This window comes from Mytilus californianus, unplaced genomic scaffold (assembly GCF_021869535.1).
Source record: "Mytilus californianus isolate M0D057914Y unplaced genomic scaffold, xbMytCali1.0.p SCAF_4, whole genome shotgun sequence".
NCBI classification, from domain to species: Eukaryota; Metazoa; Mollusca; class Bivalvia; order Mytilida; family Mytilidae; genus Mytilus; species Mytilus californianus.
In genome coordinates, this window is record NW_026262690.1 from 67666138 (window position 1) to 67738226 (window position 72089).

General features: G+C 31.9%; 1 protein-coding gene across 1 annotated transcript; it reads left to right on the top strand.

The window, feature by feature from the left end:
- Window positions 1-1972: 1972 nt before the first annotated feature.
- On the top strand, window positions 1973-59987 carry LOC127738401 (uncharacterized). Its single transcript, XM_052249641.1, has 12 exons — window positions 1973-2278; window positions 11687-12044; window positions 23021-23114; window positions 32432-32527; window positions 34148-34386; window positions 39927-40167; window positions 46000-46082; window positions 49197-49626; window positions 51653-51775; window positions 52905-53149; window positions 55060-55249; window positions 57305-59987. The coding sequence occupies exons 2-12, from the start codon at window positions 11694-11696 to the stop codon at window positions 57352-57354; spliced, it is 2142 nt and encodes a 713-aa protein (XP_052105601.1). The 5' UTR covers window positions 1973-2278; window positions 11687-11693; the 3' UTR covers window positions 57355-59987.
- Window positions 59988-72089: the final 12102 nt, after the last annotated feature.

Here is a 72089-nt window from a genome sequence, read left to right on the forward strand (position 1 = left end):
ATGTTTGGTTTCATTCCATTCAGTGGTTCTCTAAAAGAAGACGTTTGTATGTATTTTCCATAGGGTCCAATGTTAAACAAATTCCCCCGCTGGCGGTCATCTTGGATTATGGATCGGCTTCAAAGTAACAACACTCGGTCAGCACCTCATAAGGAACATTCATGCCATGTTTGGTTTCATTCCATTTAGTGGTTCTCTAAAAGAAGACATTTGTATGTATTTCTCATAGGGTCCCATGTTAAACTAAGTCCCCCGCTGGCAGCCATCTTGGATTATGGATCAACTTCAAAGTAACAACACTCGGTCAGCACCTCATAAGAAACATTCATGCCATGTTTGGTTTCATTCCATTCAGTGGTTCTCTGAAAGAAGACATTTGTATGTATTTCCCTTAGGGTCCAATGTTAAACTAAGTCCCCTGCTGGCGGCCATCTTGGGTTATGGATCAGCTTCATAGTAACAACACTTGGTCAGCACCTCATAAGGAACATTCATGCCATGTTTGGTTTCATTCCATTCAGTGGTTCTCTAAAAGAAGACATTTGTATGTATTTCCCATAGGGTCCCATGTTAAACTAAGTCCCCCGCTGGCGGCCATCTTGGATTATGGATCGGCTTCAAAGTAACAACACTCGGTCAGCACCTCATAAGGAACATTCATACCATGTTTGGTTTTATTCCATTCAGTGGATCTCTTAAAGAAGACATTTGTATGTATTTCCATAGGGTCCCTTGTTAAACTAAGTCCCCCGCTGGCGGCCATCTTGGATTATGGATCGGCTTCAAAGTAACAACACTCGGTCAGCACCTGATAAGGAACATTCATACCATGTTTGGTTTCATTCCATTCAGTGGTTCTCTAAAAGAAGACGTTTGTATGTATTTCCCGTAGGGTCCTATGTTAAACTAAGTCCCCCGCTGGCGGCCATCTTGGATTATGGATCGGCTTCAAAGTAACAACACTCGGTCAGCACCTCATAAGAAACATTCATGCCATGTTTGGTTTCATTCCATTCAGTGGTTCTCTAAAAGAAGACATTTGTATGTATTTCCCATAGGGTCCTATGTTAAACTAAGTCCCCCGCTGGCGGCCATCTTGGATGATGGATCGGCTTCAAAGTAACAACACTCGGTCAGCACCTCATAAGGAACATTCATACCATGTTTGGTTTCATTCCATTCAGTGGTTCTCTAAAAGAAAACATTTGTATGTATTTCCCATAGGGGTCCTATGTAAAACTAAGTCCCCCGCTGGCGGCCATCTTGGATTATGGATCGGCTTCAAAGTAACAACACTCGGTCAGCTCCTCATAAGAAACATTCATGCTATGTTTGGTTTCATTCCATTCAGTGGTTCTCTAAAAGAAGACATTTGTATGTATTTCCCATAAGGTCCTATGTTAAACTAAATCCCCCGCTGGCAGCCATCTTGGATGATGGATCCGCTACAAAGTAACAACACTTGGTCAGCACCTCATAAGGAACATTCATGCCATGTTTGGTTTCATTCCATTCAGTGGTTCTCTAAAAGAGGTTCAAAATGTAAAAAGTTTACGCCGACGACGGACGACGCCGGACGACGGACGACGGACGCCAAGTGATGAGAAAAGCTCACTTGGCCCTTCGGGCCAGGTGAGCTAAAAATATAGTTAAGATAAAAGCAAAGTTTTTACAAGTCTGTCTGCTTTGAGTTGGCTAGCCTATGTTTTTTTTTAACCTTAATGGTATTAATCATTAATGGGCTTTGAATTGCAGGTCAATGTCATTTCATTATATCTGAAATTATATTTTTGCATGGATACTAGTGTGTGACAGTGTTTAGTAAAGTATCCAGCTCCGTTGTAAATGAAATATGGTCTCAATTACATACAATATATATGTCTCTGATCAGCTCAAAAGACATAATTTTGTCATGTGGCGTAAGGTTATCAGATACTGTTCAAAGGGAAATAATCCTTACAATCTTGTCTTCCATATTAACATTTCTCTCATGTGCATGCATAGACTATCCATTGTTCTTATTGCTATATATTATTATTCTATTGTCTTGAGAAAAAAAACATTGTAATCATTGTATGGAATTTAAAACCTGCAAGAATCCGTTATTGGTTAAATAGAGAATTTCTAATGCTGTACGCAAAAAAATAAATAAAAGACTTACTTTCGTTTTTGATTAACGAAAGTTGGGAAAGTTTGTTTCAACGTTTTAATTATAATCTGGAAAGCCACACGATCGAGCACACGATAACTTTCATTTATACAGGTTTTTCGAATGAAGGTAAGTTCATTTATTTTATGTCTGATAAAAGATATGGAATACACGTCAATGAGAGCTCATAGTTATAATTTGCAATTGTAAGTTAGTTCATAAGTTTTGATTATAATCACGAGGCGGCAAAAGAAGTTTTCAACTTTAAGATCGCCGGGGACAACCCACTAAATGGGGAACTATCCCCCAAATGAGTGATCATTTCATAGTGCTAAAAATAAATTAAATTTCTTAATTGGGTCTGTTTACTTAAAATGACACAAATCTATAGGAAATGGAACAACTTCTTCCAAAGAACAACATTTTTATTTAGGGTTTTTTTAAAGTTAGTAGCCTTGAAAATTGTCAATTTTTCGAAGTTTACATAGGCTTGTAACTATTCAGTATATCAGGTTCGAGCTTTTCATCTTAAGTTTTGGAAAATTTGCTGCATTTTTTTATGAGTATGTGCCATTTTAAGTAAAAAGACTCAATTAAGAAAATTTTGTTTTTAGCATTATCAAATGATTATTCAAATGAGGGATTGTCACTCATTTGGGGAATAGTACTCCATTTGACGGGTTGTCACCAAACTGAGTAATTTAGGGAGATACCAAATCATATATAAACAACTGTTATATTGTAATTATCTGATGGATAAGAGCAAGAACACATTTGATAAGTAAAAATAGGTTAAGATAATATTAAAGAATGTTTACTATAAAATAAAAATTAAAATAGAACAAAAAAAATATTTAGAAAAAGGGGTCAATTCCCCAAGCGCCTGTGGTCTATTGTTGAAGACAGAATGTTGACCTCAATTTGTGTCATTTGGCTGCTGTCTTGATCATTGGCATTGGTCTGTTGTAGAAAAATGACAATTTGTGAATGCTATATACACATGTATATACTCCTTTTGGGACCTGACATGTCCAGAAATGTTATACTTTATAGTGAGATTGTTTTCCATTTACATGTAGTATAGAGTTGACCATAATATATTGGCATGATGATTAGGCAATGTTTGAAGGATTTTAGCATTGCATGCATGACCTACAGGACCTATTGTAGCAAATAATGACACCTTTTGAATGTACATCCTTTTAGAAAAGCTTTCATAATTTGTAGGTTTGTATATATAGGTATCAACCGAATTCATCATAAATTACAGAAATTGGTGTCTTAGATTGATGTTCAGAAAGAAGCTACATTTAAAGAAATCAAATGATTGTTTCCTTTTAATGGTACTTACTTAAATTAGGCCATAAAGAGAGGACAGTCGTTTGATATAATTGGATTTTTGAGGGTGGTATATATCCAGGTGATAATGCAGCCATACCAGTCTTTTTCCTAGATATAAAAATAAAAGTTTATTTGGCTTACTATGCCTTCATAATACTTAGTGACAGCTGAATAATTTATGCTCATACAACTGTCAAACATAGACACATACAGATGCTGTAAAACATAATAATGATGCTTAACTTGTAGATGTCATAATTTTGACAAAACAAAGAGAAAACATATTCAGATTCATGATGTTTCCAATAGAAGATAGTGAAAACTTTAATTTTTCTAAACAACAAATTTTGGGAAGAGGAAATGGAGATTTCTTGTTTAAAATATTTAAGCAGGAGAAAATTCACTCAGGGGTTAAAAATGTACATTGTATATAGACCTTCCTATAAGTTAAATCAGTTCTTAATCCCAGAGGTGACACGAAATTGAGTTGGTTAAGTTTTTTGGTATACAATTTATATGGGGACAAAGTAAACAAATCATATATTTTTTTATTGTTAACCACTATGTCATTCTCTTCCTGATTTATAATAACCCAATTTTGCAATTCATTGAGCTATCAGTAATTCAAAATAAAATTATTCTTTTAATTGATGTTAAAAGAACACTTGTGCACCCGCCTTCAGCGCACCCAATTCTTTTTTTCTGATAAGCATAATATAATTTCGCATTATTTGTCTTTGGCTCCATAGTCATGGACCTTGGACCAAAAACTAAGCCAATAAAAAATGTTTAATCAATAATATATCATATTGTTTCCTTCTTTTGACAAAGTATTTTAGCTCATCCTGCCCTATTGGCTATCCTCATCATTTGATGTCCCTTGTGGCCAATTGTTATCACCTTTTTAAAAGTCTTCTATTCTGAAACCACTAGACCAAATTCAACCAACCTTGGCCGGAATGATCTTGGGTATAGAGTGTGTGTTTTTAGTTCTAACCTATCAACCGATATGGCCAACATGGTTATAAATTTAAAATAAGGATAGATGCAAGTTACTAACTTATATCTTGAAAATTATAGTTAGAGAAAATCCAGCATGACCAAAATGATCAGCATGACAAGACATAACTACTTTCCTTATACATGTTATATCCAGCAAAGTTATCAGACAACTCCATTTAGAAAGTTTTGCCCTATAATGGTGGCTTGTACCCATTTTTTGTATTTTGGCCAATTAACTTGAAAACTAAAAATAGATAGAGAGAAACTGTAAACAGTTGTCAATATACTCCTTGTATGAGTTATTTCCCTTGAATGACAGTTTTTACCATTTTTTGCCTTTTTGGTTTTTTTGGGAAAACTATAGCAACTATGTGAAACTGATAACTACAAAAAGGAGCACAAAGATAAGATCTTCGATTAAAGTAGCATAACAGTAATTGTCAGTTGAGGTCCTCATGAGAGTTATAGCCCTTAAATTATGATTTTTATCCATTTATTGTGGGATTTATTTGTATCTATCTTGAAAATGATTATAGAAAGAGAGAACCTGTAAACAACCCAATATCAGCAAGATCAATGACTGTCAACATTACTGAAATGGTCATTGAATTCTTATAAGAGTAATTAATTGCCCTTTTTTAACAATTTTTTACCCATTCATTGCATTTTTGGCAATTATCTTTAAAACTATAATACCTTCATTAGACATGTTAGAGAGAAAGTGTATGCAGCAAAACTGATCAACAAACCAAAACCTACAAATAAGTCAGTATAGTCATGATGGTTAATTGACCCTTTTAGGAGTTATTGCCCTTGAATGGCAATTTTTACCATATTGTTGTTGTGTTTTTTGGGGATTTTTTCTTGAATACTATTATAATAATAGAAAGAGTTAAACTGTATACAGCAACAATGATTTGAAAGTTAAGATCTTCAAATAAGTCACCATATAAAGGATCAAGATTTAATCTTAAAAATATGATAAAAACAGAGAAACTGTAAACAGCAAAAATCACCAAGATGATTTCTACAAATAAATTATCACAACTGAAATCATCAATTGACTCCTTTCAGTTATTAAACCTGAAATGCAATTTTACCCATTTTTTTATTTTTGGATATTATCTCAAACACTTTAAAAGATAGGGCTATCAGCTAGATAATTTCTACAAATAAGCAATCATGACCAATTTGATTAAGGTAAAAATAAATTTTGAATTGGCATAGTTTTGCCAGATGAGCAATTCAGGCTCTTATGAGCCTCTTGTCTGCATTTTTTTGCTATTATTTTCAAAATTGTAACATATAGAGAGAAACAATGAACAGCAAAAATGATCAACAGATGAGGATCATTGTCCATATTTAAAAGTAGTTCTTGTCCTTAGATATCAATTTTTTCCTGAATTTTGCATGTTTTGGAGTTATTTTAAAATAATGTAACGGCAATCAATACAGAAGAGATGTGATATCAATTTTTCCTTGAAATTTTGACACAAGGTCAATGTTGATATCTACTCTTGACATGCCAAAATTATTATACCATCATGATTTACCTTTTGAGATATATCTCAATTTGACTTTCCCATGATTGAGGTGAAAAAACAATATTTCATATATCAATACTTTTTCTGAAAAAACTTTCAACTGGAAGGAGCCTCTTGTCTAAGTTTTCACCAATTTGATCAGTTGCTACTTAAAGGTTGTGTGGTTGTCTTTGTCAAGAATTCTGGTTTCATTTTTTTCCAAAACGGAGTCAGTTTGCTCATTTACAGATTTCACTGGTGTGTTAATAACTTAATTGCCACCAATTATTGCGAACCCAATGAAAGTTTTCCACAGTGCCATCTCTATCTTGACCAGGTATTTAACGTTAAATCCATGTGCTAAAATGGATCAGCGGGTCAAGGTTGACCGTTTCGTGTATTCTTATTACAAACAAAAAATACATCATGCTCCTTGTATGCAGTTGTCAATATGGACGGGTATAAGACGGGGGGGGGGGGGGGGGGGGGGGGGTGTCCTGGGAGTTAGAATCCCCATTTTTTTTTAAAAGACCAATGCTTTAGAATAGAGACATATGACTGGGATAAAAAAGATTACCTTCAGACAAAGGAGTATTTAAAGGATTATTTTTGTATTCAAAATAGATGCTTAATTTTTTTTCGCAATTGGAATTTCCTAAAATGTGTTTTTTTAATATCTTGAAACAATTTGTAGTGAACACTATTAGTAGTTTCTTATGTTCATGCTATTTAAAAAAAAAATCAATTTCTATTGTTACGAATAACAATGGACTTTGTTTGCGGATGTAGAAGCAGGGGTTTCCAGAAACCCCGCTCGTCACACCCTGTGGTCAAAATCCTTTGTTATTCTAACAATAGATCTATTCAATTTACACTTGTTTCAGAAATAGAAACTATGAAGTATAACAATAGAACTGGGGTGTAAATTTTTGTGAGTTCACCTGTCCTATTAAATTACCTGAGTAAAAAAATTATCTTATATGTGGACAAAAATACTTTTTTTATACTCATTAACTGCGTGTGATGATGTATTTATTCACTATTTATAATATATTTTCATTCAGTTTAATATAAACATTGATTCAATCATAAAAAGTTGATTTCTAACAAAAGTGTTGTCTATGTTCCTATTGAAATTTGATTTTTTTTTTTGTTTAGTTATAGAATACATTTAAGAAGATCTTAATTGGAAACATCATAATTTTCAAGTTTTTATTCATGTCAAACATTTTTTTTTAAGGAACACTGTTGAAAGTTTTGTCAGAAATCAACTTTTTATGATTGAATCGATGTTTATATTAAACTGAATGAAAATATGTTATTAATATTGAATAAATACATCATCACACGCAGTTAATGAGTATAAAAAAAGTATTTTTGTCTATATATAAGATAATTTTTTTACTCAGGTAATTTAATCAATGAATGATAGATTTCTCTTAGAAGTAATTTAAAGGTCCCAGAGAATAAACTCCACAGAGAACAATAGCTATTGTATTTATTCAATAGGACAGGTGAACTTACAAAAGTTTAAATACCTGGTCAAGATAGAGATGGCACTGTGGAAAACTTTCATTGGGTTCGCAATAATCAGTTCTTCATATTGGTCAGTTCAATTCAGTTAGGAATTAATATCAATATATTAATTGTGTGAAGCAGCTTTTATTCGAGTAACTTTTCCTGAGATTTAAACTGATTTCCACTATAAAGAACATTGATATTTTTAAAATAGCTTTTGATCAAATTAAAATATACTGTTTACTGACTCATGTATGGTTTCAAATTATAAGTATGCAAAGATAGTTGTTGCTATGAAAGTATATCACAGGAAGAAATATTTCATTCTATTAAATTTGTTTTAGAATAATTTGCTTCTGAAGTCTTAATGGGGACATAGGAATGTAAAGTTATTTATTCCATCATATAATAATATGAAAAAAGAGACAGAAAATGCAAAGGAACAATAAAGAGTTATATGAAAAACAAACAATCCCATTGCAATGATGAATAGAGTCAATAGACAACAGACCACAAAACACTACACAGAAAAATAAAGACTGAGCAACACTAACCCCATCAAAAGTTTTAGATAATCTAAGGTGCCCCAGAAGGGTAAGGCTACCCTTAACAAATTCTTTGTATGATGTTGCCTACCCATGCCTTGTAAGGTTAGGTAGGTAGGTAGGATTTTTTTTTTTTTTTTTTTTGCCAATAAGATATTAGTTACATGTTTTAGACAAGAAAGCAATGTTAGAGCAAAAAAAAACTTTTTTTTTTAAATGTGAAATAATTTGTGTCATAAAATTTGTAGGCTGCTTTTAATGTGGGTACATGTAGGTAAGCAGCATCAAACAATTTTAATTTTATTTTTGGCCTAAGCAGATACTGCTTCACAGAATAATTTAGTGGAATCCGATAATTCAGAAAAAAGTATTTAACAGGAATTACCAAAAATATTGGACAGTACAACAAACTACACCAAACACCAAACACCAACACCAGTCCCACTCATCCAAACACAGATTTATTGCAGAAGGTTATTTACATACAAATTACTTGATTTTTGACAACCTAACCCATCTTAAAATTCGAGATTCCTTTTGCCTTGCTTGCATGGAATGTCCAAGAAGATGAAACATAAAAATGCTTATCCAGCAGTAAAAGTGTAAATAATTTGCAAAAATCAGAAAACTTAAAAAGAATAAGAAATGCTGGATAATTCGTATCTTTGTACTCGGTTATCTTATGGTTATAATGTTTTGTTTTGAAATATGTCTGTTGTTCTTCATCTACTTTTCATGGTTCAGTAACCATATTTTTATACCACCGCAAAAAAATTTTGCAGTCGTATATTGGTATGACGTTGGCGTCGTCGTCGTCGGAAGACACATTGGTTTTCGCACTCTAACTTCAGTTTAAGTGAATGGATCTCTATGAAATTTTACCATAAGGTTAAATACCACAAAAGGAAGGTTGGGATGGATTTTGGGGGTTATAATACCAACAGTTAAGGAATTAGGGGCCAAAAATAAGCATTTTTGTAACTTCCAGACATAACTTGTGTGTTAGTGTATGGATCTCTCTGACATTGTACCACAAGGTTCCATATCGCAAAGGAAATGCTGGGATTGATTTTGGGGGTAATTGCCTCAAAATTTTAGGAATAAGGGGCAAAAAACAAGCTTTTTTCTAGTTTCATGACAATAACTTGTGTGTAAGTGTATGATTCTTTCTGAAATTGTACTACAAGGTTCCATATCACAAAGGGAAAGCTGGAATTGAGTTTGGGGGTAATTGCCCAAAGTGTTTAGGAATAAGGGGGCCAAAAAGGGGTCAAAAATAAGCATTTTTCTAGTTTCCAGACAATAACTTGTGTTCAAGTGTATGGATCTCTCTAAAATTGTACTGCAAGGTACCATACCACAAAGGGAAGGATGGGATTGAGTTTGGGGGTGATGAATCATAAGGGGGTTCAAAAAATTGGGGGGGGGGATTTTTTTTTCCTTTTTTTTTCTTTAAAATTTTCAATTTCAAATTGGTTATTTCTGATTTATATATAAAAGCAAATAATAATAATATAAATATAGAAAAAATATGGTTTGAATAGGTAAATTAAGAATTTTTAAGTTCTTAGACCACATTCATTCTGTGTCAGAAACCTATGCTGTGTCAAATTGACAAATATTTAATCACAATCCAAATTCAGTGCTGTATCAAGCTTGAATGTTGTGTCCATACTTGCCCCAACTGTTCAGGGTTCGACCTCTGTGGTCGTATCAAGCTGCGCCCAGCAGAGCATTTTATTTTTTACATGGTTTATATTTAGTTATTTATTGCTCAACTCAGAGTATTTGTTTTATTAAATCATTGCAAGGTATACATGTCCATCAGACAGGGTTCATCTGACCTTGACCTAAGATTTTATGATGAGCTCAGTTTCTTTAATACTATATTTATGTGTATTGAATCAACTTTGTTTGAAAAATATTATAATTATTAGTTGCACTCTGGCAGGGTTCTTCTAACTTTAACCTAAAATATGGTTCATTGGCCAACTGCTATTTTAGTTTTTGTGATCAGTTCAGTTTCTTTGAAACTGAAACTATTAATATAAGAAATGAGTCAACTATGTTTAAGGAATTAAATTATTGTAATGTGCACTTCCCTCTGACAGGGTTCATCTTGAAATTTTCTTCATTTTCATGGCTTATTGGAAATCTTTAAAAATTTTGTCATTAGGTTATTTTCTCAGATACTTTAATGAGTCAAAAATCAAATATTTGAATGTAATTGGTACATGTTGCTGTGACAATGTTCATCTGCCCTTAACCACATTTTCATGGTTCATTGGTCAACTGTTCAGTTTTCATGATTAGGCCAGTTTCTTTGAAACTATATATAAGTAACAGGTTAGCTATATTTGATGTATAGAATAATTTTAAGGTTTACATGCCCATTGACCTTATTTCATGGTAAATGGATCAACATCAAGCTTTTGTGGTTACAACAGATTATCAGTTATTATAGATTATACATGTAGGTCAACTGTATTTGTTGCTTAGAATCATTGCAAGGTATACATCTGACCTTGACCTTATTTTCATGGATGATAGATAATGTTAAGTTGGAGTGATACCTGAAGTAAGATTGATCTCAAAGACTTTCAACATAGAATTCAACCTTTATTATCCGTAAATTAGGATGTACATTGCAGAGTGTTTTTATACGCCCGTTTACGGACATATTATGGTATACAGTTGTCTGTCCGTCCATCGTCCACATGTGGGACAATAACTCAAATAAGCTTTAACTAATTTGCATGAAACTTTGGTGAATTGTTTATATCTACTGACATGAGCTCCCTTTCGATTTTTATAAATTTTTGATTTTATGTTTCCGAGTAATGGGGTTTTATTCATTAAAAAAAGGAGGATTATCCAGTTTTCAGATAATAACTCAAAAATGCTTTCGGCAGTTTTCATGAAACTTTTGGTGAATTGTTTATATCTATTAAGATAACCTCCCTTTAGTTTTTTTTAAATTTCTGATATGACATTGAAGAAACTTTGATGAATTGTTTATATCTACTGACATGAGCTCCCTTTCAATTTTTATAAATTTGTAGATTTTACTTTTCCGAGTTATGGGATTTTATTCATAAAAAGGGGTGATTTTCCAGTTTTCAGACAATATCTTTAAAACAAGGAATTATTTGAATCTGGAATAATTTTGAATTCTGGAAAATTGATGACAAATATATGATGAAAACTAACCCAACTAAATAGGGTTAGCCATGCGCGCATGGCTAAGGTGGGTTAGTTAGTTCATACTGAAATGATAGTGAAAGTAAAATTAACCTTAGCCATGCACGCATGGCTAACCCTATTTAGTTGGGTTAGTTTTCATCATACATTTCTAATCAATTTTCCAGAATTCAAAATTATACCAGAATCAAATAATTCCTTGTTTTAAAGTGCTTTGAGCAGTTTTCGTGAAACTTTGGTGACTGGTTTATATATATTAAGATAAACTCCCTTTATTTTTTTTTAAATTTCTGATATGACATTGAGAAGTTATTGAACTATATTCTTTGAAAAAGCGACGGGCGTATCATGCGCTCATGGCGCAGCTGTTTATTAAATTTATCCTTATGTTTTGTTTTTTTTTTCAGTGAAAAGATGGAGGAAGATGGATGCTTAGATATAGAAGAATCTGATGGTAAATTGAAGGTATTCATATCTCACAGCAATGAATTAGAAGACAGTTTTCTTGTTAGCAATGAAGTGGTTCCAAAATTAAAAGCAAGGAACATACAAATTTGTGGACAAGATGAGTTAAGACCAGGAAATCATGTTGTACCTGCAATTACTAAATTAATACATAAGATAGACAAAACATTGCTGTTTATGTCAAAGAATTCGTTAAAAAGTCCTTGGTGTTCATTTGAGTTGTTGATCAGTTTAGAGAAATCACAGAGAATCAACAGACTTGCAGTTGTTTTGTTACTTTATGATATAGAAGAATCCGAGGTAATATTATAGAAAAATCAGAGGAACAAATAAAAACAAATAGATTGGGTTAAAAATATGATGAGTTGCCTTAGCAATAGATGTCAGTTTAATTTAAGCATTAGCGATTATACAGGATATTTGCAGTGAAAATTTTTTATTGTCATCTACACATTGAAAGTAAGCAAAACTATTTTAAAAACTATTTAAAAAGATAAAGTAGATATTTGATTAAATCAGAAATACTTCCTTTTTACCTCGACGTGCACAAACAAAATATGCCTGAGTGCATATAATATATGTCATGTATTCACCTTTTTCAAATGTTGAATGAGCATTGCAAGTTCAATGTATTTAAATATAAAACCAAGCAATTTTAGTTTAAAATATACTTTTTTCATTGGTTATATAGTTAAAGAATGACAGAAAATTCAGCAAAATGATAATCATAAATGTTTCCTTACACATGCTTAGGAAATGCAATCGAACACTACGGTCTGCCCAAAAAATAATTAAACAGTAAGTGTATTTTTTGTTTATCTATTCACTGGCAAAATATAATTGGGCCTTGCTTTTGCTTTCTGTTAAGTAAGCCAAATGTTTCTGTTAGTCTATTTTTTATGAAAAATCTCCTTTATCACATCACTTTTCTGACTCATCACAGGAAAATTGTGTCATCTATGCCTGGCAGCTCTTTTTTTGAAGCATAAATGATTGATTAATAATGACAACCATACAAATTTTTTTTATTTTCAATGAATTTACAGGGCTAAATAAGCCCCAAAATGTACCTGTAAAAAAGAAACTTTTTCAAATCTGATCAGTATTCTAATATGGTGTTCTTGTACAAATGTAGCCCTGTTCTAATTCCAATAACACATTGGTTGCGCTTGTGTAACGTCACAATAAAAATTGCACTGTCCATTAAGTCTACACGTATTTGTACACTTTTAATCATGAAACAGTTTGTTTTCTAGAACATAGTTGCTTTTTACATTTGAATGTTTTCCAGAACATAATTGCTTTTTACATCGGATGTGACCTTGAGAGGTCATACTGGTGTTATGTTGCCGCAGAAATTTCTTTGTGCTTTTGACTGATAACCGAATGTATTTCGTATAAATACGCGGATATTATCGAGTGCAAAATAACAATCCTTTTCGCTTGTTATAAATGAATACTCATGAAAATACTTTTTAAGAACATAGATAAATGATATGAATATGTTTTGTCGTTAGAAATATATATATCAGTAACAAATCATGAATACCGAAAATTTGTGCTAACGCATGCAGAAGAAAACCTTGAGAGATGATCTTCTATATATATAACTGTTATACAAGTATTCATGTAATATATAACAACAAACCAGATTATACATATCACTACAATATAATAATTATTATGGTGAGGTTGAATTCCCTGTCATTTATTCATCATCCACACAGGAACTTGTCTCAGAAAAAAATATATCTCTGTACCTTAACCTAACTTTCAGGTATAGATATATGATTTTTGTGTGAAACCCCCTCAGGGGGTTAACGCTTATATATTGGCGAGTGTTGGAAATGTCTATGGGCCACGCGATATCCTCGGAATCATGATTCTGGGAACGTCTCGAAAATTTTCCATCATTTATATAGGTAGTTGTTTATGTCTTTGATACGGTCTCTCTATGGATAGGCTACAACGTGACATTGTATATTTCAACAATCCGACAAACGGTTCATTTGTAGATTTGAAAGTAAAACAATAAAGACTAGGTTGCATTCTAAAAATCATTTATATGTTGGAACCTATTTGCCTTTTGACAAAACATATATGTTTTTAATAATGTAAATGTAAGATATCAAGTATAATGATAAAGCAATTATATAATTCATGCTTTGAGATGGTCCCTCTACGCGTTGTGTGTGTTGTATTTAATAAATCTGGAAATAGTTTATTGATATACAATGACCCAGAATAAACTGATTATTTCTGAACGTTTATCATTTGATAATAGTATTTCAATCATAGCATGACAAAATGCCGGAAAGAATGAAGAAAATTAAGAAAACGATATTACTGTTAAAAATATTTATCTAAGGTCAGAAACACAGTGGTCGGATTTTAAGCAGAAAGATAATCAAACAAAAGGATTTTTCTGTAAAAAAATATCTAATTTCATTAATAGAGACTACCAGACTAAGAGACTATTCATTGTTAAGGTAAAACTGAGACTGAATTTATTCCTAATAATTATAGAATATAATTAAAATTGTAATGTATACGTGCATTATGTCTCACAGGTTTGATCAGTCATTACATTTATGAAAATTATATGTAACGTATGAGCACCAATGATCATGGATGCATACCCAAAGTTAGCTAAATATCTAAATTTTAAACGGTCGTGAATGAAAAAATACTTGCGTGGTTTCAATTCACAAGGATTTTAAATCCTTGCATCTCACAAAAAACGTAATTAATATTTTGCTATAATCATAACAAAATTTAATTACTATCATAATGTTAATTACTTTTTTTTCTTTTTTTTTCTTTTATTAGTTCAACCTTATAGCATCTAAATATTTGTACTATGGTACGGTTTTGAAAATTGTATTCATTGTGTTGGTCAGCTATCCTACACGTCTTGATTCATTCACATTATACATCACCCTGTTCATACGCACACTATCGGTTTGCGTTCACAAAAATTCCTCTCGAATTTTCGCTTTTCTTATCTAAATTCAGGACACGGCAATATATCTGCGCAATAAGAGCTTGCCATGTGACTTTCAAGCATGGACCTCTAGCTGTTTCTCTTTTGTTTTCTTTTTTTGAGTCACTGTCCTTTTATAAACTTTGACATTTTCGAAATGCCAAGAATTTTCTACTCAAGGAATAGATTACTTAACTTCGTACTTTATTTCAGGCCTTTTTAACTATTTTTATTCGAGCGTCACTGATGATTCTTTGTAGACTTAACTCGCGTCTTGCGACATGTTAATCCTGGTATTTCTTTTATATTTACATGTCTTTTTATATAAATTGGTTCTTTTGAGAGTATGTTCAGGTATCCATAAAACTTCTGAAAATAAGATATTCTTCAAAACCAAGTTTCCCTGTAAAATATTTGGATTGATTAAAGTAAAATCAGGAAATCCTTAAAATTTGAGATGTTTTATGAGACCAAAATAAGTCTCTATATAAGAGGTCCAAATGAAACTGGTGTGTTACTCTCAAGAAAAATATACGAAACCTTCTTATAAGTTGCATGCCACAAGGTTTCACTTCACATGGAAAATGGACTTTAAATTTATCTGTACATCTACCATGAGTACAGACAACTTCAATAACGAGTTGAGAATATGCAGGCATCCATGCAGGAAACAAAATATAAAGATGTGATAGACAAAATAAATGCATCCAGATTATAAAGCAAACTGAGAGCTTAAATTTATATTGCGATTGGTTTGTGCAATTTGCATTATGCATCCGGTTTGTAGAAACTGGGATTTGCAATAGGATTATCAAAAAATGATGTACAATCCCAAGTAATAAATGAAATAGTCAAGCTTTAAAATGTTCAAACAGTAGCTGTATATACACTTTTCTATTCACACCTATCATACATTGCTTTCAACTAACTTGTGCAAGAATGTACACACTATTACAAATTTTTAATAAAGGTAGTTTAGCTTCATCATTATCTCCTTCTATTCACAGTCAATTATTTTAATTCAAAAGCAAACAAAAATTCAGCAACAATCTTTTGGTGACCAGTCAGCGGTCTTAGGTTCACGTATTGCTTTTCTTTTTGTAAAGAAAGCAACTTGTTTTTTCTGAGACCATCCACCAGAACTTGTGGTCATCCGATGTTCAGTTCTTCAGTACTTTGATTCAAACTAGAATGGCTTTCTCTCTAGCATGTCTTTTATGTTGCTTCAATGTACAAAAATTCTGAATGTTTGCCCTTCTAAGCCTTTTCTACAATACATTTAATGCCATTAAATCATAATTTGAAAGGAGAAGGTATGATAAGGCAACCTTTTTGGCTCATTGAATTATAGTAAAAAAAAGTATTATGAATCTATCAAACATCTTCAAAGATATTTATTAAACATTATAACTTCTGACTCTTAGATATCGAACTTATATTTCTGAAAATGTGTCTTTCATAATAACTTAAGGTCTACCAAGTTTTTTAGCTTTTGCCATCACTTTGTTTTCGTAGTCCGTCATCTGTCGCCTGTTGTTCCTGAACTTTTTTTAAAAACCTTCTACTCTGAAACTGCTCATTGGATTGAAACCAAGGTTTGTCTGCTTCATCTATAGGATGTCAACTATAGAGTTTGTTATTTTTGTCTAAGTTGATCAATCAGCTGCCTTGCCAAAAAATAGAACATAGGGGTCAAACTACATTTTTGGCTATTATTTCATAAACTATAGTAATTTAAGAAAAACTGACAGAGTAAATATGGCCAGCACAACAAGTTCTATCTACCATGAATGTTTTGGGAAAATCTGACTATCTAATTTTGAGTTACTGCCCCTGAAATGTTAATATTTAACTTTTTGACATTTTTTTGCCATTGTTTTAAAAACTATAAGAGCTAGCTTAAGAGTGAAAATTGCAAAAATGATCAGCATGACAAGATGTAGCCACCCTGAAAATTGGAGAAATATCTAACTTCTGAAGTAGATTTTGGAGTTATTGCTCCTGAAGTATAGATGTCTTTTTTTCACCCAATTTTTATACAACCGCAAAAAATTTTGTGGTCGTATATTGGTATCATGTCGTCGTTGTCGTCGTCGTCAGCGTCGTCCGAAGACATTTGGTTTCCGGACAATAACTTTAGTATAAGTAAATAGAAATCTATGAAATTTAAACACAAGGTTTATAACCACAAAAGGAAGGTTGGCATTGATTATAGTGGTTATAGTCCTAACAGTTTAGGAATTAGGGGCCAAAAAGGGGCCCAAATAAGCATTTTTCTAGTTTCCAGACAATAACTTGTGGAATGGTGTATGGATCTCTCTGAAATTATACCACAAGTTTCCATACCACAAAGGGATGGTTAGGATTGGCTTTGGGGGGTAATAGCTCAAACCGTTTAGGAATTAGGGGCAAAAAAGGGGGAAAAACAAGTGTTTCCTTGTTAATGGACAATTAGTTTTAAGTACAATGTTTTGTGTTTGGATAACCTCCCTTACACTGCTTTTAAATTATGTATAAAGAAATGTTGTATTGTCTTGAGGTGATTAGCTGTCAATTTATTTTTAGAAGTTACTTTTAAAAATGCTGATTAAGGAATATAAATTTTAGACATGATTATGTATGTCATTTTCTATTTATTAGCAGTTTTTGGCTACTTTGGTGTAACTTATAGGTAGAAGGTTAAAAGTGTAAATTGCATAAAGGATCAGCCTAACAAAATGTATCTATCCTGAAAATTGAAAAAATTCTGTCCACCAGTTTTTGCACTCATTACGCCTGAAATATCATTTTTTTTGCAGTTTTTTGCTGTTATTTTGAAAACTATAGGATATAGGTATAAAGTGTAAACTGCATGACAATATCTGAAAGTTTCAGGAGTTATTGTTACTGAAATGTTGTTTTTTGACAGTTTCAGCTGTTTTTTAAATAAACTATAGGGGCTAGGTTAAACATGTTAATTGAAAAATGATCTGCAACACAAGAGTAGCTATAGAATATGCATATAAAAGTCCTAATTAGCAAACTGGCTATTTTTCACAAGGTGAGCGATACAGGCACAGGTGTGCCTCTTGTTTATTGCATGCAAAATGGCACAAAATGTCAAAATAGCTTAAAGCACTTGTAATTAATGTTTAGATCTGAGCCAAGGTCTCCCCCAAAAAGACATTTTGCTACAATTAAGACATATAATACAAATATGTTAATGTGGACAAAATATCTTTATACTCACTGGTAAGAACTTGTCTCATATGGAATTTCCCCTATCTCAAAAATGGGATATACAGTTATGCTCATGTCTGTCAGTTTGTATGACTGTCTGTTTTCCTGTCTGTTTGTCCATTGTTCTGCCCATCCCTATGTCCATCTGTCAACTTTTGTTTTATGATGATAAATAGAATATACTTTTATGGTTTTGACATTTACCATTTATGACAAAAGTTATGCCTTTAGTTACTAGAAAAATTGATATTTCTTTGGTTTCTAGACAAAAATTAATGTACCACTTGACCAAATCTTTTGATATTCCAACACAATGTCATGGATTATGAAATACAGGCAAAGTTCGACTTTGAGGGTTTTTACATTTGTTTTACGAGTTATTAAGTTCGAGTTATGCCTATTATAGTTGCCTGAAAGATTGAATTATTTTGGTTTCCAGAATTAAACTAAAGTCCCACTTGACTAAACCTTTTGAAATTTAAACAAAATTTCATAGATCATACAATACAGGTCAATTTTTAAGGAGCTAAGCTGTAATCCGACACCCCGAAATTCTGACAGCCCAGTAGTACGACGATCCGATAGTCCGACATTGCATAAAATTTCAAAAGTTAAATGCATTGAAATGGGATCCCAATTAAATCCTATACTGTTTGAACAATTAATCTAAGATTCCATTCCTGTTCACCATGTCAAAGTTGATACAGAGAATGACAGTTAAGTTGTAACATACATGCGCATAAATGTAATGCATTTTGTGGTTGAATGAGAAATTTCATATATTATAATTTGGACCTAAGCATTCCTAGGTCATCGAATCATCAGATGTAGAACGGAACGGAGATGGGCAATGACACGAAGTCAGTTCACATTCACTAAACACAGCAAACACAACAGATACCAAAAGTTCACTGAATGATTTTCAATGCAAAGTAAACCCTCCTTTTTCCCCTACAAGCATAATTTCAGTTCTAGATTGTGCCGAATACATATAAAGAGAGAAATCAAATCAAATGGTTTGAATTGAAATTGACAATTGTATATTACATGCGATGGGTTAAATTTTTTTTCTTGGATCCAAATCAGCCTCCTACATGTGGTCAGAGATGAAATGAAAAAATAAAAAACATATTTAAGGACATTATAGTTAAAATCAGTACTGATTGTCTCCATTGAACAAAGGAAACACCTCAACACAAATAACATGAGGACACACTAAAGATGAATTCCAAAAATGAATGCCCAAAGTTACCAAAAGGTTTACCAATGTTTTATGTCTTCTTGATGTTGTCAGAGGCGGATCCATAACTTTTTATAAGGGGGTTATTGCAGAAAAGTGAATAAATAGCAGAGTGAGTCAAAAATATTTCTGGATGATTAAATGCTTAAAATTTATATATTTTCCAATAAAAGAGGGAGAGGGCATACGCCGCCATGAATCCACCACTGGTTGTGCAATGCAAAGATAGCAATCATTCAAATGGAATAAATCAATCTGAGGGCCAATATTTTTTTCACATTTAAGACCAGATTTAACCATTTTGTAACAAACTGAAATCATTCTCTTTATATGGTGAAAAGGATGGTGTTAAATTTTGTTCTCTGGATTGAATAGGCGAGGAGTAAATGAAGATTTACAATTGCAGTTAGGTTTGTGTGATATAATGGATGCTTTGTTGCGAAAAACAAATAACACAAAAGCAGCTTGATGTTTATTCAATTTCAGTAACAGTTTTTTTTACCTTTGACCTACAGACTATACTGACTGATATGATAATTTGATTAAAAAAAAAGTGTATAGAGCTGGCATCTCTGTATTGGCCCTTCTTTGGAATCAAGGTTGGTAGTATATTGACCAATTCCGACAACATCAAATATATACCAGGTCCAATAAGAAAATCCCAATTGTAAAACTGTATTTATGTATTATATACATCAGAGATCTTTACAGGAGTCTAATGCATATTCAGGATTCAATTATATGAGAACTGTCTCAATCTGAAAGAGGACAAAATACTTGTTGAAACACACTGAATCATTGCTATAAAATAGCAATTTGGCATTTATTTGTGGTTAAATACCATTCATTTATTATAAGAACGTGAGCATGATGTTATACTTAGCATACCATTAGTTTTTTGTTTTACACCTAGTAATCGAGCTAACTTTCTGCAAACGCAATTGGAGTCAAACACTTATTATTAGTGTTACTGTGTATGTATGATTACCGTACACAGAAAAGTTAAAAACTTCTTAAGCCCACTTTAGTTGTATAGTTAAGTCTGCATGTGGCCTGACAAGCACTGAAGTCATGTCTCTGTAAACAAATATACCAATAATTGAATATACAAATGTTACACATCTATAGGTATATTTTTTTTAGAGACAAGGATTGTCAGATGATATGACTGATATTAGGATCTTGTTCGATTGGAGGACTGTCGGACTATAGGATTGTCGAATTATAGATCTGACCCCCAAGTTTTATGTTGATGGTTTTAACATTTACTGTTCAAGAGTTATTCCTGTTACTTGCATGTCACATTAAAAGTGGGATTTTTTGGGGTTCCAAGGTGATAATGAAAGGACCATTTGACAAAACATATTAGATTTTAACACAAACTTATGAAACATAAAATGCAGGTCACGTTCAATTTGAAAACTAGACATGTATGACTAAATGACCATTTTGCTCAAATTTGTCAATAAACACATGTTTGATCATGTTAATGGCATCATGATAACATCACAAGTGACACTTAAACAAATATTTGTGACTGTCAAATTAAATATTGACGGTGGGAACTCTTCAACTACAGTTACTGTAATTCCTATTCTAATGCATTGCTTAAAGAAATGATACATAGAGCTTGAAAAAATGTATAAATTTAAGATAATATTAAATTCTATAAAAATTCATGAATGATTTTGGCGCATAAACGTAATGGCAAACCACAAAGTCAGACAAATGAAAACTTTCAAACTGAAGGTTAATTCATAACTTGTACAATTCAAATCTGGACAATTTCTCATTAAAACAGTGTTTTTGAGGTAGGTGTATTTTTAGTTTTGATTATATTTTATAAATCAAACATCTGCAGAATTTCAGCAATTCAATATGGCGACTGAAGACTTGTCAATTGTGGATTTGATGGAAAATTTTATGTAATGAAAAAAAAAATTGTTGCATGAAGATTGCAATAAAATTCTAAATACTGCCTATTAACAAGCCTGCAGTGAACAATTTTTTTAAGCCCTCGTTCAGTTACTTAACATCTGTGCATAGTAGAGTTCGCTGTTAAGTTTTTGAGATGAAAGATGAAAATTTTTTCTCACTTTTTGCAAATATTGTGTGAAAATCAGGTTCCATAAACAAATATTATTTTGAAGACATTTCTGGTCCTATTTAATCAAATCAGTGATATGACACTCGTATACTTAACAGTTTTTTTGAATATTTGTTGAATCTCTTTATTGATGTTGAGTAATAAAATTGTTTTTTTTTTCTTTACATTTTATATGCTAACTAAATGTCTCTGGTTATTATTGTCGCTACATTGTTGTCTCATCAAGGTAGACTACTTAATAATGTTAAGTTTAATTATACATGTATCGATATTATTCTAGAAATTGTTATTGAGTTTACATATCTAGATGTCTTATTCAGTAGAACAGGAAGTTTTTCAAGGCTAGAAAAGTGCAAGAAAATCAGGGGTGGATCCAGCCAATTTTAAAAGGGAGGTTCCAACCATATGTCCCCATTCAAAAGCATTGATCGTCAAAAAAAGGGGGATTCCAACCCCCGAAACCCCCCCCCCCCCCCCCCCCCCCTGGATCCGCCACTGCAAATAAAGCAATATGTGCTATATATATGTAAGACATAATCAAAAAAGGAAGATTGCACAATCTTTCAATTGAATGTCAAATTGAATTATTTGACAAGATTGTTAAACCTATTTTAATTTATGGTAGTGAAGTCTGGGGTTTTGGTAAGAATTTGGTTATAGAAAGGGTGTATATGAAATTCTGCAAACTTTTGATTAAGGTTAAAAAGTCTACACCTGATTTTATGATAAATGGAGAATTGGGCAGATATCCTTTGGAAATCGATACAAAACTCTGTATAATTAACTACTGGACAAAATTATTATCTAGAAAACAAGAAAAACTTCCTGCAATTCTATATAAGTACTCATTGTATAAATATAAAAATGATATAACTTGGTTAAAAAATGTTAAATTCATTCTTGATGAATGTGGTTTGTCATTTGTGTGGGATACCCAATATTTTGTGAGTGATACATGGCTATATACTATTGTTAAACAAAATCTTGTTGATTAATTTAAACAGAAATGGCACACTAATGTGCTAGAATCACCAAAAGCTCTAAATTATCGTAATTATAAAGAATTTGAATATTATTTTATAAATTTAGATGATTATAGAAATATTATTACATTATGTAGATTGAGAACAGGAAATCATAGATTTCCTATTGAGACTGGTAGATGGCAAAATATTGCAAGAGAAAATAGAAAATGCTTACTTTGTAACTCTGGAGACATTGGAGATGAATTTCATTATATTTTTACATGTTCTGTATTTAATGATAATCGTAGACAGTTGTTGAAAAAAAATATACAAATCAACCAAACTCATTAAAATTTAATGAACTGATGAATAGCAAAAATCTTTCTGATCTTAACAACTTGTGTAAATTAATAAGACTAATCAATATGCATGTATAGGCTCTCCTGGGTAACTCATGTACTTGAAACAATTTAGTTTAATCTGTACACTGTAATTTATGATATTTGCCTCTGTCTTGCTTTCGTATAACTTTTGTATGTCTGTACATATATACATTATATAATATTTATTGTATGTATCTCTATACCAATGTAATTTGGTTTCTTGAGAAATAATGATATATATACATGTAACATATATCCAATGTTTCCTTGTACTCATATTTATCAAGATTTCTCTGTTATTTTCACCTTTATTTAGTAGGCATTTAGTATCCATTTGAGTCTGAATTTGAATGTTTTTAATTCCTCATTCTATTTGTAGCTTCCACGAATTGCTGTTCTCCAAGAAGCATGTAAAATACATTTTACAAAAGAAAGTGATTATTGGGTTACAGAAGTAGTTGAAGGACTTAATGGTTTGTAGATTGTTAATTATATTACATCCCAGCAAACACACAACATTTTAAAAACATTTTTTAAATGTCATATGGACGTCTCTCACAAAATATTTCAATAAGATATCATTTAAACATAAAAAAAATGTTTATTTTATTGTTTTTGAAATGTTTTATTTCTAACATTTAAGTAAAATGTTTTTACAACATTAACAAAATATTATTTGCTAATATCTTTTATTCATGTTCTCAAACATTGTTCTAAAATATCCCGTAGATATTTTATAATATAAAAAAATAATATTTTCTTCAATTGGTATTTTATATTTTAACAACATTTAAAGTAAATATTTTCCAAATATCCAAAAAACATTCTGCTAAAAAATGTTTTACAGAAAATATAGTTTTGCTATTTGCATAAAATGTTTTATAACGTAAAATTAAAATGTTTTACATAAAACATCTGAAAATTATCAGCTAAATGTTTTCTATAAAATATTCTGACATACACATTACTTAATAGTCTTACTGATATTTTATTCAACATTTTACGGATATAAAATAACGTTTTATTTAAACTTTATTTCAAAACCCCACAAACAACGTTTTGTGGAATTAGCTCGTTTTTTTCAGGATAAGATATAGTACTACATTTCATCAATATCATGACAAGCAAGATACTATGGTTGAAATCCTTAATTGATATATAGAAGATCCTTGAAGTCAGATTTTATTCCTTCTTATATTAAAATTCAAAAGAGTCAACATTAAATTAAGCAATAATGTATTAATAAACAATCACCTTTCTTTAATGTTTATTAATTTCGTTCGTGTATATTTTAGAAATTAAGAAATGAAAACTGTAACTGTACTAAGTTCAATTTTCGTATCGTTTATATGCCTTACGGAAAACCGACCTTTTCCGGAATCGACTTTTGTTTTATCACCGGAAATGATTTTGAAATTTGAATTTCGAAACGAAGACAGGATATCAACAAAGAGAGCCAAGTTTGTTACGCGATATATACTCACTTGGTAAGAATGATTAATCTGTTAAGATGAAACTTGTGCATTCATTGTGTGTGTTCAATCATAATCGGAACCAAATTACATCTGTTTCTGGAGGTGCGGATCAAGGGTTTGAAAAAAGGGGGCCCTGCCCAAGGCAAGCAAACGTTTGGAGTGATACTTGTAAATAGTCTATACATTTATCTTATAAGTAGCTCCATAAGGGGGTCGGGGCCCCTAAATCCGCCACTGTTCAAGCATCTACGTACACCAATTATGAATTTGTTCATTGATATAAAAAAATTATAAGGATATGTGGCTTGTGAAGTTGTGAAGTTGTGTATGTGTTTGATTGCCAATACACCTTATCGCTATTTGTCCGCCATTACTGGCCATGGACATCAAAAAAGTTCCCGTAAAATGTTGACGTCATATTAGAAAATATTTGACACCACAATTGAAAGTAATACACCTTATCGCTATTTGTCCGCCATTACTGGACATCACACAACTGTCACAAGTTCCCTTAAAATTTTGACGTCATCACAAAAAATATCTGATACCACATTGGAAAAGTGATTGCTGTTTGACGTCAAAAGTTCAAGCAGGATAGATTCTCAGGTCAAGCGGAAATAGCGATAAGGGGTATTATTGTATGACGTATGCTGACGTAAAAAGTTCAAGCAGGACAGATTTCCAAATACTGAAATAGCGATAAGGTGTATGAGACAGCTATCCACCAGAATTTAAATGACTTGGATAAAAGAAATTATAGGTCACTGTACGGCTTTCAAAACTGAGAAAACCAATGCCATATAGTCCACTTTGAAGCCTTGACAAACAAATGTTAAATTTTTCTCAACACAATTGAAACAAAACAACTAACTGCCTACATTAAATACACATAATTATGAAAAAGAAATTTGACAGACTTAAACCAACAACAACTATTGCAATAAGCATGACTCAATACCTTAAGCTTGTTTCCGAGGCACACAAACAAGCAAGTTACAATAACACTTATATAAGCACCATTTGAATATGGAGATTTTTTTTTCTAGTAAAATCAGTGTATGTATGTATTTGCAAAACAGTAAATTAAATTTCCCTTAACAGCTTAATGAACATTACAAAGACTATGTAAGACTTCAGTACAAGCAAGATAATATAAACTGTTGCTTAAAATTATTTAAATTGCAATGTATCTTTTTTTTTTGAACAGGAGCTAAAAGAAAAGCCACAAAGGACAAGTTCAATATGCAGGTTTACAATTTGGAAGTGGCGCAGGTTCCTTGGAATGTCTACAACCTTTCAGGAGAATTTTTTTTGGAAGTAAGATTTTCATACAGAATTACTGTTATTCCATATTTAATTCAAATATTTAGCATAAACAATGCATTACATTCAAGATTAAGGGCATACAATACAGAAAAGATATATGGATATTTGAATAAACTATTTTTTTTGTGACAAAATAGAAACAAGTTGTTTATTTAAATCAATCTTTTAGTCCAACAGTGTGCTTTCATAAACATCATATTTGTTTTCCTTTGAAGTATTTCAAATACATATAAACAACTCATTTAATGACATCTGTGTGTTTCTCGGAAGTTTAGTTATATTATTATCATCATTGCGAAAACAATGCGTAACACTTCGATAAGTTATTATATGCCTATAGTATACTTCTAGGACTGTATCATATGCCCTTAGATACAAATGACAAGTTATAAACTATGTCACTCTACAGAGTTTAACACTTAAAAAGGACAATAAGATGTTTAATGACATTATGTAGCAGGGCTTTTAAAGGCCCCTACATGATACAATGCATTTAATGAAAACTAAAAAAAAACAAGAAAAACAACAGCCTGATTTATACAAAACAATAAAAGAAAAAAAATATGATAGACAACAATCAACGAGTATAATGAAATAAGACTCTTGACTGGACACATATCTAGTCTAAAGTTTTTTATGTCATATATAATGTGTGTTTTTTTTTAATAACTAAATGCAGTTCAGCGTGGCATATTGCTCTCTCTTAACACCGTCAGCCATTTATCGTCCCCTTCCGACAGACTATCATGGTTATTTGTTTCAAAACTTTAAAGGGGAGGGGATGTATATCCTTCAGGCAACATGAATCGTTCTATAATAAAGGATGTGCAAGAAGTTTATATATGAATGTAAGATTTTTTTTTTTTCAGAAGCATGGCACAGCAAGATAAAGATATAAGACACTACAAGACATTCCAAGTGATTTTGAATAAGACAATTGATTGACTTTTTCAATGTATTCTTAAATAAATCAAATAGTTGATGTAAAATGGTGTTTTGTTCTCATCTCTTCAGCCAATTATCAATGATTATTGAATTAAGATGTAACCCTATTAGAAGTGTAGCGTTTAAGTTTAGAAAGAGAAGTTGTATTGAAAAATCTGAATTTGGGACACAAGTTTTAGTCAATGTAACTTGAACTTAAAAATGTGTATAATGTTTGCATAATGTCCAATGGCGTATATGTCATGCATGTTCAGGTTGACATATGCATGATGTGTATAAGATAGGTAATACAGGTTGAGAGTGAAAAACTAAACATTATACCATTGTGGTTGGAATGTGGGCTTTCTTGCACTGTCTGTCGTCTGTCCACCTATATTTGTCGGATTTTGTCCAACAAATATTTTCATCACTGTTTTTCCCAAAACTGCTGATAAAGATGAGTTCATATTTAATGAGCTGCTTGATAGTGATGAACTGTGATGTGTGAACATTTTTGTATCTGGCACCTGTTTCCTGTTTGCTTATACATTGTATTTCGAAATGTTGAATGTTCTCAAATTTTTCATTACTTTAATTAGTAATGCTGATGAACAGAATGACTTCATATTTGGTAAGTGGCTTGACCATGATGAGTTGTGTCTGCCATTTTGGATGTGTCAAAATTTGTAGATACTTCTTGTTTTTAGAGACTTTGAATTGTGAATTTCATATATGCTTAGAAAAACAACTGATTTATTCTTGTTTGTATATAGAATTAATCACTGTGTATACATTAATTTAACTAATGATTTGTTATTTAAAAAAGCAGGAAACTCAATCAAAAGTAAAGACATTTTTATATTGATATGATCTAGATATCAACCAAAAACATCTTCTTAAAACATTTTGAAAACATTTTTTAGGCACAGTCTCACTTGCAAGAAAACATCCAAAAAACATTTTTATAACAATATTTGATGTTCATGATGTTTTTCAAACGTTCAGAAAATATTTCTAGAAAATATTTTTTAAAAGATTATCAAAATGTTTTATACACCATTGTTTTTCACATTATCATGATATTTCTTTACAACATTTTAATTATATTATGCAAATATTTTAGAAAATATATTAGAAAACGTTTTAGTGATATATATTCTACCATACATTTAATGTTTTTCTCACGTTTTTTTGTGATATTTTCATGACATTAGACACAACATTTTAAAAACATTTTAAAGATGTTTTTGTGTTTGCTGGGATTATAATTATTATACATTGTATTAGAAACCAACAGTGTTAATTTAAGGCATTCCCATCAATTGAATATGCATGAAGTATTTGCCACTGGACGTTAAGCAACCAACAATCAATCAATCAATCAATTAAACTGACTACTTGTACTGAATATTTTACTTTTTGTTGGGTTTCAGATTTTGGCTTGAAATCAGAATTCAAATTATATAGTTGTCTGCATGCAGAGAGGTCAAAATTGATTAAGTAGGTTTTTTTATCCCAAATTATCCTGTACAGATTTTTCATAAACATTTCAATACATGTACCTTGAAATGTAACATTCATAGAGAGTCTAATCATCAAAACAATTTTATTCAAAAACCACTGAAACAGTTTGGTTAAAACATGCCACAATCATACTTATAGTGTGTGTTCCATGATGTTTCTGTACAATCAAGTTTAATTAGGATATAAATAATAAAACACTTTTATTTTGCATATGGAATAACAATGAAACAGATCTTTGCCTCATGGTCTGAAGCTTCCACCTGTTGTCTTCAATCTCATTTTTATAGATTTAAGATAAACTGTATGATGCAAAAACTATCAGCAGGATACCATCTGAAATTGAAATTGTCTCCTTGTAAGAGTTCTTGTCTTCAAAATGATGATTTTACCCATAATTTTGATCTTTAGTTATGATCATGAAAACTATAATAGATAGAGAAAAAACAGCAAAAAAATAATCAGCTAGATAAGATCCACTTATAAACATGGTGGAGACTGGAGAGAACTTTGTCTCATTGGCAATCATACCATATCTTTGTATTTTTATATAACCAATTACAATTATGGTGAAAAATTTTTTAAAAAAGGCATATTTTTGCAAGGTGAGCAATTCATTTGTATACGACCGCAAAAAATTTGCGTTCGTATAATGCTCTTCTGTCATCGTCGTCATCCGAAGACACATTTGGTTTCCGGACAATAACTTTAGTTTAAGTGAATGGATCTCTTTGAAATTTAATCAGAAGGTTTAATACCACAAAAGAAAGGTTGGGATTGATTTTGGGGGTTATGGTACCAAAAGTTTAGGAATTAGGGGCCAAACAGGGGCCAAAACAAGCATTTTTGTAGTTTCCGGACAATAACTTGTGTATGGAACTCTCTGAAATTGTACATTTTTCCTGAAAAGAAAATAATGTTCAAAATTTCAAAACAAATTTGGGGGGGGGGGGGGGGGGGGGATTTTTTTCAAATTTTTTTGGGGGGTTCATATTTTTTTTCTTCAAAATTTTTGAAATATCAAATTTTTTGAAAAAAAAAATTTGGGGGGGGGGGGGGGGTTCATACTGTTTTTCCTCAAGATTTTTCAAAAAAAAAATTGCAGGGGGGGGGGACAAATTTTTGGGGTTTTTTTTTCCAAAAAATTTTCCATTTTTCCATTGATTATTTCTGATTTATATATAAAAGCAACAAATACTGATATGGCAGGAGATACACACCAAACAGGGTGTGTAAATTATTATATATAACAGATTAACTAAGTATTGTGCAACAGCACAGTATTGCGCAATAGCAAAAAATCTTCAATTGAAAATAAATACAAATCTTTTAACCAATTTCAATGGGATTAATTTTTGGGGGTTCTAACCTTGTATTACTATTTTGGATATTGGGCCCCATTTTTAAATTGTTCTACATTGAGGTCAAAAGGGTCCAAAATTAAACTTTGTTTGATTTCATCAAAAACTGAATTATTGCAGCTGTATGATATGCTGAATCTTATTGTGCATTTAGATTTTTTATTTTGGAACCTGTTTTCAAATTAGTCCATATTAAGGTTTGAAGGGTCAAAAATTAAACTTTGTTTGATTTCAACTGAATTAAATTTTTGGTGTTTTTTTATATGCTGAATCTAACCATGTTGCTAGATTTTGGATATCAGACCATTCTAGGTAAATTAAATGTCCCATTTCAAATTTTTAAGATCTTTGACTACATTTATCTTGTGTCAGAAACCTATATTATGTCAAAAATTTGATCACAATCCAAATTCAGACAGTATCAAGCTTGAATATTGTGTCCAAACTTGCCCCAACTGTTCAGGGTTCGACCTCTGCCGTCGTATCAGACTGCGCTCAGCGAAGCATTTTATTAAAAGAGTTATGCCCCTTGGAAACATTAATTATATGGAAAATTACATCGTTAGCACTCTCATTTGAACAATTCTCGCCAGATTTTTATGAAACTTATATCATAGCTTTATATCAGCAATGTCTTGGACAAGTTCGAAATTCAGTGCCGATGAATTATTTTTAAAAGAGTTTTGCCCCATGGAAACTTCAATTATATGGAAAATTGCATTGTTAGTGCTCTCATTTGTACAATTCTTGTTAGATTTTTATTGAACTTATATCATAGGTTTATATAAGCAATGTCTTGGACGAGATCAAAAATCAGTGCCGATCAATTATTTTTAAAAGAGTTATGCCCCTTGGAAAAATTAATCATATGGAAAATTGCATCGTTAGAGCTCTTATTTGTACAATTCTTGCCAGATTTTTATGGAACTTATATCATAGGTTTATATTAGCAATGTCTTAGACGAGTTGGAAAATCAGTGCTGATCAATTATTTTTAAAAGTGTTATACCCCTTGGAAACATTAATAATTTTGAAAAATTGCATCGTTAGCACTCTCATGTGTACAATTCTTGCTAGAATTTAATGAAACTTATTTCATAGGTTTATATTAGCAATGTCTTGGACGAGTTAAAAAATCAGTGACGATCAATTATTTTTAAAAGAGTTAGGAAACGTTGATTATATGGAAAATTGCATTGTAAGTGCTCTTGCATGTACAATTTTTGCCAGATTTTTATCAAATTCATATCAAAGGTATATAACAGCAATGTCTCAGACAATTTCAAAAATAAGTGCCGATCAAATATTTTTAATGAGTTTCCCAAGGAAATATTTAATCTATCGGAAATTGCTCTCAAGTCTTCAACTCTCCAGTAAGATAATTTTAAAAAGTTCAAAGAACAAAAAAATTTTTTTTTTAGTTATTGTCCTTGGACAGAACAGATAAAATATGCGCAACGCAGGGGGACATAATTAACAGCCCTAAGCATTTTGTAAATGTTGGAATGTGCCAGGTGAGGGAGTCATTGTCCAATAGTTTAGATTTAATGTCACTGAAAGAGTTTTTATGCCCCCGCCGTAGCGGAGGGGGCATTAAGTTTTACCCTTGTCCTTCTGTACGTACGTCTGTCCGTACGTTCATTTGTCCCAAAATTGGTTTCAGTTCTCTAACTTGAGTTTGCCTCAACAAAATATTATGAAACTTATACACAATGCTTATTACCACAAAACACAGATCAAGTTTGAATTTTTATGGCGTCACTTTAACCGTTCTAGAGTTATGCCCCTTTATAAATGGAAAAATTGCAAATTTTTTAGTTTCCGTTCTGTAACTTAAGTTTGCCTCAACCAAATGTTATGAAACTTATACACAATGCTTATTACTACAAAACACAGATCAAGTTTGAATTTTGGTGGCGTCACTTTAACTGTTCTAGAGTTATGCTCCTTTATAAATGGAAAAATTGCAAAATGTTTAGTTTCCGTTCTCTAACTTAAGTTTGCCTCAACCAAATGTTATGAAACTTATAAACAATGCTTATTACCACAAAACACAGATCAAGTTTGAATTTAGGTGGCGTCACTTTAACCGTTCTAGAGTTATGCTCCTTTATAAATGGAAAAATTGCAAAATTTTTATTTTCTTCTAAATATCAAGTAATTTTTAAAATTGGAGTTATCTTCCTTTGTCCATGATTATAGTTGAATCAACTACAATCAATGCTTTATACAATGCAATGTTTAATTTTGACTTCCACTGATAAAACACAGATCAAGTTGAATTTGGGTAGTGTCACTTTAACCATTATTGAGTTATGTCCCTTTATAAATCGAAAGATTGCAAAATTTTTAGTTTCCATTCTGTAACTTAAGTTTGCCCCAACCAAACATTATGAAACCTATACACAATATTCATTACCACAAAACTAAGATCAAGTACAAATTTTTTGTTTCCGTTTTCTAACTTTAGTTTGCCTCAACCAAATGTTATGAAACTTATAAACAATAGATATAAGATGTGGTATGAGTGCCAATGAGACAACTCTCTATCCAAGTCAAAATTTATAAAAGTAAACCATTATAGGTCACAGTACGGTCTTCAACACGGAGCCTTGGCTCACACCGAACAGTAAGCTATAAAGGGCCCCAAAAATTACTAGTGTAAAACCATTCAAACGGGAAAACCAACAGTTTAATCTACCGGTATATAAAAAACGAGAAACGAGAAACACTTATGAACCACATCAACAAAATGCTTATTACTACATAATACAGATTAAGTACAAAATTTGGTGGCAACACTTTTACCATTCTTGAGTTATGTCCCCTTTATAAACATAAAAAATTGCTGAATTTTTTAGTTTGTCTCAACCAAATGTTATAAAAACTTATACACAACCCTTCTAGAGTTATGCGTGTTTACAGATAGAAAAATTGCTGAATTTTTAGTTTCTGTTCTCTACTTAAGTTAGCCTCAACCAAATGTTATGAGACTTACACACAATGCTTATTACCACAAAACTCAGATCAAGTTTAAATTTGGGTAGCGTCACTTTTACCGTTCTTCAGTTATGTCCCTTTATAACTATATGATATGCAAGCGGGGGCATCATCTGTGTCCACATGTGGACACTATCCACATTTATTTTGTTCATTGATAGGAATGATAGTTTTTCATTTTAGAAATCAAGTCAATAGGTGACATCATGCCAGCAGGAAATGTTGCTCATGGATTAGTTTGGTCCCATTATAATGGATATCAACAGTACGTTTTGCCTGGTAAGACATTTTTTACCATTAGCAGCCATTACCTCAAAGAGACCACTTTGTAGTTTAAGGAAATTTAGTCTGGTACATATAAGAAATGATAAAGTGTCTGAAGAATATATGTTTAATTAACTTTTGGGGGTATTAATTCCACAGTGCTGAGTAGTTAAACTGTCTGGAAACTTGATTTATGCTTGGTCTAAGAGAAGGCACAAAAAAAAAAGGACATTCAAGACTTAAAACAACAAGAAAACTATTTCCAAACAATTGTTGAATGGAGAAATATAAAAATTATGACAATACTGATTAGCCGGGTTGGATGATGGCCAAAACCGACTTAAAGTATGGTGATGTCGGGTGGGTTGGGAAAATAGGGTACCTAAATTGTGTAATCAACTCCTCCTACAGTTTTCAACCCAGATTCCTGAAACTTCATAGGAAGATGGCACATATATTGAAGTTGTGCACCTGATATTATGGAATTATGGAATTGTTTAAGGATTTTTTTCTCATTTTTCCAGGTTAGGAACTTACTTATTTTCCAGCAAAATTAACAAAACAGGGTACCAAATTTTTGTAAGAAAAATCACCAACTAATCATTCGGAATTAGTTTAGGATTTAACTATCATAATAACATTAAGCTACAAGCTGATTGGCTCTCTCATCTGGAGAGCGGCAATAAAAATCCTTGATTCATGACATGTTTTTATCATATAAAGTGTTCTGGCTCTCGCTAGAAGGAGAGTTGATCAAGGGGAGGGACTAAATTATTTTCGGGTTAATGCCAAATGAACTATCTATTATTATTGTTAGCTGCTTACCTCCTTACGTAAATGACAATTTGTCCAGGGCTTATGTTCTCTTATCTAACTTTTTAAATACCGTTATATTTTTTTCTCTTGGGTTCAAATCCAGTATGGATAAATTTTTCTACCAAAAATTCTTTCATATAACAATTCCTGAAGCAAGTGTGTGCAGTAAAAGTTAATATCTTAATCTGAAAAATAATCCACATACTGTATCTGTCATGTAGTGGATAGTGCTTTGGAAGTTAGACCACAGGGGATAAATTGTCTTTGGTTTAATGTTTCTTGTTTAGAAACAAAACTGTATAAGTTTCATAGGATTATTCTTCAGAAGGCCTATAGTGATCAGGATATCAGTCTGTCTGAACATCACAAATTGTGTCTGCTCTTTAACTTTCAACCCCTTGGAGTAATTAAACTTGACACGATTATTCACTATTCACTTATTGTGTGTTGGGTACAAAGAAGAAAACTTACCATGAAAGTTATGATCAAAAACTCAGTTCACTTAGTCACCCCTTTGCCTATGTACAAAAATCATTTCTGCTACTATTGGAGATGAATTTACTTATTTACTCAAGCATAGCACTCTGTGATGACACCTGTCACTAGCATTTAGTTGAGACAGCAACCCAAAGTCTTAAAAAGTAATCCAGATGTCATCTTGTCCTCAGCACTATCGACAAAGTGTTAAAACCATATGCATGATATGCCAAGCTTTAAATCAAGTATAGTGTGATATATTTTAAGTATTATTATGATTTTAAGAAACTTCATATGGTGTTTAATGCTCCATATTCATTAGGTTGCAATTTCTTATTGCAGTATTGAAGAAAAAAGTAAAGGAGTTAGATTGGTACAAAGAGCAGCCTGCTGAAATTCAAAGCAGAGTATCGTTTAGAATGTATGAAATGGTACCTAAGTCTTGTACTGTTAAGCATGAGCTACCTGAGGAAGACAGTAATATTAAAGAAGTTGCAACCATTGAAATCCTCGTTCCGATGAGAGCTGGAAATTTCAGGAAAATTTGTGTAAAAATCTACAGTGTTACTGATGGCAATGAGGTTTGTATCAAAAGTTAAAAAAAATTATGCATCAATTATTAGGCTAGTGACATTTTTCAAAAAGACTCTTATATAGTTAAAGACTTTAATGCACCCTACTAACACATGGCTATATTGTATATCATTAGAAAAACTTTTTGTCTGTACTTTCTGTTTTGCCAGGTGACGTTGTTAAAAAATTGTACAGTGTAATTTCTGTTGAATTTAAATCTAGGTCAAACGAAGATAAAATTCCTCTAATGCTTGAATTAAACAAAATGCCCTTTTCTGATTGTTGTTTAATAAATTTTTGTCTTCTTAAAATCATATTAACCTTATAAAACAGAATGATATAATTCTAAATCCTATGCAAATTAAAAGGTTTGTTTTCACAATATTTACAGAAAGTTGCAATTCTTAAAAAATCCTCAAAAAATTAAACAATTGCACTAAAAGCAAAGTATTTCATGAGGAATCAATATTTTCATGTCCAAAATAAAATAAAATTTATTGGTTATAGGTCAAGAAAATGTCTTCATTTTAAACTGCAATAAAGTATATTGTTAGGGGAAACAGCCTTCACTTAAAGCTTTTACAGTTTCCCAAAATTCCACCATCTGCAAATTGGGACCATTTTGCTATTCTGATTTTAGAAAACACACTGTTGTCAATATCAGAAAGAAAATAATATGCCGTAATTAAAGTCGGAAAGGAAATATATAAGCTATATACAGTAAAAAAAAATGTTTTTCAAAGTCAAATTTATTTACCTTTTGAAGTCATGTTGAAATGCCAACATTACCTTATTCTAAAATTCGTTGCAAAATTACAATCAGCTGCTTGAATTTGGGAGGACTTGATTGTTCTTTCTGTGAATGATATTAACCAATTAGAAATAATGCTACAGCAGTTTTTGTTTAAAAAAGCATAAGGCATGGTAAGAAGTTTAATCTCATTTGATATTTGAATGAATTCTGTTTACAACATGAGCTTAAAATCATGCATTGATTCTGATGGTATCTGTGTTTCTTTGTCTCATTGTTTGAGATTGTCTGTCCCCTTGATTTTCTCTTCTTTTCTTGAATAAGCAGTGTGACAACAATACAGTAGTTTTTATACAACCACAAAAAAATTTTGCGGTTGTATATTGGTATGACGTTGGCGTCGTCTTCGTCGTCTGAAGACACATTTGTTTTCGCACAATTACTTTAATTTAAGTGAATGGATCTCTATGAAATTTTACCATAAGGTTCAATACCACAAAAGGAAGGTTGGGATTGATTTTGGGGGTTATGGTACCAACAGTTAAGGAATTAGGGGCAAAAAAGGGGCCAAAAATAAGCATTTTTCTAGTTTCCAGACAATAACTTGTGGAACAGTGTATGGATCTCTCTGAAATTATACCACAAGTTTCCATACCACAAAGGGATGGTGAGGATTTGCTGTGGGGGGTTGTGGCTCAAACCATTTAGGAATTAGGGGCAAAAAAGGGGGAAAAACAAGGGTGTCCTAGTTAATGGACAAATACTTTAGTACAAAACATAATTTAAAGCAGTGTAAGGGAGGTAATTCAAATACATCATTTGAATTAAAAAGATATGAATGTATAAGTACCTAAATACGTGAGGAGCTTTATGACCAAAAGGGACGTAAAAAGAATAGCCAAATCCATGCACAATGAACAAGTAAGTGTCTGGCATATGAAAGGTTTAAATTTCTTTTCAGTCTTTGAAGTACTTATGAATTTATACAATGAACAATTAATGCACAATGCAATTGAATCAAACAAGAAGATAATTAATATAATGGAATTCCTTGAAATTCACTTTTCATTACTTTATTTATTATTTGTTAAATTTTTTGGCTGATTTTGTATAAACAGAAAGTCCTTTATTTCTAATAACATTTATTATGAAATTCCAAATCAAATAATAAAAATGTCTTAGGATTTTTTTTCAGACTGGAAGTAAAAATACAATACATATTGAAATATCAAAGTTTCACCCTGTAAATTCCCACCCAAAGTGTGTATAATCTCCTTTTAACTTTTTCACATTTTTAAGAATTGTGGTTCTTCAACCTTAAATTGCCTACATACAACTTTTAATGTAGAACAACTTAATTGCCTATATACAACTTTTAATGTAGAACAGCTTAAAATCTGATTTTTTACAGATGGCTATATTTGAGGCAACTGTTTGAGTTGTTATGATTGCCATTACTGTTAAATTAGCATTAAGTATGACTGAATAAATTGATGAATTACTTCCATAGCAACAAACAAAGGTTTTTATTTAGATTAATGGCCCGAGAAAACAGTTATTTCGTAGTGCATTTCTTTTAGACAATAAATTCAAATTAAAAAAATCGCACCTGCTCTATCTTAAAAAGATTTTTACAGTGTAGTGTACTACTATTGATACAAATAATATCAAAATTATAGAAACTTCTACCAGCTCTAACTCAAAATATTGACAATTCTGTGTTAAGGGGGGCTAAAATTCAGTTTGACAGCTTCAGACATTCTAATTTTTGACCTTTTTTAACTGGACCAAATCACTACTTAACATAAAGATTCAGCACCCAAATTTTTTTAACATGTAATTTCATCCCCTAACTTAATATTTCATGCATGAAATATCAAGAAATAAATTGGAAAAGTGTATAAAAAAAAATGCAAGTTATACACTGTTCACACTAGGGACTATATTCGTAGACAACGAAAACCAAAGGACGATAACTGTGTCCTTGGACCTAATAGGAAAGAAAGACTTGACCAATTTTAATAAAACTTTGCATGACCTAAGCTTAGGCAATTATAAGATAGTTGGCCAAGTTTCATGGCCATAGGATATATATTATAGAAACTAGGGCGATTTTAATATTGAAATTTGGATGTTTATTTTTGACGTTTAAATCAAATATTTTCAACTGTCAAGATTTTGGCCTAAAAAATTTAAATATTGCAAAAATTTGCTTTTTAAATACTCTTGATATATAATATAATAAGTATTAAAAGCAACGGAACACTCATTTGATTTATCAGATTTATTACAGTTATTCAAAAGTCAAATTTATATGAGCGCGTGCCTGAAAATAGAGATTTTCGAATTAAGGGAAGCCTTACATAAACATGCATTTTTTTCAACCAATTTGAAGTTTTTGAAGTTTTTTAACCATACATTATTCTTCCATATATATTAAATGTACTTTAAATGTAAAGAAAAGTTACAAAAAGCATACCACATGAGTATAAAATGGTCTTAGGCCATGTAAGACCGAAAATTATTTAGAGTCGATTTAGGCCGTAGTCCATATTTACATATAAAAATGCACACAGAGGCTATAAGAAATTGAAATTTGTTACTTTTTGCTCATTTCTATGCTAAGATGTCATGATACAAGAAGTCTAATTGCAAAAGGACTCTTGAATTCAACTTTTTTTTGCAGACAGTATGGTCTGATGACCAGTTTTTCACTTTTCAATGGAAAACTTGCATGTAGTTTTAGTCTCATTTGGCATATATTTGAACCACTTACTATCCTAAAGAAGAAAATTATGGTAGCATATGAAATGAATAGGGTGTACTGATCATTGTAAAGTGTTTTTTTTTTACAGATTTAGTGAAATATTTGTGATGGACTACAGATTTTATGTACAAAGCTCTTCACATTTCACATACATCAAACAGGCCGTTTAACCAGGGACATAAATACAAATATTCTGCACATTTTTTCTGTGATAATCTACTTTTCTCTAGATTCCGAGTTCACAAATGGTTAATTAAATTTGATTTAAGCATAGCAACACAAATATCAGGAACATAAAAAGCTGTCAGATAGAAAGTCAGCATGGCTCTTAGGCATAAAATGGAAACTGCTTTAAAATGCTTATTTTAGCCGTATAATGCCAAAATGGGACATTTAAACAGAATTTCTGTCAAACAAAGATGTAAATGCTTTACTTTTATTGAGTTTGACAAATTGAAACCAGCAAACCATTCAGGAAAGTTGCCAAAGTACAGAATCTACATTTACGGAATTCATCTCTTAGGCCCGAGAACACAGTTATTTCATAGTGCATTTCTTTTAGACAATAAATTCAAATTAAAAAAATCGCACCTGCTCTATCTTAAAAAGATTTTTACAGTGTAGTGTACTACTATTGATACAAATAATATCAAAATTATAGAAACTTCTACCAGCTGTAACTCAAAATATTGACAATTCTGTGTTAAGGGGGGCTAAAATTCAGTTTGACAGCTTCAGACATTCTAATTTTTGACCTTTTTTAACTGGACCAAATCACTACTTAACATAAAGATTCAGCACCCAAATTTTTTTAACATGTAATTTCATCCCCTTACTTAATATTTCATGCATGAAATATCAAGAAATAAATTGGGAAAGTGTATCAAAAAAAATGCAAGTTATACACTGTTCACACTAGGGACTATATTCGTAGACAACGAAAACCAAAGGACGATAACTGTGTCCTTGGACCTAATGTGATTGGTATTTGAGTTGAATTACTAAAAATATTTTAAAGTCTTTTTTTATCAGTTTCACTGGAATTTCATAAAATTTGCTCTGTTTATTTCAAAATATTTCATAAATATTTCAAAGTGTATCTGATAAATGACTCAATCTTTGTTGTAAAAGTTTTCTTGTTTTTTATACATTATTTTATTATTCAGTAGACGGAATATGCAATAATGCTGACATCTTTAGAATTAAGAAATTGTCTGGCCCTAAGTTGACCTTTGATCTTGATTTGATGAAAATTGCAATGTTCAAATATTATATAGTACATTTCATGTTTTTGAATGGTAAATGATTTAGCTGTGTGCTATGTGGGTGCATTAAAAAGGAAATTTGATGGTTAATGTCCCTCAACTATATTGTTTTCTCTGATACGATCTGTTGTTACCAATTGTCTATTTAAATCTTATAAAGTAGGTGAATTCCTAGAAGAGTATACAGAGGATTTAGACTCTTTCATGAATGACATGTGGTGTCAGTACAAACAAAATAGGTGGACAAGTTATTATTACACAAGCAACATTTTAATGAGAAAACATTGCATATATTTGGCATTTTCTGATTTTTTTATTGCTAATTAGTAATTTAACAAAAATACTTTTAGGAATTGTCCTAGCTTGCTATCTTTTGTTTTGGCTTGCTAGACTCATTGATAAAGGTTATAATTATGCTGTTGTTGTTAATTGTTGTGTTAGGTGTTTTTGTTTGTATTTTTCGGGGGGGGGGGGGGGGGAATTAATATTATTACCCATTTTGAGGGTTATTTGGCCATGTAAATTACCAAAAAATTTATTAACCTGAATAATATCATTGTTGGTTACACTTTTAACAGATCAATAAAGGCCTTTAAGTACAAAAATGTAGATATAGTACAAGTTTGAGGATGCAATTTCACTGTGTTATTTGAAAGGTAAATAATCAGACAATTAAATTTTAACAATGATATATTAGACAGAGCATCTTTATGTTTTTAAGGTGCACTAGTCCAGTAGGTATATGCAACATATAATTTTTTCCAGACTTTTTACTGCATGTCTGAATATCCAAATGTGATCGGCACAATGAAAGTAATGGAAGACAACCAATTAGCCAGGTTCTCTCATACATACCAAGGTAATGAAGAAGGAGGCTCCACAACAGCAGCCCCATTTACCACTGATGACAAAGAGTTACAGTTAGACAGATTTTATTATACGATGAATTCTGTCCTTAATCATTTTGAAAACTGCAGAAAAACTGCCAGAGTTTTACGTTTTGATGGTAAGTGGAGATTCAACAATTCGAAGTGTTTTGGAAATGTTTTTTTTTTTTAGCTCACCTTGATCAAAGGGCAAGTTTGAACTACTGTAAATTCAAGGTTTTTATTAATGTGAATAATGCGACTTGGTGATTATCGCAATAATAAAAACTCACATTCTGATATATGATACATACACATGTTTATCTGTATGCAGATTTTCCTGAAATCGCAATAATTAATTTTGCATTTTTGTCCATTCTTCAAGAATCACAATAACAAATGCACGCAATAATTTCTGAATTTACATTATTACTTTCATTTTTCTTTGTCCATTGGCTAACTTTCACAATACTTTCAGCTTTAGTTAAAGCCAACAACATTTTGTGCCTGCATGTACCATATGTCTTGTATGGTACATATTGAAGAAATAAAATTGTAAATATGGATTTAATGCTTTTCTTATATAGTTAATTTTGTTTGGATATGCCTTACACTATGCAAATAATTTTTGTTTATATATTTGTATTTTGAAATACAGTGGAGTAAATGTATGAGCAAGATAAGGCCGTTTTAACATAACAGAATCATCAATGAAATGGTTTAATACAGCATTAGCCATCTTAATCACATAGCTATTAGTTTGCATAAAATGGAATTAATTGTAAGAAAACTCAACTAAAGTATGAAATTGATTATTGTATCACTATGGCAATACAACATAACACGATTCCTACTTGAATATTGCTTGTTCTCATGACTATGAAAGATCAACATTATCCTGTTTAAACAACACAAAATTTTACCTAGCTAAAAAGTTAATAGGGACTTATTGTGTCACTGATGACTATATTTGCTGTGGATCTTAATTGGGTTAAAAAGGGACCAAAAACAATTGTAATTTTGAATCCGATGTTTGAGCATTTTATTTTAAGTCCAATTTTGATGTGTATTTTTCAGTAAATTTAATAATATTCTTACAATTTTTAGACAAAATATTATACTGGGCTAGAATGTAGTAACAAAGGGAGTCATACACCACAACAGAAATATGTTGAAAATCTTGTCCTCTGAAACCACTTGAGTGACTATATAGTTTTGGGATTTTGTCAAATATTTCTGCCAACATATCAATGTGACTACAATTACTGAAAATATAAAATAATAATAATATCAACTCAAAAATAATTTTGTTGGCATACAAATTACTATCGAATAAACAAGCTTGGCATCTTCCTTGTGAATGTTACTTAGAAATTTCAGTTATTTCTTATGACCTTTTTCTTCATTCATGTTGATTTTGCCAGTCTTTAAATTTGATCTTTTGTTCACTTTCAACATTCCATAAAATGCCTTCCAACAGAAAATAGTCTTAGATAAGACAAATACAAGCAGGCTGATATCCAGTTGAAATTAAACAAAAGAAATTGAACTTTTTATTAGAGAAGGTAAAAAGCCAAGCATGTATATTTGAATTGTTTACATCTGTTTCTATTGGCTTTAAAAGTTTAATGTAGGTGCATAATTAAGTTTTTTTTGCATTTTATATACATGTTTTTACTTAAATTATAGTATGGTACTTTGAGATATTTGTAAACTTTTAGATTAAAGAAAATTTTTCACAAAACAGTCAATTGTGGTAGGCACAAATACATGAGGGTCTTTTTTGTGCATAAGCATAAATTCCACAGAGAAAAAAATCCACAGAAAGATAAAAGAATGATCTTTTTAAAGCATTAATTTGCATCTCTGCCCTATTGACAGTTTTTTGTAAAAAAAATCCTAAAAATGGGCAATAATCTCATTGAAAAGAGAAAGTCGAGTACACTTTTTATGTTCAGGTGTGCTTGAGCTGACTGTTTTGTCTTGAAAACGTATAAAGCAAACATATTTGATGCATCATTTGGCTTCAGATTCTATTATTTTTATATATTTAGGCTACAGGTTGATATAATAACATTAAAAATTCACAGTACTAAAAAATGAAATTTATGGGTCAAGTGAAATACCTTTCTAATGAGTCATAATAACAGAGCAGGTGTGTTTGAATAACAAACTTTTACTAAAAGTACTTGATGACAGATTTTGCAAGTGGATCTTAAAAATGCATAATTTCAACAACAACAAAAATTGTGTGTGGTATCTTGAACAGATATATCATGTTAAGGAGGGGTATTTGCGAAAAATACCAGTCGAGAGAATGTTAAATTTCACGAGCCGTAAGGCGAGGAAAATTCATTCTCAAGACTGGTATTTTTCGCAAATACCCCTCAAGAACATGCTATATCTGTTTAATTACACCGAATGTTAACGTACAAAACGCATTGATGATCGTGACATAAAACGCATTGATGATCGTGACATTACAAGCGTCCAGTCGGATAGAGTATTTTTTGGCAAATACCACGGCAAAGAGGGTAAAAAAGGCATATCCTTTTTGTATATAGCCAGGCGCTGTTTAAAAATGAACGATATTCATTTGATAAAAGTCAATTGGTGAAAAATACACTGGCTATCAACCAATCAAAACCCAGGATTCTTACATAAGGTGTAATTATGGGTAATAAGTCTTCAACCTCTGAAAATATTTAGTCTTCCCTTCCACAAAAGATTTAATTCGATTTTTTTTTTTTTTTTTTAACTTTCGAAAGTTCCCCCTGACAAACAATCAGAAAATTGTTTTAAATTGGCAAAAGGCCTAAAAGTACATTTAATGATGCTTAATAGCTAGTAGATACATTTGTCTTAATATACAACTGTCATATAAGGATCGTAATGGAGCTATATGGATAAATTTATTGGTTTTCAAGAGCTAAATTGACAGCACGTCATCCCTACAATGGCTTCCATTTTCACGATCATTAAAATTAGATGGTGTAAAGGGGAGATAATTTTGATGAAGTAGAATCCTGACTGAAGGAACTTCATGAATAAAATGTCTCTAAAACTATTTGTGCAAGATTGATCTATGTATGTTGCAGGCATGGGGCGAATTACATTGCAATGTAATGCATTATATTACAATTACTTTGACAAAACCATGCATTAAATTACAATTACAATTACATGCATTTATCAAAGTAATGCATTAAATAACAATTACTTTTGCAAAGTCATGCATTGAATTACACATTACATTTGTAAATTTTATTATCAAGTGAAAAGAAACATCAAACATTTTGAAAAGCAACATGAAGTCACAAAAGATTCTGCAGTAACTGTTCCATGTTTTGAATTTAAGTATACATGTAAAAGTCTATTCAATACGACTATTACATTTTAACATCATTAGGGTTTCGAAGGTTTTATCCTTCATGCACATTCTATGTTTCAAGGTATACATCTCTGTGTTTTCTCTAAAAAGAAATTACAGAGATGAAGTTTAATACTTATTTTAACTAAATGTTAATGTTAACTTTACTTTTATAAATATACATTTGTTTTTTTTAATTTCAATCAAAATATTTACTGAGAATTTTTTTCCTAATTATATAATAAACATAGAGCTTAATGCATTAATGTATGACCAAGTGTCAAAATGGTGAAAAGATTGATTGTAAAACAAACTAATTAGTGTTTTATGACAATGTTCAATTATCTGTTATTTAATCATGACAAGGTATTCATTAATCTTTTGACAACAATGGAATACAGTAATGCTTTTCAAATATCAATCTTTTTATGCAGGAAAATGTATGAAATAAAATGAAATAAAAAAAAAGAATTCAATCTGATATACAGTGTTGTGTTATTCATTTAGAATTGTAATTTGGTCATTCTAGTATTTATACCAATTCTTTTCAAGATCTACCTGGCAGGGGCAGATCCAGGATTTTGGAAAGGGGGGGGGGGGCGAAGTATGTAAAGATAGGCGAGCGGAGCGAGGCGAAAATTTTTTTGGACCTTTTTTTGGCTAAAAAACATAAAATAAGTGTTAAATGCACTTTTTTTAACGGTTCCTGACGTGGGGCATGTATATTTTATAGTTAAAGTGTAAGGGTTGGACATTTTTGATGCCGTATTCTCCCCATTAATTGTCTATTATAAAATGATTGGATGGATCCAAAGCTACGTACTAATATATTTGATGTGGGACTTGTCAGTAAAAAATTGACATGGAAAATTCTCGTTTGTTGTATGTTTAGTTAGCATAACCTCACGGATTTCTTGTTGTAAACGAGATATACGCCGGGCTTTTCAATGAAATTTACAATACGACCGACACGAGTTAAGAAAGACAAACAAGCAATTTTTATCTAAATGTTTGGTTGAAATGTTTCACCCAACAAGGGAAGTGAGGGGTTCCAAATCAACCAAAGGCTACGAATGAGTCTGAAATGACAACGAATTTATGAATGACGGTCGACAAATGGAGACATAAAGGCCACACCCAGCAGGCAGGTTGCAGTCGGGCCTTGAAAAAAGTATTCATTTTATCAGTTCGACGAAACAGACATTCCGGTCAGATATGGGATTTACATGCAAACCCTTGGCCTCAAATAAATTACGCCCATTTTTTTATATCATGTTCATTTAATGCTAAATAATTCTGAAGGAAATTTTTGTTTCTAATAGCAAAAAAGTGGACAAGATTATTGTTTTCAATCCAGATACGGCCAGAATTTTTGTTTAAGGCAAAAATCAGGGTCAGAATTTTTTCTCGCAAATATCTCAGACTGCCCCCTCAAATCAAATGGTCCGTACCTTAGACTTTAAATCTAGCTAGAGCTTATTGACTGGGGATCATTATTCATCTATGTTATTAATAGGCTGGGGCGTGTGGGGTTAAACATGTTTTCGTAGGTAAATAATATTGCTGTGGAACTTTTTCATGAGAGTGTAATAGAGTATTACTTTCTGTTTGGTGGAGTTGTGAAATAGAAGTCAATAAATACGTTCTTGCTCAATCCTTTGTCGCTTTTAAGATGTCATGCTTGTCATCATCAGCCTAAGCAATGTGTTACTGTAATTTGAATTTCAAAATGACTGAGTGACGTTTTTTCAACGCACTGGTCAACTCCACCGTAGCGAATCACATGATTTTGACATAATCAATAATATATTACAGTAAATACGAGCGAAACATATCTTTATAAGTAAAGAATTGTCGCATAAAAATTAAATACGCAGGAAATTGCAAAGTTCACGAAGTCTAGTCTGATTAATCATTTTACAAAAAAAAAAAAAAAAAAAAAGTGCAAGCAAAGGGGGAGCGTACGCCCTCTACGCCCCCCTCTGGATCCGCCACTGCCTTGCCAAGGCTTAATCTCCAAATTCCCTCTAGTGATTTATATAAAGGATGAACAATAAATAGAAAATAGAAAATCAATATTCAAATGATTAGTTCTTAGTTAATAAAGAAATCTTAAATTCTGCTTTAGTTAAATCTCCAACAATCTGTTAAAGATATATAGTATGTGAAAAAAAGTAATGCCATGTAATGCAATGGAATGCATGAAATTACACAACTTTTTGCTAAAGTAAAGCATTAAATTACAATTACATGTAATGCAAAAATTGCTGCGTTACACATTATATGCAATTACAGGGAAAAATGTAATGCATTACCATGCATTACAATTACAAATTTGCATTACCCCATGCCTGGTATGTTGGCGTTTGTTTTTGTTGCACTTCAGTGTTCCTGTTGTTCATTTGTTTTCATCTTATAGTTAATGTGTTTTCATGGTTTTAGTTTGTAACCCGGATTTGTTTTCTCTCAATCGATTTATGACTTTTGAACACCGGTATACTACTGTTGCCTTTATTTGGAACTTAAATGTGGAGATGAAGTTTTCATTTGGTATTTTTTATGTGAGAAACAGAAAATTGTATGTTTTTTATTTTTTTTACAGATGAAAGTGAGAAAATTTCTGAGGTGTTGATGAAAGCTGTAAGAGAAGATCTACACAGTGCCACTGAGATAAAGAAACTAAAGGTAGCTGTAAGACTTTGATAAATAATGTGTATTTATCTGCAGTACCAAAGGAGGATGTTCCCTAAGGGCCATTTTTAGCTCACCTGACCAAAATGGTCAAGTGAACTTTTCTCATCACTTTGCGATGGTTTCTGTCATCATTGTCCGTCTTCTGTTATCAGTTAACTTTTGCAAAAAATTTCTCCTCTGAAACTACTAGGCCAATTGGAACCATACTGGGCCATAATTATCATTTGGGTATATAGTTTTAAAAAAGTGTTCAACGATCCCGTCAGCCAACCAAGATAGCTGACATGGCTAAAAAAACATAAGGGTCAAAATGCAAGTTTGGAAACATCATTTTCAAGGACAATGGATAGACAAAGATACGGTAATTAAATTTCAACAATATTTGGTGTATATAATGACTGTATGGGTAACATATGTTCATCTACTAGGTTCCTCTGACCATGATCCAATTTTCAAGGTAGATTAGTCAATGTTAAGTTTATTGTGATTAGGTCTGTTTCTTTCAGATAATTTAACTAATGAGTCAACTTTATTTGGTATATGGAACCAACCTAGGATTGTCTGTCTGATCAGGTTCATCTGACAGGGTTCCTCTGAGTGTGTAAACACAGTAATGCTCAAGGCATTTCATGAAAAAAAAATATATCTATACAGCTACAATCTTTCGCTTTCCACTAATCAACTTTTATAGATCCCGGTAAAATAAGATACTATCCATATAAAGTTGTTGTACCATTGAATAAACTTTTTCTTAAAGGTTATCAATTTTGTATTGTGGTAATGTGGTAAGATCTTTAAATATTGTAGTTATGAGTACTGATTTTGATATAATATTTTAATAGTTTAACCCATATCTGAACATATATCCAGTTATCTACACCATTGACCAATGATCCTACAATGTGTAGATACTGATATATTTGCATTGCACAATGTCATCCTTTCCTTAGCACATCTTTACATTAAATCTGTTGGAGATGTACTGATTGATATTTTAGTCGTGAGAAAAACATTGTTTTTTTTTGTTTTTTTTAAATAATCTAAATTGGGCTTTGAACAAACCTTCAGTGTTTGAGAGTACACTTGAATCAGTGCAAAGTGTCTTTTGTCATTTTGTTATTAGTTTTTGAGGTAAGTACCAATTTGGTGAGACAATGCCATTAAAAAGGATTTTGAAAGTTTGTTCAAATGTTGTTTTGTTACACTGCTGTCTTGGGGCAGGGTTGAGCATTCACACACATATTTAACTCACCAAATTTTTTATGTGCCTGTCCCAAGCCAGTAGCCTATAATCCAGTGCTTGCGTGTTTCTGTCTGTCACAATTGTCCATCCTTTATTGCAGTAGGTAAGTTTTCTCTTTTAAATTTTTGCAATCTTTATCTCCCTGTGACCTTTTTATACGCCCGTCAATTTTTGATGGGACGTATTATGGTATACAAATGTCCGGTGTCTGTCCGTCTGTCCGGCGTAAACATGTCGCACCGTAACTTTAGAATGACTTATCCAAATTTCATGAAACTCAACATAGTTGTTTTTTATGATGGTCAAACGATCTGTATACTTTTTGGTGAAAATAAGATTAAAACTTTTTGAGTTATGGGACTTAGTAACTAAAACAGGTGTGTGTTTTTTTTCACATGTCGCGCCGTATCTCAAAAACAATTTATGATTATTGCTTAAAACTTTACACACTTCTTAGTTATATTAATCTTAAGATCTGTATACTTTTTGGTGATGATTCAAAATTTTATTTTAGAGATATTGAGTATTTTGTTAAAAAAAGGGGGAGGGGTTTTTCACATGTCGCGCCGTATCTCAAAAACAGTTTATGATTATTGCTTAAAACTTAACACACTTCTTAGTTATATTAACCTTAAGATCTGTATACTTTTTGGTGATGATTCAAAATTTTATTGTTGAGTTATTGAGTATTTTGTAAAAAAAGGGGGAGGGGTTTTTCACATGTCGCGCCGTATCTCAAAAACGATTAATGACTATTGCTTAAAATTTTACACACTTCTTAGTTATATTAATTAAGATCTGTATACTTTCTGGTTTTGATTCAAAATTTTATTTTTGAGATATTGATTTTTCTTTTTTTAAAAGGGGGGTTTTCACATGTCGCGCCGTATCTCAAAAACGATTTATGATTATTGCTTAAAATTTTACACACTTCTTATTTATATTAATCTAAAGATCTGTATACTTTTTGGTTTTGATTCAAAATTTTATTTTAAGAGATATTGAGTTTTTTGTAAAAACAAAAAGGGGGGGGGGGGGGGTTTTCGCATGTCACACCGTATGTCAGAAACTATTTATGCTTATTGCATAAAAATTCACCCACAAGACGACGGGCGTATCATGCGCTCATGGCACAGCTGTTTATTTAGCTTTCTATACAGAAATTTTTTACTTATTGTTGAATGCCATACGTTGATCTGTAACTATTAACAACCTCAACTCTTAAGTTTTATATTTATGTAATTTGACAACATTGGTCTAGTTAATGCAATAATTTTTGAATAATTTTAGGGGTCTGGCTTGACCAAAGTGCAGTCTTTTATCTCTTTCTTTTTCATTTTAAAAAGTGGAAAATCACTCTGGGCTTAAAAAGATTTATAGTTTTATTAATATATATTATTGATATTTGGCAGAGTTCAGACTTGCTTTCATCTAGTTTGTTCTAGTCATATACTATTTCAAAGTTAGTTGGTTTAATTGAGAGTGACAGCACTGGTGCTTATCATATTCATTTAGGTGTGTTTTAGTAATGGACAGTTGATAAAGATATTGAAATATGAAAGTAAGTATGCATGTTTTGAGTAAATAATAAAAATAAAACACTCCTTTGCCTGTGTTCTCTGTCTGCATGTGGTCTGGATATTCATATTCTCTGAACAGCAATCATTGAAAAACATCTTAAGGAAAAATGTTGTGCCATCTTTTTCTGTCTTATGACTATGTATTGTTTGTTGTTGGTTCTTAAGATTTATGGATTTTACCTTTTACATCTGGTGATTACTTTATTATTATAGTTATCATGTTGACACACTAATGTAAACAAAAAATATGTTATAAATGATAGTTATAATATGATTTTTCAGAGAGATAACCAGACTTCATTAGAGTTAGTAGATGAGTCGCAATATAAATACAAAGTGTATGTTGCTTGTTCAGAGAATTATGAAGATCAAGAGAAGGCACAGAAAATTGTTGATTACCTTAAGGACGAAGGGGTAGACAAGATAATGGAAGATGCTCCTGGTTTAAAATTTTCAGAGAAATTAATAGAAGCTTCTCAGAATTGTAGATGGATTATTTTTCTCCTAACAGAACATGCTTTAAAAGATACAAATCTTACATTCCATGTCATGTCAGCACTTGGTGTCAGTATTTACCAAAAGAGAGTAAAAGTTATACCAGTTGTTAATAGATGTGACAATCTTTACATACCTGAATCTCTAAGATGGGTGACTTATATTCCATTTGATACAAACAATGACCATCTGAAGAGTCTTCATAGTATAGTCAGTGGTATGAAATATATTTTATTTTATTAGGTCTTTCCACTTTTCATGGAAAGACCTTTTGCTTTTGTTCTGATTATTTTTTTATTATTCTGTCGTCTGACATGGTTTCTTTTTGTTTGTCAACATAATGATAAGATTTCTGGCACATCATATCATACAGTGATTACAGTTTCACCATTGACCCTGCATAATCGAACACTTATTCTTATAGGAGTTATCTCTAAGTGCCCTCTTTTTGTTGTTATCATTATTCCTCTGTACCTCTGTAAAAGATATCGACAAATTTTTTGTTCCAAATTGTTCATTCCATCTTATTGAATGACATCTTATATATATCAAATTTTGACATTAGTGATATGTCAAACTAACTCATATGCTGTAAGTCATAGAGACCTAAAGTCTTTTGATATGTAGTCCTTAGTCAATTAGCAGAAAATTGAGGTCAAGGTCAAAGGTCAAAGTCATGTTCTTAATTTTGAACTTTGCTTGTGATCTTTATTCCTCAGAAACCATATTAGTTTATGATAGTATGCTTTTGCCAAATAATTGTTTAAAACATGGCTGGACCTCGATCCATTTGAGTTGAAGTATTTCAGTAACCTTTTGCAGATTCTCCCATTATATATTTGAAATCAGTATAGCTCTTTAACCGTACATGTGAAAGACCTGGGGTCTTTTGATTTGATATTCATGATATATGACATTGAAATTGAGGTAAAGGTCAAAAGTAGATTTGGCATTCTAAATATTTATTTTTGCTTTAACTTTATACTAATCAGTAGGTCTTTTGTATTTGGTTGAAAGGCATATGACCTTGAAAAGATGAACTGGAAGAGACATTATGTATACCAGAAGTAGCCATTTTTGCACTGACATTTCATGTAAAAGTACCTTGAAACCATATATTTTTTTAGAATCAGTGAGACATAACCTTTCATATGAAGAGTAAGTGGCAAATTGTAGACTGGAAGTATCAAATTATCTCCCTTATGTATAGAGACTAATTTTAAAAAAGAATTATACTCTGCAATTCTTTAGAAAAAAAACTCTTTAGACAAAACTTACAGTAGTTAGTCAAAATTTGTGTTCAAAATTTGTGTTAAATGAAGAATGTTTAGGAAAAAATGTTTTATATCCTTCCATAAAGCTTCAAGACTATTGGGTCTTCTGAGTTCCTTTACCAATAAAAACTTCCTGCCATGATATTACCAAGAGTGATGAAAGTCGTGTTTAACTCCAACAATCAATCAATCAAGCAATCCATGATTATGTCTATTTATTTATTCAGCTTTGGTTTTACTTCATTTCCTTACTGTGCATTTCATATTCCTAACTGTCTAATGAATTTTTCAAGTTGCAGTTTATTTCTTCAAACTGATCTGCTAGTAAAAATTTTGTCGATTGTAACAGATTAGTTATTGTTTAAGTATTATGCAAGAACAGTATTATTCAAAATTCTTATAATCCAGTTATTAAGCATTTGAGAATAAGCTCTACATCATAAAAAATAGAATGTGCATAAAGGAAAACATGTGTTATCCTTGTCCAACATATTAAAGGGGAGATAATTGAATTTATTTACTTTAGTATAATAATAGTAAAGCGGAGCAGGAGGTATCCTTTGTAATCAGCTAAGATATTTTTCAAATTTTCAAATTAAAGACAAAGTCAATTGATAAAATTCATGGCTAGGTATTTTAACCACACTACACCTACACACCAAATACAAAATGATTTTTGTTATTGGTTGCATTGTTTCATTGTTTGCATATTTTAAAGGAACAAATTAATGCATATTGCATTTTGAAAAAGTGCAACTCGTTGTTTACTGTAACAAAAAGAAAAAACTCTGGTCATATACAAGTCATAAAATTGTTCAGTCAGATAAGTTGTTTATTGGAGATGACATACATATTGTCAAAAAACAACACTTTGAAATAGAGTTTTCAATAATAGAATTACATATTAATGCAATTCTCCCTTCTATTTAGAAGAATGATTTTCTTATTGCTATTGCTATTTATTTACAGGAAAAGACATTCCAATGGAAACTCAGTTGATATTACCAGCAGGTGATGTGGCTTATGGTTTAGCTTGGAATTATGTCACAAACTATCTGATTCAGGTTTTACCTGGCAAGGAAGATGACAACCGTAAGTGATATATATTTATATATGTACGTCTAAACATGTGCTTACATTACGACAGACATTCTCCATTGGATAACCTGTGGTTATACAGGGCTAACACAAAATTTATGTATAATTTGTCTCAAATCTAGCCCATCAATGTAAGATCTGCATTTTTTATGCCCCATTTATGGGCATTATGTTTTTCGGTCTGTGCATCCGTTCGTTCGTTCGTTCCGTCCGTTCGTCCCGCTTCAGGTTAAAGTTTTTGGTCAATGTAGTTTTTGATGAAGTTGAAGTCCAATCAACTTGAAACTTAGTACACATGTTCCCTATGATATGATCTTTCTAATTTTAATGCCAAACTAGAGTTTTGAGCCCAATTACACGGTCCACTGAACATAGAAAATGATAGTGCAAGTGGGGCATCCGTGTACTATGGACACATTCTTGTTTTTCTTCCCTCAGAGGGATTCAAAGTGATTTTGAACCCTCGCTTCTGCAAAACCACTCGACCAATTTTGCATATATATATATATATAACTCTATAGCTCTAGATGATTTCACAAAAAATTTAATATGCTTTAGATGAATGATATTAAGTATGCATTTGTATTAGCATTGGCACATTCCATTTCTGTTCAGACTATATATTTCCCTCAGTCGTGGTCCATTGACTTCAAGAATTTTGCATTGGTTGGATAAAAATGTTTGTGATTAGGGAAGTTTAAGGGGAATCAGTAACGGTAAGTCAATGTTATTGACCAATGCAGCTGTATATATTATTAGAACATTCCCACATACTGTGGATTCATTTATTTTCGTGGGTATCAATTTTCGTGGATCGAGGAAAACTTTCATTTTCGTGGAGATTTGATTTCGTGGTTTTACGAATCTCTGCATACAAAGCCCATAGAAAATTTGTATTTCGTTGAATATTTGAATTCGTGGTTCACCTGTAACCACGAAACCCACGAAAATTGGTATCCAACGAATAATAATGAATCCACAGTAGTTTATTTGGCCTTGCCCCCTAAGTCACAGTTTATTGACTTTGAAACTGTTGCTTAGTTTAAAGTGTTGAGGTCTTTTAGATATAATTCTTCTACAGTAAAACATTAATTGACAGGCTGTATTATATATTTTGTAATAGATGTCCTAAATGGAATTGATCAAGCCTTAAAAGGAAAGCACATAAGTAATGGTATTTGTCCACACAAGTTGTACATTGTTATCCCAAAAAGCTGTGGCGCTGGTGGTGCTTTGAAGGACAAAAGAGAGGATACAGAAAGGATTATCAATTTTACAAAAACTCCAGATGTATTTCCATTTGGACCAGGCAGGCGATTTTCCTGCAATATTTACAAAGTTAAAGCAAAGGACCCTGCAATGGACACGGTATAGTTAAAGTAATGTGTAGCTCAAAGTACATTGTATACTATAGCAGTTTCTTGGCATCAGTTGTCTTTCCATGATTAGTTAGCTTGTAAAATAGTGTTTACTCGAGACCACCTGGCACAACTGGGCAAATTGGATTCTTACTTCCAACTGTCAAAGCTCCATGCTCTTTTTGAAGTATCTGACATCTCTGCAAAACACTCAAATATTTTTATGGAGTAGGTCAGAATTCTTGTAAACAATAGAATCTGTCACAGTTAAAATCAGAGTAATTATGATTGGAGTAAAATGTTATGCATATTAAACTTTTTTAAGGCAATATTTGTACAAACAAACTATTTTTGATTACATGTTAATTTGTCTTGCTATGCTAAATTATCAGTGTGCTATGTCTATGATATTTTATTATTTTTTTAATTGTTCTATATTGGTTCTTCTTAAATGACTTTATAAGTTAATGGAAACAAGTAAATTTGTTTCTTTGGGTTTATACATGTATTGATATGATATGCCAGGACAATGTATTTATTGTCTTACTTTTATTAAGTCTCCCAAACGAAGTTTGGGAAGACTTATTGTTTTTGCTCAGTTCTTATTATTATTATTATTATTATTCTTCTTCTTCTTCTTCCGCTGCTTTTAAATTTGAACTTGTCCGCACCCGTTCTCCAAAACCGCTTGTCAGATTAACTTAGGGTTTCACAATATGTTAGACTAACATGTCTAGTGGTGCAATCAGGGTTTTGTTTGTGCAATGGGGTTTATAAAGGGGTACTTTGAGGGGCAAAAAGAAAAGAGGGTTTTACTATAGAACCCTAAGGGATTTTATTTTTTTAAATTTTCAAATGATTATAAATTGAAAACCGTTTGTGATAGACACAATCTTTTTAATTGAAAATGTTCTAAATGATAAAGCCCATTTAATGAAATACAGGGTTAGTCCCCAGGGGTCACCCCCACCCCCTGCCATTTAAGAAAGTTCTAATACCTTGTAAGTGGTCAAGATCCCCACCCCTAAACCATATATATTCTGGTTTGTCATGCTAAGATGGTTTAAATGATATACAGGGTTAGTCCCCAGGGGTCATCCCGACCCCCTGCCATTTGAGAAAGTTCTAATATCTTGTAAATGGTCGAGATCCCCACCCCTAAACCATATATATTCTGGTTTGTCATGATAAAGCACATCAAATGAAATACAGGGTTAGTCCCCAGGGGTCACCCCCACCACCTGCCATTTAAGAAAGTTTTAATATCTTCTAAGTGGTCAAGATCCCCACCCCTAAACCATATATATTCTGGTTTGTCATGCGAAGATGGTTTGAATGATATGCAGGGTTAGTCCCCAGGGGTCATCCCGACCCCCTGCCATTTGAGAAAGTTCTAATATCTTGTAAATGGTTGAGATCCCCACCCCTAAACCATATATATTCCTATTTGTCATGTCTCGAACATTTGAATGACGTATACGGTCAGTCCCCAGGGGTTCCCCCCACCCCCAATGTTCTAATATCTTGTAAATGGTTGAGATCCCCACCCCTAAACCATATATATTCCTGTTCGTCATGTAATGAACATTTGAATGACGTATAGGGCCAGTCCCCAGGGGTTCCTCCCCACCCCCAATGTTCTAGTATCTTGTAAATGGTCGAGATCCCCACCCCGAAACCATATATATTCTGGTTTGTCATGCCAAGATGATTTGAATGATATACAAGGTTAGTCCCCAGGCATCACTAATGCATATAACTTTACTGGACCAAACCAATTTTCACTGGACGTTGCCCAATGTCAGGCGACCCTGGGAATTACGAATTATGGGAGCTTCGTTTGGGAGACTTCGTAACAGCATCCTGTTACAATCATTTCTTGTTATATTTATTCTTACCAGTGAATTACTTTTTTAAAAGGGATTATATTTTGTTGGACAGTATGCAGCACCAGTGGCATGCTTAGAAGAAATGAAAAATTGGAATATTGCTGGGGTAGATTCAGAGACCATGGGTTCTGAGGTTTATAGGTTTTATAAAATCGTTACAGAATTAGTGAGAAATGCTGTTCCAAAACAGGCTCAGTATTGTGAATTTATCTACTTTGATGGTACGTATTCCATATTATACTTAGATTTACAAATACTCATTACTGTTGATTTTGCATGATAACATACATGTTATGTCAACTCACTTCTCCTTCCTACGGCGTCTGAGAGAAAAAAAGAATGTAGGACAGAAAGTCACAGGACAAAAAGTCTCACAGACAATGCTTTTAATTGAAAAAAAAATTTGAAATTTCACTCTTGGTATTATAGGTTTAGAAATCACCTTCAATTTATGAAATTGCCAGTATCCTTTTAAAAAACCTTGAATTTCTAATGTTTGGCGATTGGTTGCTTTTCCTGTTTCTTAAGTAATATGAAAATTGAGAATGGAAACGGGGAATGCATCAAAGAGACAACAACCCGACCAAAGAGCAGAAAACAGTCCAAGTCCACCAATGGGTCTTCAACACATTGAGTAAATCCCGCACCCAGAGGCGGGCTTCAGCTGGCCCCTTAACAATAATGTGTAGTACTTCAGCTAAAATATATATTCTATTGTAAGCTTGTGGATTTTGATGTTATTGTAATTTTTAAAAAGGCCAAAATTTAAGTGAAATGGCATAGTCTTTCAAATATTTCTGTAATGTGAGGATTGTATAAACGTCTTACAGTCAAAATTAACTGATGGTTTCTTCATATATGTCTTCTGATACCATCAATGTAAAAGATTGATTGATTGTTGGTGTTTAATGCCAGTTTCAGTTCTCTTTGGTATATCACGGTAGCCAGGTTATTTTGGTGGAGGAAGCAAGATTGCCTGGAGAGCCACCAGCCTGTGACAGGAAACTGGCAATCCTAGTCAATTAAGATCAGAATCAACAACACCTGCAACAAGTGGGGCTCCCTTAAAAATAATGAATATCCTGTAAAACCTTGGATTTTTTTAGTTTGTCAAAAATAGTGGGAACTGTGTTACTATTCATTATAGGTATATTTTCATTAATACAATTACTCAGAGGTATATTGAATGGGTTGTTTCAGTATAATACATTTGTTTCAATTTTGTTTCTTCTAGAGTAATTTTTTTTCATCACAAGCATTATCTTGATGTCATTTACCTGTCAGGGGAACGACATGCTTTTGGGATGCGGGATATAGGGGGTTAAAAAAAGTGGGGATATGGATTATAGGGGATGCCAAAGATGGCAACTATGAAAAAGAAAGGGGAAAAGGGAAAAATATATATTGTGATAAATCCATTTGGTCTGGTATGCTACAGGATGAGTTTTTTTTTTCCTTTTCCAGTGTTTTTGAAATTTTTTATTGCAAAAAACACCAATGAAATGCTTAGGAGCTAGGTGTGCTGATGCCTGCTGAGGCATCCAAAATTTGTTTAAGTTTGTGATTAGTTCAGTTTAAGGGGAGCGACAAATGGTTAGGCAATAATATTTGGTATGCAGTTGTATAAGAATATGCAGTTTTCATTACCATAGATAACATTTGGCCATGCCCTATCAGTCTTAGTATATTGTCTTTGGAACTTGACCATGGTAAGTCAATTATATTTGGTGTGCAGCTTTATTATAATAGCAATGCACATCTCATTTCTGTGGAGTGTGTTTGGCGGCTTTGGCCTGCCCCTATCGACTTTAAAACTCTTCCATAGTTTACATTTTAAAGTTTTTGATTATGTCTGTTTACAGGAAAGCACTAAAGATAAGTCAATGTTATTTGATATACAGTTGTATTTGCATTAGGATATCTCATTTCCATGGAGATTAAATGGCCCCATGCTCTTAGTCCTGGTTCATTGACTTTGAAAGTTTTGCATAGTTTACATGTTAATATGTTGCCATTTTAATTTCAACATTTGCATTATACTAACAAAATTGCATACATGCAAGACATATCCCTATGGCAACAGTCTATCTATGTAGTACATTTATGATTTCTTATACTTAATATGAAACATATATTGACTCTGATCAGTATATAAAGTAAAATGTCAAAGAATAGTATTGATGTTAGTTGAATAAAATAATATTTAAATGTGTATACTCAAAATCCAACATTGGTATATTTTAAAATAAAATTGTAATATATGTTTATTTTTTTAGATGTTACTGATTCTTTAGCAGATATAATGGAGCAAAAGATCAGAAGTTGAGAAGGTGATGGACAGATCATTTGAGCAATGTAACTGTGATATTTTTTTCATTCCTCTGATTTATTCTGTGTGTTTTAGTTTGATCATATGTATATAGGAGATGCACGTTTGGGCTAATTGGTGTAAGAAGTTGACATTTGGGCTAAATTTTAAGGTCGACATTTGGGCTAATCCTCCCATGTAACGGTAAATTACATGCCAAATATCTATATTTTAATTATATATTAATATTTTATATGTAATAAACGACCCTCTATTTATAACTATTTATGTACTCATTCCGTTTTCCAGACAGTGTCTGGTCCCTACTCACCACAGGGTTTGAAAGAGGGATTTTGAGCAAGACAAGTCTTTATAGCACTAAATATTGTTTAACTATGTACAATGTGAAGGTATAGAAATGTTCTTCCAAAAGATTTCTCAAAGATTGGTTCTGGTATAAATTTAAATCTTAACAGCCTTGGCTAGAGGTATAACATGTTTAACCCTGTCGCATTTATGTCCTGTCCAAAGTCAGGAACCGCTAGCCTTTGTTAGTCTTGTGTGTTTTTTAATTTTAATTCATTTATATGTTTCAAGGTTTAGTGTGGCATCTATTTCACTGAACTAGTATACATTATTGTTTAGGGGCCAGCTGAAGCCGGCTTCTGGGTGTTGGATTTTCTCGCTGCGTTGAAGACCCATTGGTGGCCTTGAGCTGTTAACTGCTCTTTAGTCAGATTGTTGTCTCTTTGACTCACATTCCCAGTTTTCATTCTCAAATCTATTTAAAAGCTGTCATCTTGTTATGGTCTGACAGTTGCTGATCTTCACTGTAAACTCATTTCAATTTACACTGAACTCAGAAGAAAACACTCAGTAGATATTATATCAAATATTGTAAAACCTCAAGTTTTTTTCTTTTCAAACTAGCATGGTTTCCCAATGATTGGATTTTTATTTATTTATTTTGTTTGATATCGTGTATATTTCGGATATTAATAAATTTCACCTGTAATTTACCTTTACAGCTTAAAAAAATTATTAGCCCAAATGTAATCTTGACTCCAATTTTTTAGCCTAAATGATACCATTGTCACGCTTATGATTTAGCCTAAATATCTTGCGCCCAAGTATATCATGACCTTAGTATCACATTCTTGTAGTCCGGTTAAATTTTCATGATACGTACGGTCTGTTCTTCAGATTCTTTAAGTGATAGGTCAACTCTCTTTGTTATATGGATTAGTTTGTAGGAGCATATGTCTATCTGTCATGTTGTATAGCTGATGGTTTTACAAAAACTTTTGCAGGTCAAATCTCAACCCAACAAGTTTGTAACTTATCTGAAAGAACAATACAAAACAGTGATTGTAACTAATATAAACATTTATTTTAGAACAATTATAAATTTAAAAAAAATGATGTTCTACTTCTGAAGTCTATTTATGTCCAGATAATAGTAGTCACTTATGATTTTTGGGGGGAGTCTGTCATGATCCAGAAACTTCTCTTATTTAGGAATTCAATAGCTTTTGCAAAAAGATTATATATATTTTTTTAAGAGTTCTTTTAATTATTTTCCAGCATTTTAACATAATTCATAAATCAATTAGTTTATTTTTATTTGAAAACATGTATGACATTATTTTTTATAACTTAACAATATAATGTATTATCAGCAATAACTAATTAGATGAAACTAAAAACCAAAGAAATCAATCGCAGACATTATCATAAAACATAAATCATTTTCTTCTTAAATAAATACTAGAAACAGGATGAAGTCTTTTCATAAGTAGCTATACATGATAGCTTAACAATATGTAATGTAATGTATTGATTGGTTGTTAAAAGTATATGTCCCCTTGACATATGTCATATGCATATCTGCCAACTTTTCAAAATCTCCATGGGGATTTTAAGCACACAAGAGAACCTAATGCATACCTATACATGTCATTAGTGTATTATTTTAGAACAACTATGGATTTGAATGAGTATAAATGTGTTTAAAATGTTTTAAAGTATTTAGTCTAAATAATCTGATTTTATAAGGGCAGGTCAGCACCCGTCATGGGGGATATCCGCATAAAACTGGAAAGTTGGCAGGTCTGCATATGGCCTTGACATAATTTTGCATTCCAACAGTTTGGTTAAGTTTTAAGGATTAGGAAGTCAACAATACATGGATTTGTTTTCAGGACCCATGTACATGTCAGTCTGACATATTACATATGGACCTCATTGTTGTTGAAACAAATTTGAAATGTAGCAACCAGAAGTTGTCAACTTCAATAGTATGTTTCTAGTTGATTTTCATAAACAATTGTTCATTTGACATCTTGAAGATGTATTTTTTTTGTCCTCAACATAGCCTCCTTATTCTTAAGAAGAGAATGAGAAAGATTAAGCTTATTCAACTAATCTTTGAACCTGAAGTGTGAATGTATATTTTAAAATGAAACAGTTTTGATGTAATACAAAAGAAATAATTGATTGAAGAAATCACTAAAAAGAAAAAAAAACAATAAAAAGTATTAATTATACATGTACTTGTATTTCATACAAAAATTATGAAATTTGCAACCTATGTGTATGATAATATGTTCAAGATTTTCATTAACAATAAAGAGTTGTCACCATCAATAAAATCGCTGTTTGTGGTTGGTTTAATTTTCAAGCCTGTGACAAAAGTCACAATATATAGCGGTCCTACATTCCATTAATATTGTCCATTACCTCATCAACATTTAGGTTCAGTCTGTAGTAAAAAAATTATTAAAAACATCAATAACTTTCTCAAACATTCATGGAATTCATGGAAACTTGAAAATAGCTTTCTTCATAATGAATAGACATTACCAACAGCTACATTTGGAAAGAAAATTTTATTTTTCGTATTTTACCAACAAGAGAACTTTTTGTTCTGGTTAACTTTAAAATACAATCTAAGGTTTAAGTTTTCCAGACATTAAAATACAATCTAAGGTTAAAGTTTTCCAGACATCAATTAATTTGTCCATTGCTCATGTTATTTTACAAAACTTGAACCTATGCTTTTTCAAGATCGAAAGACAGTAGCCAGAGCAAAATTATGAACAAATTTTTTTCTCATTTTCCGTATTTTACTGATAAAAAAGGTTTTCTTTTTGTCTTTTACAGTTAACATTTAGATACAGTATGGGATTAAAGTGTTTTTGACACCAATAACTGTGTAAAACCTCCATAGAATTTAATGAAACTTTGATAGAAGTTTTTTTTATGATAAACAGATAAAAGATAGGCGAAAGATACTTTAAAGGGACATTCTAACTCATAAGTCAAAAATAAACTGACATCGCCATGGCTAAAAAGGAAAAGACCAATAGACAAACAACAGTACACAAAACACAACATAGAAAACTAAAGACTGAGCAACACGAACCCCCAAAATTGGGGGTGATCTTAGGTGCTCCGGAAGGGTAAGCAGATAACTTCTGAATCAAAATATTATTTTTATCTCCTCAGTTATCCGATTAACCAATGTGGCTTGTGTAGCAACAAAAAAATACTAAAAAAAATCACTGAACATTGTGGTCAAACAGCAGTTTATGAAAGCGCTTCGGACGCATGAAATTTATAATGTGTTGTTTTCATTTTTTATAACTAGCATCTCGAAATTGCAGCAAATTGTAAAGAAAACTATTGGGGCGAAAATTGGCAGCACAACAAGCTCTGTCTTCTCCGAAAAAAAAACATTATTGCCCCTGAAATGTTGTATTTCATGACAAGCCTACAATACAATCGCACCTTGGATAAATTATGACGTTATGATTGGTTTAACGTCGTCACGTGGTGACCCCCTATGGATCTTTATCGCACCGCGGGTAAATTATACGTTGTGATTGGTTTAACGCCGTCACGTGGTGACCCCATATTGATCCGTAGGGGGTTAGTAAATTTCAGTGGGTTCATGACGTCATGGCTACTAGTATACTGTTAATGGTGACGTCATCTATTGATGTTTTTGTATTTCATTGTTTATTTTTCTACAAAACGCTGCAGAAAAAGTATCGTGTGCGATAAATTTGTTATACGGTTCACTAGTCTACTGACCCCCTACAGACCATAGAGGGTAAATATAATCCATAGGGGATTCGTCATTCGGCCTCACCCCCTATGGATTTTACTAACCCTCTATGGATCCGTAGGGGTCAGTAGCGAACCATATAACTTATAGTATGGAGTCAGTAGATTTCATATTACTAAAAATGGTGACGTCATCGATTAGTGTTATTGTATTTCATTGCTTATTTTTCTACATAACTTAGCAGGAAAAGTCCCGTGTGTGATAAATTCGTTATACGGTTCACCACTGACCCCCCCCCCCCCCCCCCCCCCCCTACAGACCCATAGAGGGTGAGTAAAATTCATAGGAGTTTCGGGCTAACCCTCTATGGTTCCGTATGGGGTCAGTAGCAAACCATATAACTTATAGTTTATATGCATTATGTTTTCTGGTCTATTGGTCTGTTCTCCCGTTATTCAGTCCATCCGCTCGGTATAAGGTTGAAGTTTTGTTTTAGTGTAGAGTGTGGTCGTATCAACTTGGAACTAAGTATTCATTTCTATTTTCAAGCGAACTATTTGATTTATTAGTTTTTTTTTGAAAATCACAAGTCAAACCTTCTCTCTTTTGGTTTTAACCTAAAAAAGAGACAATAAAAATCTCCCATCTTCATACTATATACCGAAACTTTACAAGCATCCTGATATAGAGTTATGTCGACTACACATCTTTCTAATGTTCTTACCACCATTATTCCTACAGTAAAAGATGGCCACCAGAAATATTGTGATTATGAATATTCAACCAGCGGTGTCGATCAGATGTGGATTTTTATAAACTTCAAAATCTTCAATCACAATCCTTAAATTTTAAAACTTAGTTTTCCCGCTCTACACTTCTATTCCAAATGGTCAATTGAAAGATCAAATACATCGTCTGATTAAAAAACTTTTTCACACAACAACTACACAGCAGATGATAGCATTAAATGCTGAACTATTTTAAGGGACAACATATTTGTTGAGTTTGGTGGATTCATATTTCGCGTCTTGCGAAGTTCTTTAATTTTAAATTCATATATATCGATGATGTCCTGTCACTCAACAGCCACTTTTCAACGAGTGCTTACATCTCAAATATCCCGGTGAACTTGAAATAAAAAAAATATCGAAAGAAGAAAGTATGCTTCATATCTTGATTTTTTCCTCGATATTGAAACAGATAGACGACTTCAAACTAGAATCAATGACAAACATGTTTTTTGTTCAATAAAACTAACGGTATCAATTGCTCATTTTCGACAATTGATATCTCTTTGGTGACGCTCATGGCAAAAATATTTTGAAGTCTAAATACTAACAAACTTTGAAGAACTGATAAAACCAAGCAGGACCAATAGAAAATCCAAAACCGGATAAGGAATCAGAGCTCTGCATGAGGGAGATAATTCTCTAATTTAAAATGATTTCAAAATTTCATAGCAACAACTAAATCAAACAATATCCCTATTTTCAACCAGGTACTGGCTACTGGGTTGGTGATACTCTCGGGCAGCAGCACAGGAATCGACTCAGGGGTAGTAATATCATTAACAGTTATAATTTTACCACACATCATTTCGACAATTAATATCTCCAAAATGGTACTCGTGCATGGAATATTTGAAAATCCAAAACCTAACATAAAAGTTGAGGAGCTGATAAAACCAATAAGGACAAAAACAATCTAAACCTGAACATGGATCATAGCCTTGGGTGAGAGAGATATATTCAACATTACAACTTTCAAATTAGCAACCTGCCATGTCTTATCAGTAACATACACTCTGCTCCATCGTATGGCATTTACATATCTCAGTCAATACGTTCACACAATACGGACTTCTTTAACAGGGATGTGTTCCTTACACTAAAACGCACTGAATTATGAAGAAGAACGACTGAAATCGACACTACGTTAGTTTTACGGTTACCATCACGAAATGTTTTAAAGATGCGATATGTTGGTGTCTCATATCTATGGCAAGCCATTTTTATATTTATTCCATTTTCAAGATATCTTATAAAGTTAAAAAGATATCTTTAAAACTAAATAAGATATCTTATTAAGTAATTGAGATATCTTATAAATTAAATAAGATATCTTATAAATCAAATAAGATATCTTATATATTAAATAAGATATCTCATAAAACAGTCTATAAAGATATCTTATTTAGGTTATAAGATATCTTATCAATTCAAAAAGATCTCTTTATAAGATATCTTATTAATTCAAAAAGATATCTTATAAACTTAATAAGATATCTTATAAACTAAATAAGATATCTTTTTAATTAAATAAGATATCTTTTTAGATAAATAAGATATCTTATAAAGTATATAAGATGTCTTGTATTCTTTATAATAATGCTTTATTCCAAAAGCAAGCACAGCTTATAGGATATATACAATCTTTTACAAATTAATTATACATGCACTATATCAGTCATACAATCGTAATGTATGACATACATAGAAATGTTAAAAAATAAGCAGCGTAGTTTCTCAGCTAATTTTAGGTATTGAGGATTGTTTAGTTTTTTCAATATTTTGTACAGATAACAATTTATCAATTTATAAGTAGAGGGATGTCTCCCATAATATTGTTTGGTATATTTTCCCCTAATTTCAACATATTTATTACATTCCAATACAAAATGAAATTTGTCTTCAATGGAACTTGTATTACAATAAGTACATAATCTATCTTTCCTGTCAATATTATAATATAGTCCTGTCTCTATATACAAATTATGTGCACAAATACGGTATTAACAAATATAAGGTTTATAAATAAAATTCACTTGCTTGTCTAAGTAAAATTGTAAAATATGTGCACAAAAAATATATTTATATAATTGACATATATTTCAGACTTCAAAGAAGCATTTGCTTCGCATATAAATGTAAGACCAATCTCTCCTTTAATTGCCTCAGTAAAAAATCTACAATATCTATCTTTTTGACTTAACCATACATTATAAGTTGAAGCCATATTTAACGAAAATATGTTTTTAATTTTAAAGCACAAGCTCTGCTTATTTTTTTTTGTTATTAGAGCTACTAAATATTTCATCTTAACAACTTATTAATATGCAATTATCAGTACATAATAATTTTATCCAATATTTTACCATTCTATACTCTTGTTCTACACACATAGCAATTCTACCCAGTTTATAATATACCATATTATTAAAAGGACTCTTTTTTCACTTTCAGTATACATTTGAAAAAAATACATATAAACCCTTTCAATATCTGGTGCCTTATGATACCCCCAAATTTCACAACCATAGTTCAAAATACTTGCAACATAAGTTTCAAATAAGGTCAAACCTTGGACTTTTTTCTGCCCTTTGGTCGGGTTGTTGTCTCTTTGACACTTTCCCCATTTTCATTCTCAATTTTAGTAATGTTTCATGATTGTTAGATAGTTATCTATTTGAAGTTGTTAAGATATTTTACATACTTTATAAGATTTCTTATATATTAAATAAGATATCTTTTATATTAAATAATTTATCATATAAACTCAAATGATATATTTTTTAATTAATAGAGATATCTTTAATGCTAAATAATCTATCTTTATAACTTAATAAGATATCTTTATAACTTAATAAGATATCTTTATAACTAAATAAGATATCTTTATAACTAAACAAGTGTGGACACAGATCAGTGTGGATAGTATGATTGGATGTTTGACACTGTTTTATATGACAAAAGGAGTTCTATGTTTTATGTTTTCTATGTATTAACTGTGTTGCACAATGACAACCAACATGAGCATTAGGGGTGTTGTTTATGTAATATTTAGTTTTTTATGTTCAACACAGGCATGGAAGAGATACTAATTGCATTAATTACCAAATGATTATGATAGAATATATATGTTCCACATCTTTGATTTTGGATACATTTTGTAGCTAGGAGAGGAACACATAATAGGTTCATTTTTTTCTTTATGTGATTTTTTTTCATATGGGAGATGGTATCTGAGAACATGTATTTGCTTACTATTTGTATGGTTCTATTTATATTACTTTGTGGGGGATTGTCAGTATCATAAGTAAAAGATTTCGGTTAAATGTGGAAATTGTTTCTCAGTTTAGAAGACTTTTATTGTTTTTTAGTAATGACAATGCCTGACATGATGATTGGGGCTAGATGAGCTAGAAAGTGAATTTCTGTGTTATTTTTTATTAATTCTTTGAAAATATCTCCTCAAAAGCTGGTCAAAGCAAAAAAAAGTTTTGACCAGTATGAAAATGATATCAACAAAAGAACCTTTGTGAGCATGTTTCAAAGACTCATAACTAACTACAGAAGTCATATGATAAAATGTCAAGTGGATATTATGAACATCTACTTAATATGTCTAAATATCTAAAAAGTTTTAGTATTCAATATGAAAAAGCTATTGCAAAAGTATTCTCTTTTCAGTTTTTTTGTTATATGGATACAAATATAAGTGATACCAATACAGTAAGGCAGTTTTGTTATGGTATGAAAGTGTAGTAATTAACATTTACTGTTAGTTCACACAAATTTAGAAATCAATTAGGCCAGATAGGCCTTATAAATTTTGGTCTTTTTCTTAACATACTGAATGACCATTTACACTCAGGACTGAGTCGCCAGTAGGCAGTACAAATGTAAAAAAAATAAAGTGTAACAAAAGAACCTAGCATCATATTGCTAGTAGCGCCAGTAGCATTGTTTGGTGAATTTGTGCTTCTTTTTTTTTAGTTTGGCTAATGGACAAAAAATGTTTGGTTCAAATCTAAATAAAATGCTTTTATCTCCCTATTACACCTACTTACATTGTTCATAGAATGGATACTACTTTGACAATTCCTTGTACATGAGAGTTGTCTGTCAAATCTTTATTTCACAAAGAATGAATTGCATAACAAACTGAGCTCAAAGCAAAGCACTTTAATAATACACTTAGACAATGAGCTCAATCCAGTGATATACTATGTACTACAGGTCCTTCATGAACATCCTACTGGCCAAAACCATATCTCACAAACATGCCATACTACATGGTTGGATCATAAGTCCTGAAAAAGACATGAATTGTGCCTGATATTCATATGATGAAGACATAATCTTTTAATCAGTTTAATTGAAGTCTGGAGCTGGCATGTCAGTTAACTGCTAGTAGTCTGTTGTTATTTATGTATTATTGTCATTTTGTTTATTTTCTTTGGTTACATCTTCTGACATCAGACTCGGACTTCTCTTGAACTGAATTTTAATGTGCGTATTGTTATACGTTTACTTTTCTACATTGGCTCGAGGTATAGGGGGAGGGTTGAGATCTCATAAACATGTTTAACCCCGCCGCATTTTTGCGCCTGTCCCAAGTCAGGAGCCTCTAGCCTTTGTTAGTCTTGTATTATTTTTAATTTTAGTTTCTTGTGTACAATTTGGAGTTTAGTATGGCGTTCATTATCACTGAACTAGTATATATATTTGTTTAGGGGCCAGCTGAAGGACGCCTCCGGGTGCGGGAATTTCTCGCTGCATTGAAGACCTGTTGGTGACCTTCTGCTGTTGTCTGTTCTATGGTCGGGTTGTTGTCTCTTTGACACATTCCCCATTTCCATTCTCAATTTTATGAACTTTATTAACATATTTTAAGTATATACACCGGTTAAAACTTTCACAAATTTGTGGTAAAATTATTCAGTATCTAGCAACTATCAATCGCTTCATGCACAAATTGATATAGGTTGAGTACCCCTCTGTCAGAAATAAGAACATACCTCAACCTAAATTAGTTAACTGATGAAGAAACATTCAAAACTATAAAATGTTATCTAATAGACTAGATGCAATGAAATCCCAGTTTTCTAAAATGGTAGGTGGAACCTAAAACTCAAAAGATTTTAAACTATGCATTTTAAATATTGCAAATATACATGCAATAATAATTCTAAAAAAAAATTCGCTATATTTTTCCTTATTTTGTCTTTTGTTGGAGACTGTATATTGACCTCTAGATGTCTTTCAATTACATCCAGTTTGGCGTGGGTTGATGTTTGATTGTTGTACATGTTAAATATCGACGTGGGATTTGTTTATATAAATTAGGCGTCAAATAATTTTGGTTAACTGAAATCCTTTAACTTACTTCCAAATTAATGTTAATACATGTACTGAGGGAAAAAATTACATTGCTAAATAACCACTTTAAAACACACGCCCTGTTGTTTACGATACTCGCTTTCAGTCGCTTTCATCATCGGCAATATTCAACATTCACCAAGTCGATGAAACAGCAATTTTTCATTTGAAATTAAAGAAATTCAAAGACGTAAACGATTTATTTTCTTTAGGAGGTTTTAGCATTGATTTTAAAGTTGGTTGCATGTTATTTTCATAAAGACAATTTTTTTATCACTTCTGGTACTTGTTACTCAATCGTAGATCAAATCATTCTAACTTTCGGCAAAATAAGCTTGTTGCTTCATTAGAACGTGATGAAATTAAAGATTTCTTGCTGTTGTGCAATTCATTAATGTACACTGTGCTGTTGCGCAATACTTAGTAAATCTGTCGTCAGACTATTAACAAATAAAGTTCAATTAATTCCCAGTCATATTAGAAATTAATGAAAATGTAAAGGGAGCTTGCATCACTAGATATAAACAATTCACTTAAGTTTCATGAGAATTGCTGACAGCATTTTTGAGCTATTGTCCGAAAACTGGAAAATCACCCCTTTTTTAATGAATAAAACCCCATAACTCAGAAATGTAAAATGTAAAATTTATAAAATTCTAAACTGAGCTTACATCTATATAGATATAAACAATTCACCAAAGTTTCATACGAACTGATGAAAGCATTTTTGATTTTTGTCCGAAACTGGAAAATCCCCCCTTTTTTCATGAATAAAACCCTGTAACTCAGAAATGTAAAATCTAAAATATATAAAAATCGAAAGGGAACTCATGACAATAGATATAAACAATTCACCACAATTTCTTGCAGGTTGGTGAAAGCTTTTTTTGTCAGAAAACTGGAAAATCCCCCTTTTTTTAATGAATAAAACCCCATAACTCAGAAACGTAAAATCTAAACTTTATAAAAAACGAAAGGGAGCTCATGTGAATAGATATAAACAATTCACCTAAGTTTTATGCAAATTGGTTAAAGCAGTTTTGAGTTAATGTCCGACATGTTGACGACGGACAGACAGACGGACAACGGTATACCATAGTACGTCCCGTAAACGGCGTATAAAAATGACAGGGTGTCATACCACACCAAAACCTTCTGAAGGAAACACTAAGTTGGCAAACAAATTTTTTTTTTTTTCATTGACAACCCTGTATAACCTTGCAGCAGTATCGAGTCTACATGCATTACCTTGTATATTTCATGTACATTGAACTTAAAAATATGTTGTCATTGTCAAAGTTAGTTATGTCAGTTATAATTTACACATTTACTGAAACATGCCAGAGAAGTGCATGTACAAACTTTTGAATTACATCTGCAAACTGGGAAAGCCATCCTTTTTTACGAATAAAATCCCACAATTTATTAAATTGAAAGGGAGCTTGCGTCAATAGATATATATAAACAATTAACCAAAGTTTCATGACAAATAACAACTGCTTAAAGCATTTTTGAGTTAATGTCCGAAAACATGGAAATCCCCCTTTTTGAATGAATAATTCCCTTACATTGTAACTGGATAATGTAAATTGTAAAATTCCAAAACAATCTAAAGGGAGCTCACATCAATACATAAATACAATCCCATATAACTCTGAAACGGGAAACCTAAAATTTATAAAATAATCAATTCACAACAGTTTCATGCAAATTGGTGAAAGCGTTGAAGATTTGGTGAACAAAGCATTTTTAGAGTTAATGGGCGTTAACATGAAAATCCCCCTTTTTTAATGAACAAAACCTCACATTTTGAAAATGTATATTATAAAATTCCTAAAAATCTAAAAGGGAGCTCACGTCAGTAGATATAATCAATTCACCAGAGTTTCATGCAAATTGGTGAAAATATTACTGAGTTAGTGAACAACATGCTAGAAACAGACAGATCAGGGCAGACAGACAGACAAAGGCATACCATAATATTTCTCATGAACAGGCGTATAAAAACTGCAGCATTCCAGGCCAACACCCGCTGAAGGAAACACTATAAGGGAGCTTCCTTTCCATTTTTATGGGGGAAAAAGGGGGGGGGGCTAGGATGAAAAATTTTGTCCTGCATTTTTTTTTTAGTTTGAAATGTAAATAATCTGTCCTGCCTATTTATTTTTCACTCTTTTTTGTCCTGCCTTTTTTTCTATTTGTTTATCCCGACTTGTTTTTACATAAATTGTCATCCTGCCTTTTTTTTCATATTGTCTCATCCTCCCTTTTTTTCAAATTTCATCCTAGACTGATTTATGCAAATGACCCATATTCCATAGGAAAACATAATCTATATAAATCATTTCTCTTCATTTAAGTAAGTTTAATCGACCTACCACCCGCTATTTTCTCATATTTGGACAGTTTTCACATTGACACATCAATACTAGCATTTTTACTTTAACTTTAAAAGATTGTGACATGACCAACAGAAAAAGTAATTTACAATGCATTACATGTATGAGAGCTGATTTATGAAAATGACCCTTATTCAATAGGACTGAAAACATTATCTAACACCTCGTTCATTTATGATGCAAATAAGCTGAATGGCCAAGTGTGTTCAATTTGAAAATAGAGTTAAAATGCCGGAATCGCAAAAACAGATGTTGGACATCAGAGTAATCTCGGACTATGAGTATGAGTTTTGGGCAATTTGTAAGGGGGGGGGGGGGGGGGGGGGGGGGGGGGGGGGGGTTCAAGGAAAGCAAATGCTCTTCAAATTATGCATGTTTCAAAAATTGGGGGAAAATTACACAGAGAGGAGTCATTTTTTTTAGACTTAATTTAAATAATGACTAATGTAGACTTACCTTCTAATTCTATAAAAAAAAATTCACAACTACTGAACAGGAACAATCATGGTACTTTTTTGTCTATGAAACTACACTATGTCTATGACATCTGATCTGCAAAACCTACAAACAGACACAGAAATATCATCAAATAGTGAAATATAAGATTGATTGCACCTTGTATGGATAGTTCCGACACGTGTTACATGGGGAGCCCGTTTGTTTACAAATAATAATGTCACGTGATCACGCACTGACCGTCACAAATTGTTATCCTCCGCCATGGGTGGGTCTTTTCACCACCGAACACCACCGCACACCGCCGAACACCCAAAAAAACACCAACCACTATGAAAAACAGTGATATTATACAATTAAACGATAAAATACATTAAATAACGTATAATTAAATCATTTTTTTTATTTTTTTGTCAATATATGAGCATCATTTTTATGTTAAAAGTCGATAATCAATATAATCAATATCAAGAAAAACGTCTCCGGATTAATCACTATTTTTCCGGATTACATTGTGTGTGTATATAAATTATATTCATAACAAGTAATCAGTTCAAGTATCCTCGATCTCTGTTCATCGGTTAGATTTTGATATTTGTCTCTTTTCTTATTATTGGTACAACTATTTTATATAAGACATAGAAGTAGAAAAAAATGAGAAAAAAAACATATTTGAGGTGTCTATGGTGGTCTGCGGAGTTCAAAAAGTGGTGTTATAGACTCTCCTTTTCTGTTCTATGTAGATATTTGGTCTCTTAATCTTATGATTTATTGAATTGATAAATTAAATATTATATTTAGGTCACATTTATAACGATAAAAGACAAACAAATAATTGTTTGGCGTGTTCGGTGGTGTTCGGCGGTGTGCGGTGGTGTTCGGTGGTGAAAAGACCTACCGCTCCGCCATTATTCTTATTACACAATATTACTGCACTTACACAATTCACAAATGCATAACCCATTTATCTTGCGGACATGCAATGGGAATGTGCACGGTTATCAAAAACTACAAGAATATTGCATGTTCAGTTAATGAAGAAGTTATTTCATCAAATAGATAAGATTTTCACTCATGACACAAATCGACTGGGTGTCATCGCCATCGGGGATAATTGATAAATGGGATTAAATTGACCGCCAAGAAGGTGTAGAGAACCACCTCTGGAGAACCTTAACATTAATTAGTAATACTCACCAAAATTTCTCTATAATTAACGCTATTTTCTGTTGGAAAATTTCAGGAAGATGCTGATAAACTTATTTGGTGACACAGATTATTTTCTTGTTCTGGCGCGACATATATTCTTACTCTTAATGCTTGACGTAACAAAATTTGTATAGAATTATATTTAACTAAAGCTCAGCGTAAATATGCAGAAGCATGACAATACATTAATGATAAAATGTGTAAATATTTCTGTAAAAGAATATAATTTTACTTTACCAGTATACTTCACTTAGAATTACATTTGAGCGCAAGAAAATCTCTATGTGAATCGGCTGAATCCCGGGGTCGAAGTTCAACATATCAACAGAAATTTTTGCGTGTGCTTGCGTTGCTTTAGATCGAGGCCATAGCTTTTCAACCAATCGGGGAATGTTTACTTGGGGCATACATCTATTTTTACTGCAGGTTTCGACATGTTTAAATCGGGATTATAGAAAA

Excerpts from the sequence above, each read along its gene's own strand:
- LOC127738401 (XM_052249641.1), top strand. The coding sequence starts at position 11,694 with ATGGAGGAAGATGGATGCTTAGATATAGAAGAATCTGATGGTAAATTG. Across the intron at positions 12,045-23,020 it reads ATGATATAGAAGAATCCGAG|CTTCCACGAATTGCTGTTCT; the intron begins GTAATATTATAG and ends TTCTATTTGTAG. Across the intron at positions 46,083-49,196 it reads CTGAGATAAAGAAACTAAAG|AGAGATAACCAGACTTCATT; the intron begins GTAGCTGTAAGA and ends ATGATTTTTCAG.